At 35.4% G+C, this 72,089-nt stretch overlaps 1 pseudogene; it reads left to right on the top strand.

The window, feature by feature from the left end:
• Positions 1 to 37,194: 37,194 nt before the first annotated feature.
• Positions 37,195 to 67,975, top strand: LOC116882140 (annotated as a pseudogene).
• Positions 67,976 to 72,089: the final 4,114 nt, after the last annotated feature.

The raw sequence follows: 72,089 nt of genomic DNA, 5'->3' as shown, positions 1-72,089 counted from the left end.
ATAAAAATATATTATATGTTTATAAAAAATAAAATTTAAAAAAAATTAAATCCACATCCAACATAAATTCCTCTTTTTAAAATCCAGCTGTGTCACTAAATTGTACAACTGAAACTAATATTACAGTGTATGTTAACTAACTGGAATTTAAATAAAAACCTAAAAAATAAAATAATAAAATCCAGCCCTGTCTCCTCAGCAAATTCCCTTAGCTCCTAAAATCCCTCCATGTTTCCCAGAAAATCCCTTAAACATCTAGCTGCCTGTTTTAACCTCCCTTTCCCTACAAAATTTACTACAAGCACTCTGGCCTGGTCTCCAGGTCTAGGGTACATATGTTACTCATGTAAATGCTGAAAGTCAGGAAATGAATTTAGCAGAAACACAAAGATAGGTGGTACAATTCATTTTGCCCTGTCCCTTACAACTCCCCCTCCTCTCCAGAGCTCTGTAATTGGGCTCATTCATATTTCTCTTGGATGCAGGGAACAAATCATATTTCAATAGGAAAGAACAGATTGGATTTCTGGTGACAGAGTCAATGGTGAGAAAGATATTTCTCTTTTAGTTGAGAGGCAAAGTGGAAAGCTTGGGGGTAAGGAAGTAAAAAATGAAACAAGATGGGATCTGGAAGGAGACAAACCATTAGAGACTCTTAATCTCACAAAACAAACTGAGGGTTGTTGGGGGGAGGGGGGGAGGGAGAGGGTGGTTAGGTTATGGACATTGGGGAAGGTATGTGCTATGTTAAGTGCTGTGAAGTGTGTAAACCTGGCGATTCACAGACCTGTACCCCTGGGGCTAATAATACATTGTATGTTAATAAAAATTTAAAAATTAATAAAAAGAAAGAAAGATATTCCTCTTTTGCAATAGATTGAGCCAAGAAAGAAAGGAATGAAATAAGGTAAGAATCAACAGTGAGAAAAAGGTATACAGGTCTGGTCCAATCATCTTGGGAAAGTGGTCTCCTTCAGCTGTCATCAGCTTCAATTCCTAGAAATCTTTATATTCACATCAGCAGTTGGAGTGCAGATCTAGTCAGGTTTTGGTGCTTTCTGTAGATGTGACACACGGATCCAAGGGTCTATTCTTTGGAGTTTGGCAGCACAGGGGTTGGTTAACAGTACCTGATAGGGGTCTTTCCAACAGGGTTGAAGAGAGTCTTTCTGGACATGTTTTTTCTAATAGATGAAATTCCTGAGCTGCAAGGTATTATGTTTAAGGTCTTTGTCTCTGCGGAGTACACTGTGGAAAGATTGCTCTACTAAAGCATGTTTATTCCCAACAGAAGCATTTCAGCCTTTGCAATATTTAAGCTTATCTCCTTTTACCATTTCTGGATCAAAAGAAGCAGGGGCCAAGGACACTGGCCATCCTGTGAGAGTTAATGAATTCCAAAAGGGGTTGACCTGAAATTTAGAACCACTAATGCCAGTGCTGTTGGCTGGGATATTTGAAGATTCTCTACAAATTTTGCCCAATAATGCTATTAGTGCTTTCAGTTAACCCTGAGGATTGAAGGCAGTAAGCACAGTAGAAGTGTTGTAACACTGGTCAAACATCACAGACCTGTTAAATTGAGTTCCCTGGCCACTATGGAGTTCAAGAGGATTTCCCAGGTAGGGATGATCTTTTCTAGTAGAATTTTAGCCACAAAACTAGCAGTCCAGTAAGAAAACATACAAACCATTACCAAGACATGTTTATATCCATGAGATTGGGGAAGCTAAATAAAATCCATCTGCCAAAACTTGAATGGTCCATTGGGCAATTTGAAGGGTCCAGGAGCAGTTGCAGACTGCTTTTCCTGAATTATATTTAGGTCAAGCAGGATAAGCAAAGTAGGCAGTATGTGATCTTATTAATATTTAGTCACTAGTATTGGCTTTAAAGGTTTTTATCAGTAGACTAATAATTCATTGCATATGTAGTAATGGGAATTTTAGAGTCTCTGGCAGCACTGGATTATTATTTGACTAAAACCAGAATTCCTTTTTTATTGAACCAACATTTAGTAGATTTCCAATATTGTTTTACCCTTTTCTGCAGCCAACTGCTGGACATCTCTAGTCAATTTTTCTGGATTATTATTTGAGGGAACATCACTTTGGACCAAGGCAGAGGTTTAGTTGTTTATTCCTTTGAGAGCAAAATACTTTGCAGAAATAATCACCCTGGTGGTTTCCATTAGCCTCCAGAGAATCGAGTTTGGGATGTCCAAGGAACTTGATACTGGACAAAGTGTCTGCAAGAATATGACATCTAATAATATCTAAAGGCCATTGTTAATTTTATCCCTGCTGGAAGTAAGGAAGCCTTGCTGTTTCCATAACATTCCAAAGTCATGAGCTATTCCAACATACCTACTGTTAGTATAAATATTTGCAGTTTGGCCTTTGGCTAAAATGCAGGCCTAATCAAGAATGGGAGAAGATATTCTCAAATGACAATACAGACAATGGGCTGATATCCAAGATCTATAAAGATCTGCTCAAACTCAACACACACAAAACAGATAATCACGTCAAAAAATGGGCAGAAGACATGAACAGACACTTTTCCATAGAAGACATACAAATGGCTAACAGACACATGAAAAAATGTTCATCACTAGCCATCAGAGAGATTCAAATCAAAACCACATTGAGATACCACCTTATACCAGTTAGAACGGCCAAAATTAACAAGACAGTAAACAACAAGTGTTGGAGAGGATGTAGAGAAAGGGGAACCCTCTTACACTGTTGGTGGGAATGCAAGTTGGTGCAGCCACTTTGGAAAACAGTGTGGAGATTCCTTAAGAAACTAAAAATAGAGCTACCCTATGAACCTGCAATTGCACTATTGCATATTTACCCCAAAGATACAGATGTAGTGAAAAGAAGGGCCATCTGTACCCCAATTTTCATAGCAGCAAATGGCCACAGTCACCAAACTGTGGAAAGAACCAAGATGCCCTTCAAAGGACGAATGGTTAAAGAAGATACAGTCCATATATACAATGGAGTATTATGCCTCCATTAGAAAGGGTGAATACCCAACTTTTCTATCAACATGGACAGTACTGAAGGAGATTATGCTGAGAGAAATAAGTGAAGCAGAGAAAGTCAATTATCATATGGTTTCACTTACTTGTGGAGCATAAAGAATAACACGGAGGACATTGGGAGATGGAGAGAAGTGAGTAGGGGGAAATTGGAGAGGGAGACAAACCATGAAAGACTGTGGACTCTGAGAAACAAACTGAGGGTTTTGGAGGGGAGGGGAGTAGGAGGTTGGGTGAGCCTGGTGGTGGGTATTATGGAGGGCACATATTGCATGGAGCACTGGGTGTGGTGCATTAACAATGGATTCTGGAACACTGAAAAGAAATAATTTTTTTTTAAAGAGTATACAATTCAGTCTGTTGGACCAGTTTAGCCTAGGGCAAAAGTGTTGCTTCAGTGACTTCAAAAGGAGTTGCAATAGCATACCCAGCATAATATTTATCATTTTCACCTTTTAAATAAGAACCATCAGTAAACCACGGAGAGTTAATGTTATACAAACCAGTTTCCCATAAGTTATCATGGAGAGTCAGGAGGTGATCTGTCAGAGTCAAAAGCATGAGGGGTATTGCCATAGAGAAGGGAAGACAAATGGCAGGGTTAAGATTATTACAGTGAGAAAAAGAAAGTTTGAAATCCAATTTTGACAGTAGCCAGCTAGTCTGAGAAAACCTAATTAGCACTTAGTTTGGGGATGTTCAGGATGTCATGAAGCCTATTTGGATTTAAATACAACCGTTGTTCTGAATATCAGGTTCCGCAAATGTCCAAGCTGAGTCTGAGCAAATTGCAGTTTCTCTTTGGAGATTTTTGTCCCTTTAAGGTTAAAAGTTTTAACAGGTAGATGCTGCCTTCCTGCGAAGAGGCCTGAGAGGGGGAGGAGAGAAGCAAGTCGTCTACATATTATAATAAATTAAAGCTTCCAGGTAACTTTATATCATCTAAATCCACTTTTAAGATTTGGGAGTAGGGAGGATTTTTAGTAAAACCCTGGGCCATTACTGTCTAGGCACACTGCTTTCCTTCCCAAGTAAAGAATTATTAACTGCCCTTATCCACAGAGAACTCAAGCACGGAAAAAATCTGATGGAGCAAATAAAAGATATAGGAATGTCATCTGATTTACTTAGTTGACTATTTTGGTTCCTATCAAATTCTAGAATCATCTCACCCTTTCAGGAGAAAAATTCCAGCCTGATATTTCTCTAAAGAATCTCAACCTAATACATGAATAGGGGTGGAGGAACTAAGAAGAAGAGTATGAGTATCTCTTAGAGGGCCTAAATGAAAGGGAATAGGTTTATAGATAGAAACCTGTTTGAATTTATTAAAGATCCCCTCTCTCTGAATTGTTTCAGTACTTTGACATAAGGAGTTATTTAATAACAATAGGATCGAGCACCAAAAGTGTAGCTCCAGTGTTCATAAGAATTCTCTAAGCCCAGTAAGAAGAATGATTGGGAAAAGTCCTGTAGTTCCTCAGAACTATATAGCTGGGTGTTTGAAAGGTATTGGAAAGGGTGGTTAAAGGGCTAACCACATATAGGATGCTTACATTTGGAACAATCTTTCCTACAGCATCTTGTTTTTTTTTGCAAGAGTGGCAGAGTCCAGGAGGGGTTTGGTTTTGTTTAAGGGCTTCTTTTTGTTAGATCTGGAAATCAAAGATCTTACTGGTATTCCTTTTATTTGAATCCTCTAGGGTATAGGTGAGCTGATTTGCTAAAAAACTGAATCTAGGGTGGATACTTTCCCATTCCATCCTAGTTCTCTTAACTACAAGAGAAAGATCCCAGTTCAGCCCTTTAATGAACAGAGTTGAAGGTTACCTTAGTGGATTCAGCTTCCATAAGAAGGGCAGAATTTTCCTTAAAAACAATGTGGAAGTGATTGTAATAGTTGTTCAGAGGTTCACTGATTTTCTGAATTGCCCAGCCTGATCATATAAAAAGGCAATGGTGTTGGTCTCTCATTTAAAATTCTAGAGATTTGTTCAGGATCATCCCAATTAGCTGTTTTCATCCAGTGTTGGGCTTGGCCTTCACCAACATGCATGTGAAGTAGCTGGAACAAATCTAAGGAACGTGTTTGGTAAGTCTGAATGACTATATCAAATTCCTTGGCAAATCTATGGAGAACTTCAATAACTCCAGGAAAATCTTTGTCTATGGCTTATAGTTCAGCTTTATCTAGGGGACATGGGAAATTAGGGGCTTAGCATTAGGACCTTAGCAAAAGAGATGATTTTAGAGTCCTGAATACACCTGGAAGCCTCAAGATACAAATTGAAACAGGGGTTCCATTCAATTTGTTTTATTTTAGAACGATGGTTCTAAAAAAAAAAGTTTGGGGAGATCAAAAGCATCCCATGAGAGCCATTGGAATTCTAAATTATTTTTGGTTAAATTGGTCCAAGTAGTAAAAAATGCACATGAGCAGGGACCATAGGGTTTGTTTTTTTTTTAAGATTTATTTATTTTAGAGAGTGAGAGGAAGAGTGGAGCAGAGGGGTAGAAAGAGAGGGAGAGAAAACTTTAAGCAGTCTCTGCACTAAGCACAGAGCCTGATTCAGGGCTCAATCTCATGATCCTGAAGTTACAACCTGAGCCAAAACCAAGAGTCAGACACTTAACTGACTGTGCCACCCAGATGACCCAGGACCATAGTTTTTGAACATAAAACTGGCTGGGGTAATAGAAGGAGGTCCCTCCTAAGAGAATTTAGCAGATGGGGATCCCATTACTCAAAACCAGAGGATCAGAAGACAGAAGAGTACTCAGCAAGAACAACGGTGCCTTCATAAAAACAAGAACAGATCCTAAATAAAGTCAGAGAGCTCCACCAAAAGGAAGGAGTTCATATCCAAGAGGAGACTTACTTAACTGAAAGGAAGAAGATGACTCACAGAAGTAGAGAGCACAAGGGACTCAAGTGGGTACTTCACATGATTCCGGAAATCATTAGTTTCTGATGGGTTTGTCTCCTTTGGGTCCCTTCCTGGTCACCGTGGTCACCATGTAATGTTGACCTTAGAAAATGAAAGATCCAGTTATTTTACTACCAATTTAGTGTATTCAGGAATAGCAGAAAATTGCAATTCAGGACAAATAAACTATGGCAAACCACTGGCAAGTCTGGAGGATAGAGGAGATGAGCCTGCTTTTAGAGAAAAGAGAAAGCTGGAAGGGGCTGTTTTGCGGAGTTCTCATTGGCTCAGTTTTTGCTGGTCAAGGAGAAATTGTTCCTCCTGCTGGGGTATGAAAAGTTTCTTTCTCATGGGGGAATGTGAAGTATGATGTTCTAGAAATAATTCCAAGTCCACTTAATTTAACAACCTCAAACTTCCTCTCTTCATCTGAACATGTGTAGATATTATAAAAGATTGGGACTTTAGAAACAGAACTGTCCTGTACTTAAGAAAAAGATAGAAACTTAATTTTAAGAAATAATTACCCTACACTTCTGATAGTAGAGAAATATACCACAAAACTCCTAAGAGAAAACATACATTTTTGCTCCATCCCTTGAAGATGTAAATCTTAACATGTCTTTGAAATATAAACAACCCAGGAGATAAAACTCTGCCCACAATTACCTGAGACTGAAGAAAAAAGGGAAGAAAGAAGCTTTTTAATATACAAACTTCGTTAAAGGCTCCTTTGCCCAAACACTAGTTCACAGCCTTCTTAAGATTACTTATCAAAAACAAATACAATTCTTAAGAGTCTTCTCCACAACTATTAGTAAAAAGTTTTAGCTATCTGAGCAGGTACACATTTTACTCCAATTACAGAAACAGTTTGAATCCAACTGTTATTTATAAACTAGTGAGTTCCGTATTACCGTACCTAATTCATGACCAAAATTTAGAATGAAATTTATAAGATCTCTGTATGTTTATGTATGTCTATAAATGTGTGTCATGTATATGTGATATTTTCCTACACCAGGATGGTATTGCCAAAATTAATTTTTTAAAGGCTCCACTTAATGGCTTAAAAAAAATGCTGATCAAAATAAATACTTCTAAGCTTTCAGAAATATATTTGAAACTAACAGAAATGTTTTTGAAGTTCACATGATTTGGAATAATCTTCAGTAAATAAAAGCTAGCTTAATTATATTGGTTTAATTTAAAAAAAATAATGTCTTCAGAGTTATCAACATTAAATGTAGTGCAGACATACAACTTTTATTCCACCTGGGCTTATTTGTCAAATAAGTTCATATTATCTCTGTTACAAAATTTGTCAGCAAGAAAAGTAACTTAAGATGATGGCTAGCTGCTTTAATATCTCGTGAAATTTTCATGAGCAATATAGATATGATTGCTTTAAACAAATGATTTAAATAGATGTAAATGAGATAAAAGTTTATAAGTAAAGTTTTCAATAATAATTAAATTGTATAATATGTCTACTTAAATAGTTTCCAAAATCTTTTTTGGTAACTTTAAACCTTAAAGTTTTGATAAATTAAGTTAAATGATGGAAATTCACTGACTGGATCATTTCCAAACAAAATAAAATACTGAAAAATTAGTTACTAAACATAGGTCTAACCCCTTTTGGCTTCTTATTACAGAGAAACTAAAGATATTTGGCTTGGTCAGTAAACATGTCCTGTGCCACATTGAAAAACTGTACTATCTAAAAAAGTATATGCTTCTAAAAATCAAGAAATATATTCATAAATCTGCCAATCTAAAGAATGTTGGATTTAACAGTTCACAATTGCTCCCTTATCAGCTTTTACTAGAAATTAAAGTTTCTAAGGATTAAAAACTATAATTAATTTAATAATTAGTTAACTAATGAGTTAATTTAGTAAGTATACTTAAAACTCCCAGAAATAGTAAGGGAAACATCTCTATAAGAAAAAAGTAGGATGTGTTTTTGACTAAGAAAAGTATGAGGTATGGAAATGTATTTTGTTAAAGGAAAAATAGTAATTTTGTTTAACATAGAAAATCTGGTAATTTCTGAGTAACAAAGAAGAGAATAGAGAACAAACTAAATGGATATATAAAGTTGAAAAGGGAGAAGGAAAAAAAGCTTTCCTTGTGTAGTCAAGCGGGCTAAAATTGAATAAATGTAAGGGCTTTTAAAATAAGTTTTAATAAAAATTGTATACTTATGCTTGTGTAAAACTAAAACTTAATATTCTTTCTTCTGCTAAAAGGACAAAGTTTTCTTTGACTATTGATCTTCTTCTGATAAGAGATTATGAAAGACTTTTCTTTACCTTTTAAGTAATCTGATTAGAAAACAAAGATTCTGTGTTTTATCAAAATAATTTAGTGTGTTTCATGCTGTCTTCATCAGGTCTTTCATTGTTTAAAACTCAGTCTTCTCAATGTTAGAAGAGCTAAGACACTTAATGGACTGAACCACCCAGGTACTCCATAACCTTTTAATACTTTTGACAAATTTCCCCCAAATCAAATTTTAAATGAAGTTGATGTAGGAAAGACATTAGGGTTCAAAGCTGATGGCCAAGAAAGAATTCTTGAGATGTACTTGGTGCAAAAAGTTAATTTTATTAAAGCAAAAGGATCCATGGGCAGAAAGCTTCATTGGGGTCATGAACAGTGACCCATTATATACTTTCAAATTGGGAGAGGGTTAGGGAGAGTGTAAGTCTCTAAGGAATTTTGGAAACAAGTTTTCCAGGACCTTGTGGGAGCTAGCTATTATTGGAAAAAGGTCATTGATTACCATCTAACAAAACCTTAGTCATGAAACCCTTCAGATGTATATTGGTGGGCCATATTCTTGGGGAAGATTGATTTTCAATCTTGGGGGTTTAGAGATAAAAGAAATTTCTAAAGGAAAGTTTGCATCTTAAAGTAGGCTTGCAAGATCCTGGAGTGAGGTGGTGAGGGGTCAGAATATGATTGCCTTTTGCCCTTAGCAAAGTGTCAACACCAAGGCAGTTGAGTCTCTAGAGGAATGTCACTCAGCCTGTTTCAAGCACAGAGTCAATTACAGTCAATGGGCTGTAGGTAATAAGAAAATTTAATAATTTTTCTTCTGTCTTTGGTCCCCACATCAAAATCATTTTAATCTGGAACAAACTTTGAGATTTCCAGAGGGTCCATGGAACATCTCAAAGTTTTGTTCTCTCTCCTCCTAGTAAAACTGTCTAATGTTAAACATTAGTGTTGTTTATGTTAAATTACATGAGAAGCATTGTCAAATAAGAAGTGATAGTTAACCTCCTTAGGTTATGTTCATATGTGTATGGGTTATTAATGTAAGTGTTACAGAAATTATATAAGATTCCTAAAATTGATATGTAGTGTTATTAGTCATAATTCCAATTATTAATATTCCATATGAAAGTGTATGTCACAGAAATAACCAAATTTCCTTGTCAAATATATTATACTGAACTCTTATCAGATCTTTAATTATGGCCATTTTTAAGTCCTTTACCATTTATACACAGTTGCTGTTTAATTCTGATGCTTTTGTGAGAACGTTCCTGCAAAAGTATTTCATCTTCAAGGAGACCCATGGAAGGGATTCTAACAAGTACATATTTCAGATGACTTTCAGACCATACCACTAAGGATTTACAGAACTCTAATGAAGAACACGACAGCTTCATTAAACTGCTAATAAAAGATCAAGATAAAAAAATTAATTACATGGGACTGAATGAACTGATGAAGATGATTGTATAATTTAAATGAATTTTTGAAACATTTTTGCTTATTTAATTTTTTTTCTAGATTTAAGGAAGCTATTTTCTCTTTTCTCTTAAACTACCAGCAGTTTGGTAAAGTATACTTTTGTGAAGATAAAACAATTATTTTTTTCCTTACCTGATCTCACCAGAATTCATAAACTCCTGGTGAGTATTCTTATTTTTGTGGTAGTATAATTATTTGTAGAGTTCCATAAGAATCTGTTCTTGTAACATGACATAATTGGAAACATTAGTTATATGACCAAGGCTTTGACTGGAATGTCATATTTGAAAAAGATGTACATAGACCCAGATATGACCAGAAATCCGTAAGGACTTAAGGTTGACTTTCAGGAGCAAATAAAGCCCCTTGGAAAAACAGTCTAGTAACTTGTTTACAAGGTTCTGGACAACCTTACCAGATGAGTAAGGAAAATTCCTTCCTGCAGGCTCAGGAATCAGGATATTTTGGGAACCTCAATAAGAAAGGAATTAATCCAAATGTGTAAGTATTGCAGATCAAGACTGATGTTGTGTCCTTGGCTTGGTTTCCTAGGCTCAAGAGACTTTAAAGAGTTCAATCTGAATTTTTTTAATGAAAAGTATTCTAGTGAAACAGACTTAAAGGAGCTTATCTGGTCTATCACTATATTCTTGCTGTACTTATGAAAATAATCAAGTTTATTGTTTAAGGCCAAGTTTAATGAGATTAGACTTATCTTGCAAACAAATTAATCTTACTTTGTTTATCTCTGATAGAAATGAGGTGACTTTCTAGAAAAAAGTTGTTTTCAGTAAAATCTATAACACAGTCTTGTGGATATCAGATTCTAGTCTTATTTATTGTCTTTGAGGTTTTGTTATCTACCTGTAAATTGGACTAGACTACCCAGGATTCTAATATCTGACCACAACTCTCCAAAATAATATTTCTAGTTTTTCTCTCTCCCTTCTGACTTGAAACGATTAAGAACTAAAACTGCCCTTTTCCTGAAGCCATGCAAGATAAAACTGGACAACTAGATATAAACTTCAGAGAAATTACAGCAGTTCATGTATGGACAGTCTTCATGTCTGTTGCTGTGTGGGCCACTCAGAAAGATCACCAGGGACATTCAAAGTACAAATAGGAAAATCTGTAAGAATTTCCACTGCTTGCCTGCCTTCATTCCATCACAAGATGCTTTGAGCAAGATATCTAAAAATATTTTGACTGGCTGCCCTCAGGACTCAGACTGGGTTTTTAGTCCACTCCAAATATTAACCATTGTTTTCCTTTTGTTTCCATAGGAATATCTCTTATTAAATACCTGATGTACATACTTACACCATAAAGGCCTAACTTTGGGAGCATACCTACAGCACTGCCTCCTGAAATGAAACACGGTTGTTTAACTAAACTGACCAATTTTCAAGACTAAAAGACTAGATCAGTTAAATGGAGAGATCTATCAACTCAACTTCTGAATTGTGAAATTTCTTGCAAGTTTCAAAGGTAGGACTGAAGGAGAGCAGAATATGCTACCCCAAAATATGCCATTTTGGAATATTGATTATTTTGAATTAAAGTTACTTAAGAAAGAGCCGGAACAAAAACGACATTGTAATCCTCCTTTGTCTCCCTGAAAGGAGGAAATAAATCTCCCATGTGAAAGGTACCCTTCCTGAGGCAGAAAGGTAGAAGGCATCCTTATCACCAGAAATAGGGAATTTAGGGCTAAGAAGGCTGTATAAACAAACTTTGTTACTTATCACTAATTTACTACTCCCAAAATAAACCTTCTTGTATCCTCAATCCCTCACAGATTTGTTGTTTCTTTATTTAGAAGGTATGAAAGCTGGTTGGTATGGGCACTTCTTTAAGTCTCATATTTTTATGGGGCTCCAGGACATATGAAGTTAAATCTTTCTCCTATTCACTTATCTAATGTCAATTTAACTATCAGACCAGCCACAAACCTAGAAGTGAAGAAGGGAAAAGCTTCTACCCCTGCATAGGTTCAGTTGTGTACCTGACACATGAGTAAAGGGAGAACCTGATAGCTATAAGGGATTGTAAGTCTCAAACCATTGGGGAAGGTTGGTGATGGGCACTAGAAAGAGAACCACTGTGATACTTGAGTGGATAAGGAAGAAAGGGAAGCCAGACCAAGATGTTCTGGAAAAATAGGGAGCTATCAAGAGCAGGAGGTTATAGTGAGGATGAGTGACCTGGTTCTGTGAACAAGAGGGAAAGACATTTCTGATTTCAGCATTCCAAACTGGAGTACTCTGATGGATGATGAGACAATGTTTGTGAGTATGTATGGAAAGGTGAATTGTGGATGTTGAATCTTTCTGGGGATTTCCAGAGGACACCACAAGCCATGTAGAGTGGTTTACAATTATGGAGTAGAGCAAAGGGAGCTGCCCTTTGCTCAGCTCCTTCTCTTACTTCTTGGTTGCCAAACTATCCTCAAGCTTCCTGCTTAGTTCCTGCCTAACTTTTTCTCACAATAAATATTAAACTTTCCCTTATCAACAATCAAGCTAACTCCACATATGATTTAGATCCCAGCCTCTCCCATCTCTTCAGAAATTTCAGTCCAGTCATGGTCTCCCCACTCTCTTTTCTATGTTAGTCTCTTCCTCTCTACTTGCTCCTTCCCCATCACAGTATGAATAAGCTTTTAAGCTTTTTCTATGCTGTATAATGTTCTTGTCTACATTTCCTGTACATTAATCTCCACCCATAAAACTGCAGAAAGTGTTCTAAGGGCACCACTAGTAACCATCTCCCCTCTCTTAATCCAACTTTCTTCTAACTTGAAACGTCTGTGGTCTTTGCCTATGTTGACCACTTCCTTTTTGAAATTCATCCTCCTTTTTCTTTTGGAACACCAAACTCTCTCAAATTTTCTCCCATCTTTATGGCTGTTCCTTCTTAGTTTCCTTTTGCTGCCTGCTATGTTTCCATTCATTCCTAAATGCTGGCATCTCCCTGAATGTTGTCCTCAGACCCCCTTTATTTTTCCCCAGGCACTTTCCCTCATTTCAGATACTTTATCTGATCTTGTCTATTCTCTTGTTCTTAACTACCATCATTAATTGTGAAAGACTCACACAGCTTTCAAGTCCTCCTCTGTGTCCTACTAAGCTTCAGATTCATGAACAACTTTCTAGAAAGCTTTACCTGGATCTTCCATATTCACCTTATTCTCTACAAGTCCTAAAGTCATCAACACTACTTTGGATGAATGGATTGCCAACTTTCTCAACATTTCTAAGGATCTGCTTCCTCAAAGAGTTGTTGCAAAGGTAAAATAAGAGCATATATATTATATGTATATGTATTCATATATATATAGTCTTATATATATATGTATATGTATCCATATATATACTCTTACATATATATGTATATATATGTGTATATATATATGTATTCATATATATGTAATTCTCCCTTTCAATATATCATCCTCATTAGTATTAAAGAAGTCTTCATGCAGAAGGTGGGAGTTTATCTGGAAAGTGTGATTTGGACAGCAGGTAGAATTTAAGTGAGGATAGTCAGAGGGGAAACAAACCTGAAATTGACAAAAGATATTTCTCTGTTATTTACTAATGACCTGCTTGGCCAAGATTTGTTCCAGGTCACCCTGTTCTGCCATATCCAGTTGAATTATATTGCTCAATTCATATGACAACTGCCTCTTGTGCGTTCATTCCATTATGTTTTTAGAAGCTGTCATCTGGTCCCCCACCTACCTGCCTTCTACATTTCAGCTATTTCCATGGATGCTCTTTGCTAGAGCTACACATCTAATACCACCACGGAGGCACCATGTGTGTACTGGCATTTGTGATATTTGCAGGATCTATGTTGCCTTCTGGGTGCTGAAGGCATCATCTGCCTCTGATCAGAAACAAAATATATTCTGTATATGCAAGTAAAAACAGTAGGGTTGTTGAAGCATAGAATTAAGACTACACTTGAAATATGCAGAAAAATAAAAATTCATATTAAGGGGATAATTATGAGGGTAAACAATTTTGTATATAATAATCATCTTCTCTTAGGCCAGGAATAGAAAAAGAAAAAGAAAATGGACAATTCCAGCATGACCCTGAAATATGAAAAGCCACATTTGATGTGCTTATCTAGTGCTTTATATAGATAACAAGATAGATAACATCTTTCCCTAAAAATAACAACTTTTTAATGCTTGGACCAGTTCAACTTGCTTATCATTGAGTAAATATTATAAGTAGCAGCACTGTTTTTACTAGCTATATAAAAAATCATTCAGGTGTAAGAGGAAAAATTATCAATATTACCAGCTCTAATTTTCAAATTGGCACTAATCACTGTTGCATATTAAGTGAAGGTAGAAGTGATTCCATTTATACTAAAAGTAAAGTTGTTCACTGATGATTTTTCAATAGTCATTTGCATATTTATGTTATAAATAATAATAATGGTGCCAACAAAAAGTTTCTTTTCTGGCCTTTTTAAGCAGTAGTAAATAATAGACAACTTTTTAGTACTTACTCTGTGCTACATGCTTTGCACACTTGGTGTGCTTTATTTTATATAATCATCACCACAATCATGTAAGTTAAAAAACAGTATTACCTCCATTTTTTAAATAAGTAAAATGGGGATTGAGAAAGCTACATAATTTTTTCAAGAGCCCACAGCTAGTGTGTGGGGAAGCCAGAATTATTACCTTGATTGTTTCAGCACAAAACCCATGTTCCTAATATTATATATACTGCCTACAATGACATGTTTCCCCAGAACTCTGATACCCAAACTAATAAAATCAATGTGTGATAATGTGATAATATATGTGCCCATGTACAACCCAGCTGTCCCATCAGGACTACCCCAGCACAACATGCACCAGGACACCCCTGGCTCATGTGCACTCTAACTCCTGCTGTCCTGTAATTTAAAAAAGAATAACCAAACTGAAAAATACACTAGAAAGGATCAAAAGCTCATTAGATGATACAGAAGAATTGATCAGTGATCTGGAAGGTGGAGTAGTACAAATCATACAGAACAGCAAAAAGAAAAAAGAATTTTAAAAAAATGAGAATAAGGGACCTCTACGACAACATCAAGCACAGTAAAATTCATGTTACAGTTGTCCCAGAAAGAAGAGAGAAAGAGAAATGAGCAGAGAACATATTTGAATTAATAATGGCTAAAAATTTCCCTACTGTGGGAAAGGAAACAGATGTCCAGGTCCAGAAAGCACAGAGAATCCCAAACAAGATGAACCCAAATAAATCCACCCTAACACATACTATAACTAAAGTGGCAAAAGTTAATGATAAAGAGACGATCTAAAAGACAGCAAACAAATAGTCACATACAAGGGAAACACTTTAAGACTATCAGCTGTTTTTTCAGCAGAAACTTTGCAGGTCAGAAAGAAGTGGCAGGATATAGTCAAAGTGTTAAAAGGGGAAAATTTACAACAAAGAATACTCTACCTGACAAGATTATCATTCACAATTGGAAGAAAGATAGAGCATCCCAGACAAGCAAAAGCTAAAAGAGTTCATCACCACTAAGCTGGCATTACAAGAAATGCTAAAGGGTCTTCTTTAAAGGATAAAAAAGGATAAAAGTTGGTTCACAACTAGAAATGAAAGAATATATGAAAGAAAAGAAATCTCACTGGTAAAGGCAAAAATAGTAAAGGTCATAAATCAGCCACTTTAAAAGTTAGTATGAAGGCAAAAAGACAAAAACAGTGAAATCAACTCTAACTACAATAAGTAGTTAAGGGACATGCAAAATAAAAAAGATGTAAGATAAGGTGTCGGAAACATAAAGCATGGTGGGATAGTGAGTAAAATTGTAGTGTTTTTACAATGAATCTGAACTTAAGCAACTATCAGCTTAAAACAGGCTATTATTTATATAGATCAATATATATGAACCTTGCAGTAAATTTAAACCAAAATTCTTCAGTAGATACACAAAAATAAAGAGAAAGGAACCCAAACATAACATTAAACAAAACCATCAAGCCAAAGGGAAGGAACCAATAGAGGAAGAAAGGAATAAAGAACTACAAAAACAACCAGAAAAAAATCATCAAAATGGCAATAACTACATGCTATCAATACTCACTTTAAGTATAAATGGACTAAATACTCCAATCAAAAACCACGGGGTCAGAGAAGGCCTATATATATGCTGCCTATAAGAGACTCACTCAGATCTTAAGATACACACATATTGAAAGAAGTGTATGGGAAAAGATGTTCCTTGCAAATAGAAACAAAAAGGAAGCTGGTGTAGCAATAATCATATCAGACAAAATTGACTTCCAAAAAAATACTAGAAGACAAAGAAGGGCATTACACCATGATAAAGGGATCAATTCAAAAAGAAGATATAACATTCATAAATATTTATGCACACAACATAGGTGCACCTAAATATATAAAGCAAGTATTAGTAGACATAAAGGGATAAATTGACAATAATATAATAATAGCAGAAAATTTTAACATCTCACTAACATCAATGCCTAGATGATCCAGACAGAAAATCAATAAGGAAACATTGGCCTTGCATGGCACATTAGACCTGAATTATTTAATAGATACATATACAACATTTCAGTTTAAAACTACAGAATACACATTCTTTTCAAGTGCACATGGAACATTCTCAAGGATGGATCACATGTTAGGTCACAAAACAAGTCTCAATGAACTCAAGAACATTGAAATCATTTCCAAGCTTCACTCAAGCATCTTTTCTGACTACAATAGTATGAAACTAGAAATCAGTTATAAGAAGAAAACTGTAAAACACAAACACATAGAGACTAAACAATATGCTACTAAACAACCAATGAGCCAATGAACAAATCCAAGGAAATAAAAAATACCTTGAGACAAATGAAAATGGAAACACAACTTCTGAAAGTCTATGAGACACAGCAGTAGCAGTTTGAAGAGAGAAGTTTATAGTGATATAGGCCTATCTAAAAAAAAACCAGGAAGAATCCCCACAGAACAGTCTTACTGTATACCCAAAAGAACTATAAAAATAACAAAGACCAAAGTTAGTAGAAGGGAGAAAATAATAAAGATCAAGCAGAAACAAATGAAATCAAGACTTAAAAATATAGCAAAAGATCAATGAAAGTAAAAGTTTGTTCTTTGAAAAGACAAAATCAAAAAAACCTCTTCCCAGACTTATGAAGGAAAAAAGAGGACCCAATAAATAAAATCAGAAATGAAAGGGAAGTTACAACTACTACAAAGGATCTTAAGAGACTGCTACAATTATCTGCCAACATACAGGGCGATCTAGAAGAAATGGATAAATTCCTAGAAAGACACCACCTTCCAAGACTGAATCATGAACCAAAGGGAAATCTGAGTAGGCTGATCACAAGCAATGAAACTGAGTTAGTAATTTTAAAACCCCCATAAAACAAAAGTCCAGGAACAGATAGCTACATAGGTGAATTTATACCAAACATTTAAAGAAGAGTTAATACTTATACTTTTCAAACTATTGCAAAAATTTGAAGAGGAATGTGTGCTTTCAAACTCACTTTATGAAGCTAGCATTATGCTGATAATAGAACCAGATGAAAACACTACAAAAATCAAATTATAGATCAATATTCCTGATGAACACAGAATTAGTAAACCAAATTCAACAATACTTTGAAAGGACCATACAATGTATCAAGTAGAACTTACTCCATGAATTCAAGGATGGTTAAACATCCACAGATCAATCAACATGCTACACCACATTAACAAAATAAAGGATAAATCATATGACTATCTCAATAGATAAAAAAAAAGCATTAGAAAATTCAACAGAATTTCTCAACAAAGTGGATTTAGAGAGGACATAACTCAACAGAATAATAGCCATATATGACAAACTCAGAGCTAGCATCATACTCCATGGTGAAAAGTACAAAGCTTTTCTTCTGAGATCAGGAACAAGACAAAGATGTCCACTCTCACCATTTTTACTCAACATATTATTGGAAGTCTTAGCCATAGCAATTAGGCAAGAAAAGGAAATAAAAGGCATCCAAAATGGAAAGGAAGTAAAACTGTCACTATTTGCAGGTGACATGATACTATATATAGAAAACCCTAAAGACTCCATGAAAAACTATTAAATAATGAATTAAGTAAAGTTGCAGGATATAAAATTAGCATAAAGAAATTGGTTGTATTTTTACACACTAATGAGCTATCAAAAAGGGAAATTAAGAAAAAAATCTTATTTACAAACTACATTAAAAAATAAAATACGCAGGAATAAATTTAAGCAAGGAGGTGAAAGACCTGCATTCTGAAAATATAAGACACTGATGAAAGAAATTCAAGATGACACAAATAAATCGAAAGATACATCATGTTCATAGACTGGAAGAATTAATATTGTTAAAATGACCATACTACTCAAAGCAATCTACAAATCCAAAACAATCTCTACCAAAATACCAGTGATATTTTTCACAAAGCTAGAACAAATAATCCTAAAATTTGTATGGAACCACAAAAGATCCTGAATAGCCAAAGCAATTTTGAGAAAGAAGAACAAAGCAGAAGTTATCACACTCCCAGATTTCAAACTTTTCTATAAGCTATAGTAATAAAAACAGCATGATACAGGCACAAAAATAGACATATAAATCAATGAAACAGAATATAGATGTCAGTATTAAACCCACATTTATATGGTCAATTAATCTATGAGAAAGGAGGCAAGAATATAAGAATATAAAATGGAGAAGACAATCTTTTCAATAAATGGTGCTGGAAAAACTGGACAACTTGCAAAATAATGAAACTGGACCACTCTCTTACTTCATTCACAAAAATAACTTCACAACAGATTAATGACTTGAATGTCACACCTGAAACCATAAAGTTCCTAAAAGAAACTACAATGAGGAAGCTCTTTGTTATTTATCTTAGCAACATATTTTTGGACCAGTTTCTTCAGACAAGGGCAACAAAAGCTAAAATTTAAAAATGAGATTACATCAAATTAAAAAGATTTACACAGAAAAAAAGTCCAAGTGGAAAGGCAACCTACTGAATGGGAGAAGCTTTTGCAAATCATATATCCAATAAGGAGTTAATATCTAAAATATAGAGAGAACTTACACAACCTAATATCAAAAAACAACCTGGATAGGTATTTTTCCAAAGAAGACATACAGATAGTCATCAGATATATGAAAAGATGCTCAACGTCACTAATCATCAGGAGCATGCCAATCAAAACCACAAAGAGATATTACCCCACACCTGTCAGATTGTCTATTATGAAAAAGACACAAAATAACAAATGTTGGCAAGGGTGTGGAGAAATGGGAACCCTGGTTCAGTTGGTGGGAATTAAAATTAGTGCTCCCACTATGGAAAACACTATGGAAGTCCCTCAAAATATTAAAAATAGAACTACCACATGATTCAGCAATTCCACCTCTGGGTATTCATCTGAAGAAAATAAAAACACCTATCTAAAGAGATATATGCACCCCTATGTTTACTGAGGAATTATTTACAATAGCCAAGATATAGAAACAACCTAAGTATCCACTGCAGAAGAATGAATAAAGATGTATAAAGAAGATGTGTGTGTGTGTGTGTGTGTATGTGGGTGTGTTGTGACAATAGGAATGGATAATGTGCATGTGTGTGTGTGTGTGTGTATATATATATATATATATATATAGTAACAATACAGTTGGACCTAGACGGTATTATGCTAAGTGAAATAACTCAGAAAGAGAAAGGCAAATACTGTATGATTTCACTTATATGTGAAATCTAAAAAAAAAAAAAAAAACAAATGAACATACAATATAGAAAAAGGCTCATAGATACAGGAAACCAGCTGATGGTTACCAGATGGGTAGAGGTTGGGAGGCAGGTGAAATAGGCAAAGGGGATTAAGAAGTACAAAATTCTAGTTATAAAACAAGTAAGTCATGGGGCTATAATGTACAGCATAGGGAATATCGTCAGTAATATTGTAATAACTTTGTAGTGACAGATGGTAACTAGACTTCTCATGGGGATCATTTCATAATGTATAAAAAAATCAAATCAATATGATATATACCTGAAACTAATAGGATACTATATGTCAATTATACTTCAACTAAAAAATTAACTAAAAGGTAAAAGAAATTACAAATAGTGACATTTGTTTAAAAAATTTTTTAAGATTATTTATTTATTTATTTATTTGACACACAGAGAGAGAGAGATCACAAGTAGGCAGAGAGGCAGGCAGAGAGAGAGGGAGAAGCAGTCTCCCTGCTGAGCAGAGGGCCTGATGTGGGTCTCGATCCTAGAACCCTGGGATCATGACCTGAGCCGAAGGCAGAGCCTAAAATAAATTTTTAATTATATGTTATAGTAACTGCCAAAATTCCACTAAAGCAACACTCCTTCCTGATTTTCTGCTTCAAAAATGGGCTTTCTATAGCTAACGAGAATTAACAATTCATTTTAGATGTCTCTAATAGGATACTATTGCTTTTGATTCACCTATTTAGGTCAGCATTGTTCATTTTTATAGTGGCAAGCTTAGTGTATTATATTTTCTAGAAAAATTATTTATTACTCTATCCTTGTGGTCTTGCTTCTGTTATTTTCTTCTCAATATTCTTTGCCAGAGAGCTAAAAATATTGTATTACCTTTCTCATATTGCATTTTAATTTGACAGGAAAATTAGGATACAGTCCTATTTTCCAATCCCTGCTCCTATAGTTGTATGTCAATAGGGCAAATAAAGCCATGAGTAATAGTAATCTATTTGGTGTCAATCCAGACAACATTACAAATAGTTCAATGGGTAAGTGTTATAAAAACATAAGAAATGCCTTTATCCATTTCACAGGTTAATGATGCCCCCACAAATAACCTTTTTATTAATAAATGCCATGGATCTGCAAGTCACAAAATTATCTAAAAATTTTAATTTTTTTCAATCTGTATTATGTCTTAGAAATTAGAAATTCTAGTACTCTTCTACCTGCTCTATATAAAAGAAAGGAAGGAAACATCTTTCTATTAATCCTAAATATTGCCCTCTTAGCTTCTCACTAAATGCTTAATTTCCTGCATTCTGGGCCTTATAACCCACTACTTTACACTTTTCCACTGATGATAAAATTACAGCTCAAGTGTTCAAATATTGCCTATGTTCTCATAACTCCTACATCTATATCTCTAAAGTAAATCACTCATTCAGGCTTAAGACTTGTACTAAACTGCATGCTAAGTGTCTTACAGAAATCTTAATACCACAATTGAATTCATCTCTAAATTCCATATTATATATTCTCCTTCCTCTATAATTATTTGGCATCTGTCATCATCTACTCAATCACTACAACCAGAGTTTTAAAATCATCTGGACTCCCTTCTCTCCTTCCTTCCCCCATATCCAATTGGTGACTATATACTCCTTAATATTCTATGGGTCTGTCATCACTTTAACATCCACACTACCATTACTCAAATCAACCATCATCATTTGCCTAGACTAACACAATGTCTTCCTAACTGTTCTCCCAACCTCTTATATATTCCCCTTCAAATTTATCTGCCAAAAAAGTTCCAGGCCAAACTATTTAAAACTTTACATATAAGCATGCTTTAAAAGCCTTCAATGTCTATGTTACTTATATAGTAATGTCCAAACTCCTTAATATATTATTTAAGCTTTTCATGATTGTCCCTATTGGCCTTGCCAAACTCATTTTTCATCCATTCCTCTATTAAATGTTACATTCAACCAATGCTGAACTTCTTGTCATCATTCACACATCTTCTTGTTTCTCATGTATTTCCTTTGTCTTTTTTATTTAAATTCAAATAGCCCACATATAGAACACTATTAGTTTCAGAAACACAGTTCAGTAATTCATCACTTGCATATAACACCCAGTGCTCATCATCTTACGTGTCCTCCTTAATGCCTGTCACTCATTTGCCCCATCTCCCCACCCACCACCTCTCCAGCAACCCTCAGTTTCTTTCCCAAAGATAAGAGTCTCTCCTGATTTGTTTCCCTCTCTGATTTTGTCCCATTCCATTTTTCCCTCCCTTCCCATATGATTCCCTGCACTGTTTCTTATATTCCTCATATGAGTGAAACCATATGATAATCGCCTTTGTCTAATTGACTTATTTTGCTCAGCATAATACCTTTCAGTTCCATCCACGTGGACGTAATTGGTAAGATTTCATCCTTTCTGATGGCTGCACAATATTCCATTATATATATGTATATCACATCTTCTTCACCCACTCATCTGTCAATGGTTATCTTGGCTCTTTCCATAGTTTGGCTATTATGGACATTGTTGCTATGAACATTGGGGTGCAGGTACCCCTTTGGATCACTACATTTGTATTTCTGGGGTCAATAACTACTAGTGTAATTGCTGGTTTGGAGGGTAGCTCTATTTTTAACTTCTTGAGGAACTTCTATGCTGTTTTTCAGAGTGGATGTACCAGGATGCATTCCCACCAACAGTGTGAGAGTGTTCCCTTTTCTCTGCATCCTCACCAATATCTGTTGCTTACTGACTTGTTAATTTTAGCCATTCTGCCTGGAGTGAGGTGGTAGCTCATTGTGGTTTTGATTTGTATTTCTCTGATGTAAAATGATGTGAAGTCTTTTTTCATGTGTCTGTTGGTCATTTGTATGTCTTCTTTGAAGAATATCTGTTCATGTCTTCTGCCCATTTCTTGACTGGATTATTTGTTTTTGGGTGTTGAGTTTGCTAAGATCTTTATAGGTCTTGGATACAGCCCTCTATCTGTTATGTCATTTGCAAATATTTTCTCCCATTCTGAAGGTTGCCTTTTAATTTTCTTGATTGCTTCCCTCATTGAGCAGAATCTTTTTATCTTGATGAAGTCCCAATAGTTCATTTTTGCTTTTGTTTCCCTTGACTTCGAGACATGTCTTGGAAGAAGTTGATGTGCCCAAGGTCAAAGAGGTTACTACCTGTGTTCTCCTCTAGGATTTTGATGGATTCCTATCTCACATTTGGGTCTTTCATTCATTTTGAGTTTATCTTTGTGTATGGTGTGTGAAAATGGTCCTGTTTCACTCTTCTTCATGTGGCTGTCCAATTTTTCCAGCACTATTTATTGAAAAGATTCTTTTTTCCATTGGATATTCTTTCCTGCTTTGTCAAAGATTAGCTGGCCATAGAGTTGAGGTTCCATTTCTGCGTTTTCTACTCTATTCCATTGATCTATGTGTTTGTTTTTTGCCAGTACTATACTGTCTTAATGATCACAGTGTTGTAATAGAGCTTGAAGTCCAGAATTGTGATGCCCCCAGCTTTGGTTTTCTTTTTCAACATCCCTCTGGCTATTCGGGGTCTTTTCTGGTCCATACAAATTTTAGGCTTATTTGTTCCAACTCTGTGAAACATGTCCGTGGTATTTTGGTAGGGACTGCATTGAATGTATTGATTGCTCTGGGTAGCATAGCCATTTTTAACAACATTTATTCTTCCAATCCATGAGCATGGAATGCTTTTCCATTTTTTTGTGTCTTACTCAATTTCTTTCATAAGGGTCCTATAGTTTTTAGAGTACAGATCCTTTACCTTTTTGGTTAGGTTTATTCCCAGGTAACTTATGGTTTTTTGGTGCAATTGTAAATGGGATAAATTCTTTAATTTCTCTTTCTTTTGTCTCTTTATTAGTGTATAGAAATGAAACTGATTTCTGTGCATTGATTTTATATACTGCCACGTTGTTAAATTCCTTTGTTTCTGCTATCTAGAATTTTCTTCCTATTTCCAAACACTTTTCACCTGGTTGACTTCTAATCATATTTTAGTATTTAAAATATATATCACCTTATCCAGAAAGCATTCGCTGACATCCCCACCTCAAGTTTTTTCCCCACGACCCTATGAGTTACTTTACTTTATTCATCTTTTTATCTCCATCCTCTAACATGGTACCTGTTATCCAGTGAATGTGTAGTGAATAAAGGAATCCAAATGGTAATTCCTATTAAATATTGAGATTTGATGAACATCTCTAAACTTATCCTTTCCCTTACAATGTGTAACCTTCAGCTTTCACCTTCTTAGACTAAAGAAAACTACTCTTTATACTCTACTTTTAAAGATCTTGCTCATCAATCATCCTGATTACTTGTTACTTGAATTTAGAACTTTTCCAGTTCAAACATATCTTCTGGATATGGAGGTAAATCTTTAATTTTCACAGAAAGTAGAATATTGCATTTTTATGTTTAATATCTACCATGATTATGCCCATTATTTTCTTGACCTTTTGGCCACAGCAGCATACTAAATTGGTGCCTTTAGAACATTTATGCTTTCAACAAATATTTAATAAATGTCTGCTTTGTGCTAGGAGCTGATCATTCACCACAACAAACATAGCAAGAAAAACAAGGTCCCTATTCTCATGCAGTTTGCATCTTGTTTTGAGCATAGGGGAAGTCAACACAGACAACAAACAAATAAATAAAGAATAAACAATAAAATATGTGTGGCAAGTGCTATAAAGAAAAAAAAACAGGTGGATGTGATAAAGCATCCTTCGGTGCCCAGAGAGGCTACTTTAGGCACATTCAGCTCCTGTCTATAGATGTAAATGGTAAACTAGGATTCCATTAACCTATAAATATAATTTGTGTTATTTCCTTCAAATGCATGCTGTGTACCACAGTCTCATCAGTGTCCTGCTCATTCACCTTTACAAGTCATACTTACTTTCTGTAATCAGTATGACACATCTTCCAATTCATTTGTGCCAGAGAAATGTTAAAAGTTATTCCACAGAGTCCCTAGTTGAATTCGCCTGTTCACATTACAGGAAGTTAGAATGATTTTACAGAGAATGACTTTTTCTGTTTTACAAACTCCAACTTAGCATTTCACTACCTAAAAGACTATGATGTTAACTGAAAATTTGCCAAATGTATTGTAGATTTATTCTTCCACAATTTTATTTGACAAACATTTAGCAGACATTGTATTATAAATTTATGAAAAGCAAGATTAGTCTCAGCATCTATACTTATGAGACATCCCAGTTTCTACTTGTCTACCCAGAGAAGTATATGGCTAGCTTCAGTATGTCTACCCAGAGAAGTACATAGCTAACATAATAAAAAGTGCATGGCTAATATAAATATTGAGCTCATGTGCTCAGTAACCCCTTCAATGTGATAAAACTTTTGTTTCTTTTTGAAAAAAATACATTAAAAAATCCAATTGCTTTTGTTGGTATAGAAATAAAGAGAAAGAGAAAATGAGAAGATCTAAGAAAATGATGCTCCTAGTCAGCAAAATAGAACTTTTACATGGGAAATTTTAGTGATTATAGTGCTATTTGCAATATTGAGAAATTCTAAAAGTCTCTGGATATGTCTTTTGTGAACATTAAGAGTCTACAGTAGTATTTTCTAAAATTGCCTGATCATCAAAATCACGTGAGTCACATGCAAAAGACACAGATTATAGGCTCCCTTCTCTGGATACTATGATTCATGAAATAAACTGAGGGTGAGGAATCTGTATTTTTAACAATTGTACCAGGTGACCGGGATATACTGGTCTATATTACTTTCCTCATAGGATAAAGAACTTGTGAAAATGGATTGTAGAGGTTTTCACAAATAATAAGTACTTCATAAATGTTTTCATCCTCTCTATTTCTTCCTTGTTTTTATGGCCCTTCTATGAAGTTGTAATATTTAAGGAAGTCTATATATCTCACTTCTAGAGCTCTGCTTCCTATATGAAAGTTCTCGCATGTAATTATGGTCTTCTCCCGCATTATTGCCATATAATCCCAACACGTTTTTTCACCCAAATACCATATGACTAGCACGTCAAACCTTCTCGGTAACTGGATTTTATTCAAGCTTTTTTTTTTTTTTCAAATCAGAGATAGAGAGAGAGAGAGTGAGCATAAGCAGGAGAATGGCAGGCAGAGGGAGAATTAGGCAGCAGGCAGAAAAAGAAACAGTCTCCCCACTGAGCAAGGAACCCAAGGCGGGACTTGATCCCAGGACGTTAGGATCATGACCTCAGCTGAAGCCAGCTGCTTAACCGCCTGAGCCACCCAGGTATCCCTAAGCTTTGTGTTTAGGCCATTCATCAGTATTATTTTACATTTGTCATGTTTTCCATTCAAGTGACTTTCAATTCTCAATATTTTTCTTAGGTTTAAAATAAGGATGATTTCATCCAATTTGTCATGCTTTAGGAAGAACAGATTGTATTACTATGACAGTATTTTAATCAGGACCATCATAGAACTAATTAGGGGAAGAAGTAAAACTTGAAAAGTTTTCTTAATTCTTAGTCCAATACTCTTCCCATCACATTGCACTGCCTCTCAGCATGCATTAATGTAAACAATTATAAATGCTCATTTCAGAACAATAAACAAATTGTTGGCTATTACTTATCCTAGAACATCTTTGTTCTGCTGAATCTATAAACCATTTGTACTCAAACTCAATAATATATTTGGAGTAAATATTAATTTAATTCTTGAATTATGAAATAGAATTAGTGGTATCATTATACATTTCTAACCCTTTTACCCTTTTACATAGCAGAACTAGATATGTCAAGTTTCACTGTAAAGGTGAAAAACAGGGGCACCTGGGAGGCTCAGTGGGTTAAGCCTCTGCCTTCAGCTCAGGTCATGCTCTCAGAGTCCTGGAATCAAACCCCGCATAGGCTCTCTGCTCAGCAGGGAGCCTGCTTCTCTCTCTCTCTCTCTCTCTCTCTCTCTGCCTGCCTCTCTGCCTACTTGTGATCTCTCTCTGTCAAATAAATAAATAAAATCTTTTTTTTAAAAAGTGAAAAACATTCTAAGATGCATTCACTTCTGTTTACCTAAGTTTCTCAGAAATGACATTATTAGGAAAGCTTCCAGTAACACATAGATTTTTAAATATGCTGCATCACCTAATATGACGCAGCAGAAGTTTATGGACTAATTATAAGTTATCTTTGAATTTATATTCTTCTTTGTATTGTTAGTTTCTCATCCATATGTCCTGTTTTCCCAAACTAGATGATCAGCTCTCAGAGAGCAGAAACAATACGGTAATTTTTTTTTACCCAGAATGAAGTAAATTGTCATTAAGTACTTGCTACTTGGTTGGTCATTTTCTCAGAGTATCACAAGGCAAAACCGAATCTCCTGGAAGCATCTAACTGATTTGGACCCCTTATTAAAATGAGGTGAATGATTAAACCGTAGTTTTCACAAACTGACTTCCCTCAAGCGGAACCTCGTCTTCATAGAACAGTTGTCATAAGATTTTTAAAAGAAACAATCTCAATAGTTCTACATCCACACTTTTCTGACATTTGTTATCTGCCTGTCATAAAGTAGCCACCGATGCAATTCTCCTAATGAAAATCTCTAGAGGAAAAGACTTTAAATATATAAATCATCAATCGAATAATCAAGAGTTTGCTTAGTAACCAACTCAGACTTCACTTTCATTTTCTTGCCTCTTTTCCACTTTTCAGTGATTAGACCAAACAAAATCTTTCACATTACAAATCTTATATTGAAAGACTGTGACCAAACCACCCCTTAGCCATCCATTCTCAAGGGGAAATAAGCCTAATTCATTTCACTCATTTTCACAAATCTATTTTTTATACCTTTCATTCTATTTCACTGATTCCAAACTCACCATCTCCAATCCCCACCACCACCAATGATTAGAGCCAAATATAAACAGAACCATGTTCATTCCCTTACTTTAAACCCTTTCTGGCATCCTGTTGACTTTAAACCATTTCTGGTTTCCCATTGACCAAATCCCATTACCATGGCCTATAGGCCCTGAGGACCCAACTTTTAGAAAATTCTTCCACATAAATTCTTGCTATTCCTGTTTTTCATTCTATGCTTCAGCAACTTTATACTTGTGTTTCCCATTGTTTACTTATATGCTTCTGCTCCAAATGCCCTCCCAACTTGGAGTACCCTTACCAAGTTGTCTCCACCAATTTCTTACTCATCCTTTAAGATTCCAGCTTTCCATTGTTATTCCCATTCTCCACTGATTTCCACAGTGAGGTGCACACACCTGAGGGGGTACACAGATGATGTACTGGACTGTGGAAAATATTGGAACTTTCATGTGTATGTAACCTTATCTTTTTATTATTGACTTTCTTGTATCTTTAATAAAAAAATATTTATAAAATATACACATGTACATCTAAACTAACATACCCACACATGCTTAGAGGCTAAACATTTTTATAAATGAAACACATTGCCAATAAAATTTAGAGTCTACTGCTTTCCTCTTTTCACTTTTTGATTTCTCTAAATGACAGTGTCCACTCCTGTAACATCATTTAACATGTAAGTATTGATGACTACCACATCCATATTGTGAGCCCAAACATTGCTTCTAACCTTCACATTTAAATTTCCATGTAGGTGTTCTGGACTTATTTCAAAATCAATCTTTCTTAAGTTTGAACCAATGTTTTGTTCCTCCTTATTTCCCCAATCTGTTGTTCCTCGTGTTTTTTTTTTTACTTTCATTAACTACAAAATTTTCTGAGTGAGCAACCTAGAAGCCTTTCTTGACTGCTCCTTCATTTCCTCCAAATACATTTTCTATTGTATACCCCCATGATGATATGTTTATTTTAAGCCCTCAATTTTTTACTACAACTGAGCTGTTGGAAGCCTCTTAACTAGTTTCTCGACCTCCAGTTTTATTTCCCTTCAGTTCCTCCTTCAGCCTACTGCCAGAGAATCCTTATGGACTGCAGATTAGATTATGTCATTTTTCCTTCTTAAGACTTTGTCAGCCACCACTGATTTCTCAGTAAAATGCGTGATCTCTTAGCATGGCCTGGCAGGCATAGAAGGCCCTTAATGATGATAGGGATCTGGCTATCTCTCCAGAGTCATTTTTTCACCCTCTCACAAGATATAGACAAGGGCTTGCTATTTCCCATGCATCATGCTCTCTCGTTGTTCAGTGTGTTTACTTAGGTCATTTGCTTTCTCTAGAATGCCCCTCCCTTAGAGTCCCTTGCAAAACTCAACTCATATGGTCAATTCAGTTCAATTGAATTCAAATTCAAATTCCTCCTCTAGAAATTCTTTGCTGATAACAATTCCTTCCAACATTGGTTTTGTCCATCAACTGTTAACAAAGAAACAATTAATTGTTAACAAAAAACAATTAATTGCTAATTAACAATTGATCTTGTTAATCTTCTTAGGTGCTTCATCCACAGTTCTATTATGTGTACAGTGTGAATAAAGATTATTTTTGAAAGAATGAATGGTTTGAAGCTATTTCCTGAAAAATCTCCAAGTTACCCATATATCATTAAAAATTCAAAGGAAAAAGTTTATTTTTATTAGATCTGAACTAGTTCAGAAGATGGTGGAAAGATGACTTCGGTATAACAGATACTGAGAAATTTACAGCTATAAGGTAACTATAGCTGCTGATTATTCTCACTCCCATTTTGCTGGTGAGAAAACTAAGACTCAGAGTTTACATACTTGCCTCAGCTATGTAAGTAATAAGAGGCAGAGCTGGAAATGAAAATAATCTCTCCTGTCTCTCTTTTCAGTGTGCATTTTCCTGACTACACTAGAAGTTCCTAACCCTTTTTGTGTCAGAGATCCCTATGACAATCTGATGAAGCTTATGAATCTGTCCTCAAAACAATATTTTTAAATAAATAAAACACATAGGATTACAAAGAAACTAAATATGTTGAAATAAAGTTATCAAACTTGTTGAAAATTATGATACAGTAAAATATATGTTTATTAAAGCATTAAGTAATAAGATCTATTGGCAGGTTTAATAATTATTCTAATTTTGAAGTAGTGATGACCATAACTGATGTTTTGAGATAGCTACAAGAACTATAACTGTGTGGCTCAGTGGGTTGAGCCTCTGCTTTCAGCTCAGGTCATGATCTCAGGGTCCTGGGATGGAGCCCCCCATCAGGCTCTCTGCTTAGCGGGGAGCCTGCTTCTCTCACTCTCTCTCTGCCTACTGGTGATCTCTCTGTCAAATAAGTAAATAAACTCTTTTTTAAAAAGGAACTATAATGTGACTTCAATTAATAAAAAAGTCATAGGTACTGCTAATACAACTGTGTAGGTTTTTAGTTTGTTTGTTTGTTTGTTTTTTAACCTACCTTGATCATTGAAGAAAGTACAAATCTTCAATAACAGAGTAGTGGAAATAAAGAAGTAGTAACTTTCTGATGAAAATTCGTGGACCAGATACTTGAAACTACACATGTGATAAAAAGGTATAGATCTAAACATGCATACCTACACACACATGCACACACACATGCGTGTATGGGTATAAATCTAGAGAAATCTGAATAGGATCAGTATGTTGTATAACTGTTAATGTCCAAATGTACTATAGTTTTGCAAGATGATTTCCATTGGGAGAAATTAGGAAAAGGCTACATAGAACCTCCCTATGTTTTACAAATACATATGTATCTAAAATTACCTTAACAAAAATCTCAGTTAAAACATTCAAACTCCAAGTTAAGAACCCTCACACTATCAAAATCTTGTTGTATTTCCCAAAGTGTTCTGAAGATTTGTTCTAAGGCATATGAAAAGGACTGGGGAATCAAGAAACTTTTTTTTAAATGCTCTAACTCAAACTTGTCTAAGAATATTTGAAAAAAAAAACCATTATCTTTGTGGAATACTTAGTATCTCAAGTGGACTTGCATTCCACAAACTCCAATTTAAAAGTGCTGCCTTGTTCATCACAGGATCATGTCATCCCTTATCACAACAGCCCATGGAGAACATTCAAGATAGCATTTGAATTAGAATATTGCAGCAGACTGTTACCACTCTTCTTTCATCCTTGTTTTTGAGCAACATGGTTTACTTTGGGGTGGTGTCTGTTTGGAAGGATAAGGCAACCAGGTGGAAGGGCTATGTGGGTGTACTATAACACTTTCACACTCATTATTTTCCTTTGCAATTCAGTGAGCTGTACCGAATTGAAAATAAATCTGTCAACAACCAAATCAAAAGAAAAAATAAAAATGTTCAGGGCAAAAGAAGAATCAAATTTAAGGGAACATAGCAAAAAAATATTTTAAAATAAAAATACACTTACTATAAGATATGTACAGAATTCTCTTCACAAACTTATATACATAAACTCACATTTGAAGAAATTGAGGCATGATCTTTTGCATTTTCTTAGAGAAGGGACCCACCCCTAGGTTGAGTTTTGTTCAGCATATCAGTCTTTCTGAATTTCCCCCCTCCAAGATTTCTGAGGGACTACTACTTTGAAATGACTATAAGTTGTATTCAACTTAATGTAGTACATTATAGTAAGAAGAGCACTCAGCTTGGAAACATGCAATGAGGATTTTAATCACAACTATGCCACTCACTGTGTGACTTTAAGCTAGTCATTTTGCCTCCCTTGAACTTCTATATGTGCTTTGTTGCCTACCCTGACAAGTGAAAGAGAATAAAGTTTAGACTAGCTGATCTCAAAGGAATCTTTTAGCTATACAGAAAAATTCTTGTCTTTCAATTATCATATGATCTTTTGATATGAGGAATTTGAGAGGTTGGGCACAGGGGGAAGAGAGGGTAAAATGAAACAAGATGGGACCAGCAAGGGAGACAAACCATAAGAGACCCTTAATTTCAGAAACAAACTGAGGGTTGCTGGAGGGGAGGAGAGTGGGATAGGGTGGGTGGGTGATGGATATATGGAAAGGTATGTGCTATGGTGAGTGCTGCGAATTGTGTAAGATTGATGATTCACAGACCTGTACCCCTGAAACAAATGATACATTATATGTTAATTTAAAAAATAAAAATAAAAAACTTTTAAAAATTAAAAAAAGAATTCTTGTCTTTGATCTACTATACAAAACATATATTATGCTCAAAATGAAAGTATAACTGCCAGCATTTAATGAATACTACTATGCAATAACTATTTCATGTGCTTTACATACATTAGTTATTTTATTATTTATTTGTTTGTTTGTTTGATTATTATGTTACTTGGATTCTCACTAAACCCTGTGAGGTAAATATTACTATTACTCTTGTTTTATAGATGAGAGACATAGAGGGGCCAAGTAACTTGCCCAATGTCATGCAGATAATGAGTGGAAAAGCAGGAATTTGAACACAGGTAGTGTTGATGTGGTACACAGAGACAGAAGAAAAATTATTAAATTTCCTTACCCACTGACAAGTCCTTAAAACAGGCAGAGTGACATTCCTCTAGGGACTCAACTACCCCCACCTTAAGGCTTTGCTAAGGGCAAAGGACAATCTTAGCCTGACTGACCCCCTACCCCCAACCAGGATCCTGTAAGTCCACTTTAGCAATAACTTTGGAAACTCTATCTGTAAACCCTCCAAGATAGTGTTGACAATCATACCCATGTATATGGCCCACAGATATACATCTAAAGGGTTTCACAAAAACATTTTATTACTAGTAATGAATAACCTTTTTCTCAACAATAGCAAGCTCCTCAAGGTCCTGGAAACCTTGCTTCCAAAATTCCTTAGAGAACTTACACCATCTCTGACCCCCTCCCAACTTGCAAGCATATAATGGACCATTTCTCACAACCCCGGGACAACAGCTCTTTCTGGCCACGGGTCCTATCCCCATACTTTAATAAACCACAATTTTGTACAAAAGATGTCTCAAGAATTCTTTCTTGTACGTCGACTCAGAACTCTACATTATTAAACCTTATCTATATTCTAAGACTTCATCAGTCTGACCTCAGAAACTGAGTTTAACCAAGATATTCAAGGGGAGCAGAATTTGCCACCCCAAAATATGCCTCTTTGGCATAAGGATTATTTCAAGCTGGTTATTTTTTTAATTGAAGTATAGTCTATATACAATGTTATATTAGTTTCAGTTATACAACACAGTGATTTGACAATTCTGTACATTACTCAATGCTTACCATAATAAGTATATTCACCATCTGTCATCATACAACATTATTACAACATTATTGACTATATTCTCTATGCTATAGTTCCAAATTACACAAGCTGGTTATTTTTAAGAAACAGCAGACACAGGGGAAGTTTTGAAAACAGGGTAAAACTACCCTTTTGTAAGGGACATTTACATTTATAAGGAAAAAATCTCCATTTGTAAGGATGTCTTCCTTCTGTACCAGGTTCAGAGATGACTCTAAATTTCTAGAAATACTTATCAATGGAGAAGACAATGACCTAAATCCGCATAACACTCATACCTTTGTTTATTGTTCTTTTCCTGATACCCTCCTGTAACTGGTCCTCCCACTCTGGAACATTTTTTTGTTTGTAGATAGGGATGGTATTTAAAGTGATAGCTTGGGGACCCCTGGGTGGCTCCATTGATTAAGGATTAAACGTCTGCCCTCAGCTCTGGTCAGGATCCCAGGGTCCTGGTGATGAGGGAACAGAAGGCTGGCTGAGGACAAAGCAGAAGGTGACACCCTCCAACTATCCCCCACCCCCACTCCTGGGTGGGACATATGTGACATTCTTTAGGAATCTCCCACCCATCTTAATGTTAATACCTTTCTAGAGAGCAAAACAACCTGGAAATGGCAAGGCCTCTGGTATCCAGTATTTTGTAGGTCCTCTTAAGCATATGAAAGTTCTATTGAAACCTCCCTTTTCCTTACCTGCCCCCAACTCCATGGTACATAACCTGCCACCCCTCACAATTCCGGGCAGCAGCTCTTCCTGCCCACAGGTCCTGTCCCCATGCTTTAATAAACCACCATTTTGCACCAAAGATGTCTCAAGAATTCTTTCTTGGTCATCTGCCTTGGACCTCACCCCACCAAATCTCACCTATATTCTAGAACTTCATCACTGGGCCCAGTGTCCTGCATCAGGCTCCTTGCTCAGTAGGGAGCCTTCTTTTCCCTTTGCCTGCAGCACCCCCTGCTTGTTCTCTCTCTCTCTCTCTGAAAAATAAATAAAATCTTTAAAATAAATAAATAAATAAATAATAAGGTGATAGCTTGGGCCATTTGGGGGTGTTTCTCAGTTTTCTGGGTATATTCTGGGCAGACAAGAGATATACATAATATTAAACTTGTTTTTCTCTTATTAATCTGTCTTTTAGAGTAGGGAGTCTCAGCCAAGAACCTTAGAAAGGTAAAGGGAAAATTATTTTCCTACCCTAAAATATGAAAGAAAACTGAAGAAATAAATACACATGCAGAGAGAAGATGGACCAAAAAAAGAAGAAAAAATGCTCTAACCATCCAATTTCAGTAGTTACATATTCCATATGTATGTCAATACCTTAAGTGGTATTACACATATAGAACAATGTGAAGCACTCAGGAAGCTGTTTTGCTGTTCTGAAAGTTATCCAATAAAAGAAAGACACTATTAGAGAATAAAGGTTTAGTGGCCTCAAATCCTTATTCCCTGGACTTATTTCTGCACTCAAAAAAATAGATCAATGTGTTGTTGCAACAGCTTATGAATAAAATGTTTTTCTTCTGGTACATTCTGTTTGGCACATATAAAATAAAGTGTGTGTACTTTGCAGATAAAGAGCACTAGCCTATATGCACAGAAGAAATCTTAATATTTTCCAATTTACCAGTAAATGGTTATACAATATTTTGGTTGGTCATTGTCCTTAGTTCCTGGGAGATAACTTCTAAATTCTTGGGATTTCCCAAGTGATAAGAATGTTTTTGTTATTTATAGTAGGCTGTGATAGTTTATGCTATTAAGGTGACTCATAGTGGGCTCCTATATAGTTTAAACCAACTGAGATGACCTAGGTTAGGAGATGGCCAAGGCAAAAAAAAACAGCTATGTGATTAGATGTTGAAGGCTTTAAATCCTTTGACCTCTGGGAAGGGAAGGAGGTGGAAGTTGAGCACCATCCCATAGCCAGTGATACAATTAATCATGACTATATAATGAAACTGGAGTAAACAGTCTGTACACTCAAGCTTAGGTGAGCTTCCCTGGTTAACAATACTCTGTATATACTGTTACATATAAATATGCCAGGAAGATGAAGCATCTTGACTCCACTGGGAAAGGACACTGGAAGTTTCATATTTGGCACCCTCCTAGATATAGCCATCTACATCTCTGCTTTTGGCTGATCTTGAGTTTTACACTTTTTGCTATTATAAAACTATAATCATAAGAGGCACTTTCTTGAGTTTTGTGAGTCATTTTAGTGAATTTATTGAACTTGATGGGGGTAGTGGGAAATCCTGAATTTATGGCCAGTTGATCAGAATTGCTGATGCCTGTGGACCTCCAAACAGGTGACTGATGAAGACAGTCTGAGGAAGATTGTGCCATTAACCTATGAAGTTTGAAGTTTGGCCTAATTCCAAATAGTGAGCATCAGGACTCATTTTAATAGTATAATAAAAACTTAGAGTATAATATCAAAAATATTTAAGTAAAATTGACTATAATGAAAAATTCTGGTAATTTCTATAATGCATCAGGATTATACAAACAGCTCTTCATATAATATACTTCTAATTTTTAATAGTATAAATCATAATAATTTTAACTCTAAAATAATACTTTTATAGTCAGTCATTAAACCAAACTCATAATCTATGAAATCATGCATTTCAGTGCACTCAAAGCTGAATTTCTTGGTATAAACCAAGACATTCGCTATTTCTTTTTCTTTACTAAAATCAAAACCTTTCAACTTAGATATTATCATGACACTAGATAAACTGATTATATCCATCAGCCTTATGTCAGCATTGGGTAGACAATTTTCAAGCAAAATTTTATTTTTCTTTCACTGAGTCTAAATCCAAACTTTAATCTTTTATCTCTGTCTTTCAAACTCAACTTTCGGTGACATCAACAAGGTTAGGAAAAAGTCTTATTGTGTAATATGAAGATAATAGTGATGAATTTTCAGTAACATCACAGTTCTATGAATATGTCCAGTGACACAGAAACTTGTTATCAATACAAAAGAAAGCCATTTTGTTTGCTGACTATAATGGATTAATCTTATATCCAGATTAAAGAAAAAAAATATCTCATTAAGTGAAAGAAGGCTAGGGTGAAATAAGGAATGTAGTAAATAAGGAATTAATTGAACTCATCCCCAACACTTGGAGGGTGAGTCGATTTATTTAGTATTTCTGAAAGAAGCTGTGACTGTCCAAACTGATTTTCTAACTAAATGAAAGATTATTGACCATTGCTGCTTAGTTCAGTTTTCCAATCCTCATGACAAAGAGTAGTTTTAGATCCAGTGCTTCATTTATCTTTTCAATTTATTGAGTACTTCTTATGTATCCAGCACTATGTTAGGTACAAAGAAAATAGAAATTAAAAAAAAATTCACTTCCTGCCCTAATGAGCTCTTATCCAATGGGAAAAACAAGCAAGAGAGCAATATGGTAAATTCTGTAAAAGTTATACTCAGTCTATTGGAGCAGAGAAGAAGGAGAACTTACCTTTGGCTGGAAGTATCAGAAAAGGTTTCACAGAGGAGATGGATTGCTTGGGCCAAGACTTCAAGTTTCTAGTAGTTTGAAAATAAATCAAGGCAAGAAAGGAGAATTGTAGACATAGAATAGAGGCATGGAAGCAGGGTCACTACACATCCTGCTTTTGCCAGAACTGAGGGGACACCGGATTTACAGTGCTAAAACCAGGAAAGTCCCAGGCAAACCAAGATGAATTGGTCATATTTCAAGGAAATTATATTCTTTTAGTAGGTGAGGACCAGAATTTTTAAAAAGAAAGAATGTATTGCAAGGTTATTATTTAATGGCATTTTTGTTTCAGTAATGTGAGGGGTGTGTGTCTGTGTGCCTGTGTGTATGTCTGCATGTGTCTCTCTGTGTGTGTATGTGTGTGCATGCACATGTGCATAAAGAAAACCCAAATCTAGGAATTTTTTTCAGATTTTTTTCAAAGATTTTTAAACACTTTTGAGTGGTTACCTGTTCAGAGAATAAACAGGGACCTATTTTCCCAAGTAAGCACATCTTGCAAATAAGATAGGCTTTATGTGCATAAAATCCATGTAGTAAATAGACTCTGATCCCAGAGGAGGCCTCACACTTGATTTAATGTTCTGCTGTCACCATCATTAAATTCTGAATACTTTTGGGTGTGCATGTGTGTTTTATAAATGAAATCCAATGGCACAATGGAGTATGGGCATGCTGAAAGGAGATATGATTCATGGCAGCACCCACACCCACACTACCACCACATAAGCACTAAACTTGGGGCCTGAGACCCACTTGCTAACTTAGGGAGTCTAGGCTCTTCAGGGCCCTGAAGAAATGACTGGGCACAAAACTAAGGCCCAGATAGAGAGATATAATGGTGGCAGCAGCAGTAGAAGTAGCAGTGATGGTGATAGTGGCTGTGGTCTGCGGAAAAGAAGAGGTTCCTCAAGGGGGCAACACAGGACTTGCAGTGAGAGGTCAGCTTGCCCATCCATCCTGGTATACTGTCCCTATATTTAAAGAAGTGTTAATACCTATTCATCTCAAACTGTTTCAAACAATATAAATGGAAGGAAAATTTCCAAACTCATTCTACAAGGCCTGCATTACCTTGGTTCCAAAACCAGACAGATATACCACTGAAAAGGAGAAGTATAGTTCTATATCCCTGATGAATATGGATGCACAAATTCTCAGTAAAATACTGGTGAATCAAGTGGGATTTATTCCTACAAAGCTACAAGGGTAGTTCAATATTCACAAATCAATCAGTATCATACACTACATTAATAAAAGAAAAGATAAGAAGTACATGATCCTCTCAATGGATGCAGAAAAGGCATTTGACAAAGTACATCATCCATTCTTGATAAAAAACTATCAACAAAGTAGGGATAGAGAGAATACACCTCAACTTCATGTAAGAAAGACCCACAGCTAATACTATCTTCAATGCGGAAAAATTGAGAGTTTTTTCCTCTATAGTCAGGAACAATACAGGGATGTTTATTCTCATCATTGTTATTTACCATAGTATTGGAAGTCCTATCCTTAGCAATCAGACAACAAAAAGAAGTAAAATCATCAAGGAAAAAGTGAAACTTTCATTATTTTCAGGAGTCATGATACTCTATGTAGAAAACCCAAAAAACTCGACCAAACAATTGTTAGAACTGATACATTAATTCAACAAAGTTGCAGGATATCGATTAAGGTACAGAAATTTGTTGCATATCTATACATCAATATTGAAACTGCAAAAAGAGAAACCAAGGAATCAATCCCATTTACAATTGCACCAAAACCTATTAGATACCTAGGAATAAACCTAACCAAAGAGGTAAAGGATCTATACTCTGAAAACCATTGAATATTAGTGGAAGAAATTGAAGATGACACAAAGAAATGGAAAAAAATATCCCATGCTCATGTGTTGGCAGAACAAATATTGTTAAAATGTCTATACTACCCCAAATAAACTACATTTAATGCAGTTCCTACCAAAACACCATCAGAATTTTTCACAGAAATAGAACAAACAATCCTAATATTTGTATAGAACCACAAAATATCCCAAACAGCCAAAGCAATCTTGAAAAAGAAAAGCAAAGCTAGAGGCATCATGCGGCACCTGGGCAGTTCAATCAGTTAAATGGCTGCCTTTGGCTCAGGTCATGATCTCAGGATCCTGGGATCAAGTCCTGCATCAGGATTGCTGCTCAGTGGGGAGTCTGCTTCTCCCTCTCCCTCTGCCTGCTTCTCCCCCTACTTGTGCTCTCAATCTCTCTCTCTCTCTCTCGATCTGTGAAATAAATAAATAAAATCTTAAAAAAAAAGCTGGAGGCATCACAATTCCTGACTTCAAGCTATAAAGCTATAATCATCAAGACAGTATGATACTGGCATAAAAATAGACATATAGTTCAATGGAACAGAATAGCAAACCCAGAAATGAACCTACAAGTATATGGCCAACTAATCTTTGACAAACCAGAAAATAATATCCAATGGGAAAAAGACAGTCTCTTCAACAAATGGTGTTCAGAAACCTGGACAGCAAAATGCAGAAAAATTAAACTGGACCATTTTGTTATACCAAACACAAAAATAAATTCAAAATGGATGAAAGACCCAAATGTTAGACAGGAATCCATCATATCCAAAATCTATAAAGAAATTATCAAACTCAACACCCAAAAAACAAATAATACAGTTAAGAAATGGGCAAAAGACATGAATAGACATTTTTCCAAAGATTGCACCTAGATGGCCAACAGACACATAAAAGATGTTCAACCTCACTGATCATCATGTAAATACAAATAGAAACTACTATGAGATTCCACCTCACATGGTCAGAATGGCTAAATTAAAAACACAGAAACAACAGATGTTGGCAAGAATGAGGAGAAAGGGGAACCCTCTTACACTGTTGATGGAAATGCAGGTTTGTACAGCCACTCTGGAAAACAATACAGAGGTTCCACAAAAAGTTAAAAATAGAACCACCCTATGACCCACCAATTGCACTATTAGGTATTTACTCAAAGGATATGAAAATAGTGTTTTGAAGGGACACTTTCACCCTGATGTTTATGGCACCATTATCAACAATAGCCAAATTATGGAAAGAGCCAAATGTCCATGGACTGATGAACTGTGGTATATATATCACAGTATGTATATATGTGTGTGTGTGTGTGTATACATACCAGAATATTACTTGGCCATCTAAAAGAATAAAATTTTGCCATTTCCGATGATGTAGAGGAGCTAGAGTGTATTATGCTAAGCAAAACAAGTCAGTCAGAGAAAGACAAATACCATATGATTTCACTCACATGTGGAATTTAAGAAACAAAACAGATGAATATAGATGAAGGGGGAAGAAAGGAGAGGGAGGGAAACCATTAGATACTCTTAATCATAGAGAACATAGGGTTGATGTGGGGGAGGTAGGCAGGGGATGGGCTAAATGGGTGATGGGTAATGAGGAGGACACTTGTTGTGTTGAGTACTTGGTGTTATATGTAAGTGATGAATCACTAAATTCTATTCCTGAAACCAATATTACATTATATGTAATATTATGTAACTAACTTGTTATATGTTATATGTTAACTAACTTGAATAAATAATAATTTGAAAAAAATAGTTACAAATCATGTAAGCACTTTCATTTCTTCAACAACCTTAACAAGTTACAGAAAATGTCAGGAAATATTAAAATGCCACCATATAAATTTACATTTAAAATTAAATTCAAACTTACATGAAAGTGATTTGTATGAAGTTGTCTTTTTAGAAAAATTGTTCTGTAAAAAAATAATCAGTTTAAATGTGCTAAAATTTGTATTTAGAACTAATTTATAAGAAATTATCCCAATGGTGTCATTGCCTAGATAAAACTCATAATAGTTGCATCACGAGAAAGATCCTTCTCAAACTTAAAAATTAGCAAAACTCATTTGCAATTTTCCATTTGCCAAGAGCAAATGATGTCATTTTCAAATACAGCAATTGAAAATAAAGTTACTAAAGGTATATATTTTAATGATCTTAATGACCTAATAAGCGAATTTACAGAAAATGAGCCAGAAAAATATTTTGATGGGTCAAGATATCACGTTAATAAAATATTATCATTTAGCATATAATATAAAATATATAAAAAAATTCTTTGTGCAATTTGCAAGGTTATGTTATCAATCATATATTGTTATTTCCCTCATTATGGTTTCTTTAACATTTGTAATTTAAATTCAATTAATTAACATACAATGTATTATTGGTTTCAGAGGTATAGGCCTGTGATTCATCAGTCTTATATAATACCAAGTGCTCATTACAACATATGCCCTCCTTATGTCCATCACCCAGTTATGCCATCCTTCTACCACCCTCCCCTCCATCAACCCTCAGTTTGTTTCTTATGATTAAGAGTCTCTTATGATTTGCCTCCCTCTCTGGTTTCATCTTGTTTTATTTTTCGTCGCTTCCCCTATGATCCTCTGCTTTGTTTCTTAAATTCCACATCTCAGTGAGATCATATAATAATTGTCTTTCTCTCACTGACTTATTTTGCTTAGCATAATGCCCTCTAGTTCCATCCAGGTCAATGCAAATAGCAAGATTTCATATTTTTGATGGCTTCCTAATATTCCATTGCATAAATATACCACATCTTCTTTATCCATTCATCTGTGGATACACATCTGGGCTTTTTCCATAGTTTGACTACTGTGGACATTGCTGCTATAAACATTGGGGTGCAGGTGCCTCTTTGGATCACTACATTTGTATCTTTGGGGTAAATACCCAGTAGTGCAATTGCTGGGTAGTAGGGTAACTGTATTTTAAGGAAAAATGTTTTGTAGTTTAGTACCTTCACACTTTCTTCTTGCTTTTGAATAAGGGATCCCACATTTCCATTTGCACTAAGCCCTGCAAATTGTGTGACCTACACTTATTACAAGTATTATCACAAAGAGAAACAAAGAGAGTTTTAGCCATACTCCAAATAAATTTTTATTTTTAATAAATACCACAGTAAAAAAAATGAAGCTATGGTATTATAGAAGTTATTGTCCTTGTCTATTCAAGATATTTTCCCAGCCCCATTTCTTGTAAAAATGAGTGAATATGTGACCCAGACTGAAACCATTATAGTAACCCAATTGTATTACCCCAGTGACTGACACAGGATAAATATGCCATACTTTCATGCAAGCCAAGTCCTTCTTTGGGATTTTTCAGCTGTAGGTAGTGGTGAAATGTCTCTCTTATCTCTAGTCAAAGAACTGTGAGGATACAAAAAAATTATGAGGATATGTCACTAGAAGTGTCAGAGGCTATTTTTTCTGTCAGGTATAAAAGCCTAGGGAGAAGAAACTAATTCTTTTTTTTTTTAATTTCTTTTCAGCATAACAGTATTCGTTGTTTTTGCACCACACCCAGTGCTCCATGCAATACATGCCCTCCTTAATACCCACCACCAGACTCACCCAACCTCCCACCCCCCGTCCCTTCAAAACCCTCAGGTTGTTTTTCGGAGTCCATAGTCTCTCCTAGTTCACCTCCCCTTCCAATTTCCCTCAACTCCCTTCTCCTCCCCATCTCCTTATGTCCTCCATGTTATTTGTTATGCTCCACAAATAAGTGAAACCACATGATAATTGACTCTCTCTGCTTGACTTATTTCACTCAGCATAATCTCTTCCAGTCCCATCCATGTTGCTACAAAAGTTGGGTATTCATCCTTTCTGATGGAGGCATAATACTCCATAGTGTATATGGACCACATCTTCCTTATCCATTCGTCTGTTGAAGGGCATCTTGGTTCTTTCCACAGTTTGGTGACTGCAGCCGTTGCTGCTATAAACATTGGGGTACAGATGGCCCTTCTTTTCAGCACATCTGTATCTTTAGGGTAAATACCCAGCAGTTCAATTGTAGGGTCATAGAGAAGCTCTATTTTTAATTTCTTAAGGAAACTCCACACTGTTCTCCAAAGTGGCTGCACCAACTTGCATTCCCACCAACAGTGTAAGACGGTTCCCCTTTCTCCTCATCCTCTCCAACACACGTTGTTTCCTGTCTTGTTGATTTTGGCCATTCTAACTGGTGTAAGGTGGTTTTAATTTGAATCTCCCTGATGGCTAGTGATGATGAACATTTTTTCATGTGTCTGTTACCCATTTGTATGTCTTCATTGGAGAAGTGTCTGTTCATATCTTCTGCCCATTTTTGATATGATTATCTGTTTTGTGTGTGTTGAGTTTGAGAAGTTCTTTAGAGATCCTGGATATCAACCTTTTGTCTGTACTGTCATTTGCAAATATCTTCTCCCATTCCACGGGTTGCAGCAACCTAGATGAAATGGATGCATTCCTGGAAAACTATAAACTTCCAAAATTGAACCAGGAAGAAAATGACAACTTGAATGGACCAATATCTAGTAATGAGATTGAAGCAGTGATCAAAAATCTCCCAAAAAACAAGAGCCCAGGACCTGATGGATTCCCTGGGGAATTCTACCAAACTTTCAAAGAAGAAATAACACCTATTCTCCTGAAGCTGTTTCAAAAAACTGAAACAGAAGGAAAACTTCCAGATTCTTTCTATGAAGCCAGCATTACCATGATCCCCAAACCAGGCAAAGACCCCACTAAAAAGGAGAATTTCAGACCAATATCACTGATGAATACAGATGCTAAGATTCTCAACAAGATGCTAGCAAATAGGATCCAAGAGCACATTAAAAAGATTATCCACAATGACCAGGTGGGATTCATCCCTGGGTTACAAGGATAGTTCAACATTCACAAATCAATCAGTGTGATAGAACAAATCAATAAGAGAAGAGAGAAGAACCACATGGTCCTCTCAATTGATGCAGAAAAAGCATTTGACAAAATCCAGCATCCGTTCCTGATTAAAACGCTTCAAAGTATAGGGATAGAGGGAACATTCCTGAACTTCATAAAATCTATCTATGAAAGACCCACAGCAAATATCATCCTCAATGGGAAAAAGCTTGCAGCCTTCCCATTGAGATCAGGAACACAACAATGATGCCCACTCTCAACACTCTTGTTCAACATAGTATTAGAAGTCCTAGCAACAGCAATAAGACAACAAAGAGAAATAAAAGGTATCCAAATTGGCAGTGAAGAAGTCAAACTCTCTCTCTTCGCAGATGACATGATTCTTTATATGGAAAACCCAAAAGACTCCACCCCCAAACTACTAGAACTCATACAGCAATTCAGCAACGTGGCAGGATAGAAAGTCAATGTACAGAAATGAGTGGCTTTCTTATACACTAACAATGAAATACAGAAAGGGAAATTAGAGAATGGATTCCATTTACTATAGCACCAAGAACCATAAGATACCTGGGAATAAACCTAACCACAGAGGTAAAGGATCTGTACTCCAGGAACTACAGAGCACTCATGAAAGAAATTGAAGAAGACACAAAAAGATGGAAAACCATTCCATGCTCTTGGATTGGAAGAATAAACATTGTTAAAATATCTACACTGCCTAGAGCAATCTATACTTTTAATGCTAATCTGATCAAAATTCCACCAGTATTTTTCAAAGAGCTGGAGCAAATGATCCTAAAATTTGTATGGAATCAGAAGAGATCCTGAATTGCTAAGGAAATGTTGAAAAACAAAAATAAAACTTGGGGCATCACGTTACCAGATTTCAAGCTTTACTACAAAGCTTGATCACCAAGACAACATGGTACTGGCATAAAAACAGACACATAGACCAGTGGAACAGAGTAGAGAGCCCAGATAGGGACCCTCAACTCTATGGTCAAATAATCTTCGACAAAGCAGGAAAAAATATACAGTGGACAAAAGACAGTCTCTTCAATAAATGGTGCTGGGAAAATTGGACAGCTATATGTAGAAGAATGAAACTCGACCATTCTCTTACACCGTACACAAAGATAAACTCAAAATGGATAAAGACCTCAGTGTGAGACAGGAATCCATCAGAATCCTAGAGGAGAACATAGGCAGTAACCTCTTCGATATCAACCACAGCAACTTCTTTCAAGATATGTCTCCAAAGGCAAAGGAAACAAAAGCGAAAATGAACTTTTGGGACTTCATCAAGATCAAAAGCTTCTGCACAGCAAAGGAAGCAGTCAACAAAAACAAAGAAACTAATTCTTAAAGAAGCCAAAGGGAGAAAGGAAGAGGACAAAAAGAGACTCATAGCATTGAGACCCTATTTTATATATCTGAGGTTCTCAGAGCTGTCCTGTCCTTGCAGTTTGTTTTTCTTTTTTTCCTTTCTTTCTGGATTTAGAGAACTATCCTATATACTTTTAACACGTTAATTTTCTTCCTAAGCTAGTTGGAGTTAGATTTCTATCACTTGCAACCAAAATAAACCATACTGTTAGATGGATGACAACTTTAAATAATCAAAATTATAATGCTAATCATTGTAGAGTAATTGTATTGTGTAAAATACATACAATAGCTCATTTGACAGTATCAATTCTGTGAGCAAGGTAAGATAAGTATTATTATAGGTGTGTCTTCCATACATTAGATGGCAAGCTTCATAAAGGAAAAAATGCATCTTTTTTTTTCAAATTTTGTATTACCCAGCAGCCAACAATATTTTAGAAATAATAGAACTGAGATTTGGGGGAAACTATTGACCCAAGTTTATACAATGGTAAGTGGCTGCTGAACCACTGGTTCCCCTTGACAACCAGTATTTTCTATATTATGATTGGCTCTGTTTTTGGCATTGGCTACACAAAGGTGAGCAAGATCTAAGTCCCTAGTCCCAAAGAATTCAGAGTCTGGTGCAATGGTTCACAAAGACATACTCCTTATTTCTTATATGTCCTTTTCCATTTTGTTGAAATGATGAGTCTGGTGGTAGGTTTGTCCTAACTACATTTACCAAAAGGTCTCATAGTACCTGTGAGATAGAAAGATAGGTAGATATATATCATATTTTAATTTTTATCAAATGATAAGATAATTTCCTGGATAAAAATGACCTCCCTCCATGGGAAATCTGCCACATCCAGTACAGTACTAAAACCTGGCATGTGATGGACACTTAACGAGCTATATTGCTGCACTCCCCACCACCACCTCCAATTAGTCTTATTTAGAGGTGATGTATTCGGGTACTTAAAAGATTGGGACTTTGAGGGGTGCCTGGATGGCTCAGTCTCTTAAGCGTCTGCTTAGACATCTCAGATCATGATGCCAGAGCCCATGTGGAGCCCCAAATGGAGCCTTGTACCAAGCACCTCCTCAGGGAATCTGCTTCTCCTTCTCCTTCTTCCCCTCCCCCAGCTCAGGCTCTCATTCTCTCTCTCTCTCTCTCTCTTTCTCTCTCTCTCTCAAATAAATAAAATCTTTTTAAAAAAATTGGGATCTTGAGACAAAAAGGACTTGGTCAAATTTCTGTTCTGCTACTTACGAGCTCTATTACTACTAGAAAGTTTCATAATTTTTTGTGTGCTTTACTTTCCTTATCTGTAGCATGGGAATAATAACAGTACTTATCTCAGGATTTTAGTGTAAGGACTAAATGTAGTGTTGCAATGTAAAGCACTTAGCCTATATTTTGCTGCATAGTAAATTTTAAATTTGGGGATTTTTTCCTAACCCAAAGTTAAAATAAAGTATAAGAAATACCAGCAGGTGATTACATAATCAAAACAGTGTGATGTGTAATAAATAAAAGGCATGCACAATGCTATAATAGTGCACTGTCATAATTAAATAAATAAGAAAGGTTTACAGACAGCACTTGTTATGATTTTGCCACTAAATATCTTTATTTAATTCTGTTTTGACATTACTATTGATATCACAACCACATTATTTGCAAGCACCTAGTTTATGAAACTTGCATGGTTCATATATTATCAAAAGTAAAATAAATTACAAAGTAAACTGTTAATTCTATAGTTGAGGTCAATAAGGAATGCCCATTGAAATCTTTTTTCCCCTATTTACCTCCTTTTGAGAATAACACTACCCAAATTTCTTTTGGGGATTAATATTATTTAAGTCTGAACATGAATTTAGAAGTATTCAATGGATTAATCTACATATCTTGTTAATTTGTAGTAATTGCCTTAACTTTTTTCTATTCTAGTTTTTAAGAGATTTGAATAGCAAAGTAGCATACATTGATTAAATTTGTAAATTGACAAAGTCTATTAATTTGGGAAGCATACATTTTATGCAAAATATCTGTAACACATCCTACTTATTTCAATGTAGGATGAGCGAGTATGGTGATCAACATGCATGCAGATCAAATACCAGCTTCAGCCCTATAATATTTTTTTAAAAGAAAGAGTTGCTTTCAGATGCTGAATTTCAGTTATTCCTCATAAACATTTTGAATAGTTGCTCAGTTATAACGCATTTATTTAATGTCTACAAATACTGTATGTATTTTAGCTTGCCAGACTTCCTTTGTTTCATAACATTTCCGTAGTATAAATCAGGGGTCTGCAAATTGCAGCCCATGGGCCAAATCCAGCCTGAAATCTATTTGTGAATAAAGGTTTTTTGGAACACATCCACCCATTCTCAAATGTTTACGTATTGGTTGCTTCCTTGGCTTTATAATGACAACAGTGTTGTGACAGAGACAGGAAGACCCTGAAAATGTTTGCTGACCTCTCATCGAAATAACTCAAACCATTACATCATTTCTCTAATATCATGAATCTGTGCCTTTCCACTGGAAGTTGCACTAAACCAAATTTGATTTGGGAACTCCTTTCAACTTTGTTTCACTTTCTTTCCTCAGCCAAATTTGTTTAGATTTAGTATAGACCCATTGGTCACATCTAATAAACATATATTCATTCCATGCCTAACTGTTCTATTTGAAGTTTCCTAGAGTTAAACAATTTTAGGAGTCTCCTTTTAATCTTTACTATTCTAAACCTCTCATACATGACACATAAGATCACCCCACCAAGAAAGAACTCCTCTCTCATTGTTTGGCTCTGATATATGATAAAATATATCTCTCGTACCTATGGGTGCTCTTCTATAACTCTTCTTCCTCTCACCCTCTGTGAATGTTCTTCTTGGCCTTCTTTTAGTTTCACGCTATGTATATTCATTAAAATTTTCATTTATTCTCATTATTTTAATCACATCTATTACTGCTGACTCCAAAAAGACCACCAACAAATATCTGTTGGTCAAACAAATTTGAATATATTACTTGTTGTAATTAGGGAAAATACTACTTTGACAGTTTTAGTAGTATCTTAGAAGGGGAAAGTCAAAGGCAGATGTTTATAAAATTTGAAGGCTTGATTTAAGGTACCTTTTTCAAAGCAGGGATCTGATTAGAATTGGACAAAATTTGTGATATAGATTTTTAAATGTATGAATTGGTGAATACAGCAAAGCAAGAGTTTAAAGTAAGTCTTGCTGATACATTTTTGATTAACGGAGGACTTTTCCCACTGAGTAATCTGAGAATGGGGATATTTACCCTGATGAGTAACCTCTCCATTTGAGAAGAGCAACTATTTGAGCCAGCTTACTGTTTAGCTAGGTAACTTCTCAGAAAGTTCCTGAAACAAAGTTATTTGCAACTTTATCTTCATAGGCCAGAATTTCCCAGACAGTAATGTTAAGACTAATATCCTTACATCTCATCCGGTTGAACAGTATGTCTGCAGGAAATTTGTTTTCACTTCCATTCCAATAACTATCAAACATCATCTACAAAATAGTCCATTTACTCTGGTTCCCTACTCTACCAGCTCTCATTCCTAGTTTCCTTTCTTTTTCATCTATTTCAGGCATCCTTCCCACACCCACTCCTCTGGCAACCATCAGTTTATTCTCTCATAGTTGTCTTATTCTTTTGTATTTGAGTCTGTTTTGAGGAGGTGGAGTTGTTCATTTTGTTTTTTAGACTTCACATATAAGTGAAATCATATGGTATTTGTCTTTTTCCATCTGACTTATTTTACTTGGCATAATACCCTCTAAGTCCAACTATGTTGTCACAAATGGCAAGATCTCATTCTTTTCTTATAACTTAGCAATATTCTCTTGTATATGTGTGTGTGTGTATGCATATATATACCAAATATATACCAAAACTTTTTTATCCATTCATCTATGAACACTGCATTGTTTGCATATTTTGGCTATTACAAATAATACTGCAATAAACAAAGGGGTAATATATCTTTTTCAAATTAGTGTTTTCCTCTTCTTTGAGTAAATACTGCATAGTAGAATTACTAAATATGACATTTCTATTTTTCATTTTTTTAAAGGTTTATTTATTTATTTATTTATTTGACAGAGAGAGATCACAAGTAGGCAGAGAAGCAGGCAGAGAGAGAGAGAGGAGGAAGCAGGCTCCCTGCCGAGCAGAGAGCCGGATGTGGGGCTTGATCCCAGAACCCTGGATCATGACCTGAGCCGAAGGCAGAGGCTTTAACCCACTGAGCCACCTAGGTGCCCCCATTTTTCATTTTTTAAAGAAAAATATACTCCATACTGTTTTCCACAGTGGTTGTTCCAATTAACATTCTCACTAACAGTGCATAAGGGTTCCTTTTTCCTCCATATCCTTGCCAACACTTGTTATTTCATGTCTTTTTGATTCTAGCCATTCTGACTGGTGCAAGGTGATATCTCATTGTGGTTTTGATTTGCATTTCCCTGATAATGAGTGATCTTTTGATATGTCTGTTGGCCATCTGTATGTCTTCTTTGAAGAAATGTCTGTTCATGTCCTCTGCCTATTCTTAATTGGATTATTTGAAAGTTTGGTAATATCTTTATATGTTTAGGAAACTAATCCTTTATTGGATATGTCATTTGCAAATATCTTTTCCCATTCCATAGGTTACCTCTTAATTTTGTTGAATGTTTCCTTTACTGAGCAGAAGATTTTTATATTTTGATGAAATCCCAAGAGTTTGTTTTTACTCTTGTTTCCATTGCCTCAGGAGACCTATCTAGAAAAAAAGTTGCTCAGCCAATGTCAGAGAAGTTACTGTCTGTGTTTTCTTCTGGGATTTTTATGTTTTCAGGTCTCACAATCAGGTCCTCAAAACATTTTGAATTTATTTTTGTGTGTGGTATAAGAAAGTGGTCCAGTTTCATTCTTTTGAATGTTGTTGTCCAGTTTTCCCAACACCGTTTGTTGAGGAGATTGTCTTTTTACCATTGCATATTCTTGCCTTCTTTGTTGAAGATGAATTGACCATATAGTTGTGGGTTTATTTCTGGACTCTTTATTCTGTTCTATAGATCTATGTATGTTTTTGTGCCAATTATATATTGTTTTGGTTACCATAGCTTGTACTTTATCTTGAAATCTGGGATTGTCATATCTCCAGTTTTCTTTTTTCTCAAGATTGCTTTGTCAATTCAGGGTCTTTTACGGTTCCATACAAATTTTAGGACTATTTGTTCTAGTTCTGTGAAAAATACTGTTGGTATTTTAATAGGGATTACACTGAATCTGTAGATTCCTTTGGGCAATATGGACATGTTAATTATATTAATTCTTCCAATCCATGAACATGTCATATCTTTCCATTTGTTTGTGTTGCCTTCCATTTCTTTAATCAGTGTCATAGTTTTCAGAGTACAGAGCTTTCTTTTTTAAAAATGTGTTCTATTTATATCAGAGAAAGAGAGCATGAGAGAGAGAGAGAGAGAGATCACATGCAGGGGGAAGGGGTAGAGGGAAAAGCAGACTCCCCATTAAGCAGGGAGCCTGACACAGGACTCGATCCCAGGACCCTGGGGTGATAACATGAGCCAAAGGAAGATGCTTAACCAACAGAGCCACCCAGGTGCCTGAATACAAGTCTTTCACCTCTTTAGTTAAATTTACTCCTAGATATTTTGTGATTTTTGGTGCAATTGTAAATGGGATTCTTTTCTTAATTTCTCCTTCTATTACTTCATTATTAGCATATATAAATGCAAACAATTTCTGTATAATTTTGTATCCTACAACTTTACTGAATCCATTTGTTAGTTCTACCAGTATTTTGTGGGGTCTTTTAGGATTTCTAAAAATAATATCATGTCATCTATGTCATCTGTAAATAGTGATGGTTTTACTTCTTCCTTAGCAATTTCAATGCTTTTTATTTATTTTTAATTGGTTTATTTATTTATTTATTTATTGCCTTATGGCTGCAGCTAAGACTTTGAGTATTATGTTGAATAAAAGTAGTGAGAGTGGATATCCTTGTTGTTCTTGATCTTAAAGGAAAAGCTTTCAGTTTTTCACTATTGAATATAGTGTTAGCTGTGTTTTTTTAAAAGACTTTATTTATTTGAGAGAGAGACAGCAAGAAAGAGCATGAGAGGTGAGAAGGTCAGAGGGAAAAGCAGACTTCCTGTGGAGCTCGGAGCCCCATGCGGGACTCAATTTCAGGACTCCGGGATCATGACCTGAGTCAAAGGCAGTTGCTTAACCAACTGAGCCACCCAGGTGCCCTAGCTGTGGTTTTTTAATATAGGGCCTTTATTGTGTTGAACTATGTTCCTTCTAAATACACTTTGTAGAGAGTTTTTTACCATAAATGAATGTTGAATTTTGTTAAATTTTTTTTCTGCATCTAATTAAATGATCATATGATTTTTAACCTTCATATGGGTAATATGATGTATCACATTGATTGATTTGAGGATATTGAACCTTCTTGTATCTCTGGAATAAATACCACTTGACTTATTTTTTTGAGAATTTTTGCATCTATGTTCATTAGGCATACTGGACTACAATTTTCTTTTTTTGTAGTCTCTGTCTGAGTTTAGTATCAGGATAATGTTAGCTTCATAGAACACATTTGGGAGTTTACTTTCTTTTTCTATTTTTTGGAATATTTTGGGAAGAATAGGTGTTAGTTCTTTAAATGTTATTAAGAAAGTCATTAGGAAGGCAAAATACATTTGTAGTACTGTAGTTTAAACAATCCACATATAAATGGACCCACACAGTTCATTCCTGCTTCTCAAGGGTCAACTGCATAAGGAAAATCTTCATTTGCAAGGTTGTCACCTTCTCTATAACAGGAAGAGAATAATGATTTAATCTCTAGAAATTTTCATCAATGGAGAAAACAATGACCTCAGTCTGTATAATAATTATACCCTTGTTTATTGTACTTTTCCTGGTAACCCTCTATAACTGGATTCCCCACCTCCCAACATTTTCTTTTGTCTTTAGCTGGAGATGGTATTTAAGGTGGCAGCTTGGGCTGTTTCAGGGACTTACTTAGTTTTCCTGTGTATCTTCTGGTTACATGTGAGGTATACATGCTATTTAACTTTTATTTCTTTTTATCCTTAATCTTTTATTAAATGGATGGCTCAACCAAGAGCTAAGGAGGGTAGAAAGAAAATTATTTTTCCTTCCTCACAACTTTCAGCATTCAACTAATCATTATGTGCTACCTGTATACTCTGAACCTCTTTGATGAAACTCTACAAAAAGGTGATGAGATTGGTCTAAAGAAGAAGTAGTTGCACAGAGTTACATAGCATAAGACCAGAAGATGGCCAAGGAGAACATTCACAGAGAGTGAGAAGAGAAATATAACTGAGGGAATGTTATGAAGATGTAGGAGAAATGGGATATTACTGTGTGTCAGAACCAGGGAATAAGAGAGGACTTCTTTTGTTGTGGGGCAATCCTAATTGTCATGAATAAAATGTTTACAATAATAATTAAAAAGAGAATAAGTACTTATATTAAACAATGCAAGAGTTAATTATTAGCTTGAGGTTTAGGATTATACAACTTCCAGAAATGCAATATAGAAAGAAAAGTTTAACTTACAAGGCAAATGATGGGAGAGAGAGATCTGGAAACCACTGGTAAAACTGAAAGCAAAATTTCCAATGCTATGAAAAATCTTAATTCAAACCTACAACCAATTAGAAGTTAGAGGTCCAAATCATTCAATTTCAGTATTCAGTGTTGAATAATATTAAGGTTAATAACCAAATATCCTAAGTAGGAAGTAGAATGAGTATTAGTTGAATTGAAATAATGAACCTTCACTATATTTGTAAATCTTCCAGGAGTAAAGGCAATATATTGTTTCTCTGTCTTAATGTACCCCAGAGGATAGAAGCTATATAAACTAACAAGTCTCAACAAGTTGTTGAGCTTCCCTCAACCACTTCTTCAATTCCTTTCCTCCTGCTGATATTCTGATCATGGATAGTTTGATATTTGGGGAAATTGTTCCAGTTACCCGTTGTCAATGAAGTCCCCATTGTAACAAATAGACCTAAGCTGTTTTGGCAATTCTGTGACTGTCAAGTTCTTCTGGTACCTATCAGCAGCCTCTAATGATTAGAATAAATGGAGGAGGATCAAACTCAACATCCCAAAACCAAAAAATCCAGTCAAGAAATGGGCAGAAGACATAAACAGACATTTCTCCAAAGAAGACATACAAATGGCCAAGAGACATGAAAAAATGTTCAACATCACTCAACATCAGGGAAATCCAAATCAAAACCACAATGAGATACTACCTGACATGGTCAGAATGGCTAAAATTAGCAACTTGGGAAACAACAAATGTTGGTGAGAATGTGGAGAAAGGCGAACCCTCTTACACTCTTGGTGGGAATGCAAGCTAGTGCAGCCACTCTGGAAAACAATATGGAGGTTCTTCAAAAGGTTAAAAATAGAGCTAACCTAAAACCCAACAATTGCACTATTAGGTATTTATCTAAAGGATACAAACATAGTGATTTGAAGGGTCACATGCATCCCAATGTTTATAAGCAGCAATACCTACAATAGCCAAACTATGGAAAGTGCTCAGGAGTCCATCAACAGATGAATGGATAAAAAAGATGTGGCATATACATACAATGGGATATTACTCAGCCATCAAAAAGATTGAAACCTTGCCATTTGCAATGATATGGATGGAAATAGAGGGTATTAAGCTAAGTGAAGTAAGTCAGTCAGAGAAAGACAAATACCATATGATTTCACTCATATGTGGAATTTAAGAAACAAAACAGATGAACATAGAGGAAGGAAAATAAAATAAAATAAGATGATAATAGAGTGGGAGGCAAACCAGTAAGAAACTCTGAACTCTAGGAAACAAACTGAGGGTTACGGGAGAGGGGGTAGGTGGGGGGAAAAGATAATTGGGTGATGGGCATTAAGAAGGGCAGTTGATGTAATGAGTACTGGGTATTATATGCAACTGATGAATCACTAAATTCTACCCTGGTAACTAATAATACAGTATATGTTAACTAAATTGAATTTAAATAAAGAATTTAAAAAAAAAAGAAATGGAGGCTGCCTATCTTCTACTCTGAATCCTGCTACCAGGAGAAAATAATTCTCAGACCAAATTCCACCTAAGGTACTAATATTTTTTGACAACTCATTTATCAATTTTTTAAAAAGTTCTTTTCTCTGTATCAGATCCACCTTGCATGAAAGGCTCACTCTGAAACAAATGCAGTTACATTCTTCCACCCTAAATGGCAGGATGTGGAAGCCTTGTAGTCATAGCAAGTGCTGAAGTTTTCAAGGAAGAGGAGATGCATGGTCAATAAGCTACAGATGTGAAGCACTGTGCCCAGAACATAACTTTGGGCTTGCCAGTTTTCATCATCTCATTCATATAAAGGAGATTAGTCTTCTTGCACTATTCTTAACTACTTAAATACCTTAGTATTGATATGTTTTCTAATCAAAATTACTTTTAACATTTCTTGTACAAATCAGATAATCCTAAGGTGATAGTTTCATTTAAGATACTTCACCTGTTAATAAGCTAGCCTCCAAATGTTGCTATAGATAAAGATGCTTCATATGGTAATTAGTCACCCCTAGGAATTTAATTAGAATTATGTTTTTTTTCTCTTACTCATCGCACTGCTTATACAGTCCTAAAGTATTTTAAAGTGAACATTCAGACAATATTACTCAGCAACTCCTGTAGTCTCATATATGTATAAGCACCAACAAAGCCTTTCTCACCCTCTGTAACCTTGCTGCCAAAATGTGGGAGAACTACCTTTATAGAGAAGTGGGATAAACAGCTTGACTCTTGGCTCTGCTCTTAATGTATAATTTAGTATTTATGTCCATTGCCCCTACTACTATTCTAAATACTCTAAATACTCTAAATATTATCTATTTCTATGAATTACCACAGCACTTTTGGATCTCTTATAAGATACTTAAGCTAAGGTCCAGTCTGTCTTGATTACTGCTCTATTCATGGCCCATAGAAAAGTTTCTGATGAATGAATGTATCAATGAATGAACACATTAATGAATAAGCTGAGTGATCCCAGACTATTACTGAATCACTCTGAGCCTCTGAAGTTTCCTTATATAAAGAATAGAAATAGTAATAGTACTCACTTTATATTACTAATTTGATATCCTTAATTCAAGTGCACTTTACATAATGTTACCACATTAATTTTCTTGAAACACTATTTTATACAACCCTACGACTGACTGCACTTTTCACAATACTGTGCATAATTATCTCTTTTCTTGTCTGATCTCCCCCTTAGATTGTGAACTTGTTGAAGGCTGAGACTTGACATTTTAAATTGTATCCCTAGATTTAACACGGTGAAAAGCACATAAGAAGTCTCAGTGAAAGATTGTTGAATGAATAAATCTGCCTGAGCCATTGAAATTGTTAAAACAAACCTAACCACAATTGCCCTCAAATATCTGAGTACCAATTTAATGTTTTTCTTACTTCCAAAGTTTGCCCACTCTGAAGATTTCCATTCTATTATTAAATTACATCATGTTAGAAGTTAGCTTTTCATAGAAAATGAATTCCTCAGAGTAAGTTAACTGAATCAGTTGATTTGTGGCTATGTGTACAAAGGCAAATGAAATAGAAAGTTGAGTAATTGTTATATCAATTTAGTCAATATTGACAGCCATTCTAAAGTACTCACACAGTTTACTTTTTACTTAAACAGTACAGATAATTATCACAAATTTTAAAAGAATGACCCTGAATTTGTTCCCCACATGTCATAAAACGGGTTGCTGTGAAATGGAAAATTAGCACTCATACAAAGATACTAGTACAGGAGTACTGTTCTATAAGTCTCAGAGGAAATAGTTTTAAAGTGATTTTCCCTATCAGACAGCTGCATGGCATAAGCCTTGAAGAGAATACCAGTGGGGAATATACAGCTTTCAAGGGAGGTACCAAAGAGTTGGAATTTCTATTTCAACCAAAACTCATTATTTACAATCCCACACCAGCAAACATGCTTAACCCTTTTTCAGAAACCTTTGTCCTACAAGTAAAAAGATAAAATTACTAGAGCCATAATATTTCCAATTGTTCTGGCATTATTCTAAAATAAACAGAGACCTTTAAATTATGAATTTAAAATTTTTAAATACAAAAAAATTGAAAAATTATATTTCCAATTCTAGTTCTTACATATTAAAATCATTTTCTTTCCATTCTTATCTTAATATTATTTTTGCTCAAAATCTGAAAATTATTCCAAGGGTTATAATTTATTTTACCTTCTTTTTATTTGATTTGTATTGTTAATCAGTTCCACCATTCATTAAAATTATTGAGTTGATTTAAATATTAAAGCATATGTGATAATCATATGCCAATTGTTAGTAAAAATAGAATTTTGCTGGGAGATTAGGTTGATCTAGTTATAATTGAGCCTTGAATTTAGTGCTAATCTTCCTGGATTCAAATAAAGTGAGCATTATGGGGTTATATAGTTCTTACTTTTTGTAAAAGGCACTAAAATATTTTTTTGCAGAGACAAATGTTATTGGCATTAAATTATTACATAAATTTGTACATGAATGAAGAACATGACATAGACATAGAGGCTATGACTGGCATTGAATTCCACTTTGATTTGATAGAAGATACAGAAATATTTTCCATGTGGCCATTTCTTATACAGACTCAAAAGTAAAATATAAAGTCATGACAGAAAGTTGTGATCCAATAAAATTGTTGTTGTTAGAAAAAAACAAAAATTTAAGTTCTGTTGAGATAATCTCAAATTCCTTCTCCAACAATACTGCCCAGTCCCAGCAGTCTCACGAATATACCCTTCCTCCCTCTTCACTGAGTTTCCTGTCAACTCTTCAAATGCAACAGCCTTAGCTGACCCTGGACCAAATCCACCCAACTAACCAGCTCCTAGATCTCTGACTAACAGAAATCACAAGATAATAAAAGATAATAAATGTTTAAAAGCTGTAAGTTTTATGGTAATCTGTTACACAATTGTAGACAACCAGCATGCAGATAAAGGAAATATTATCGGATGCAAATGAGCAAATTTCTATAATGTATATCTTTAAGGAAAAGCACAACATTTTATTCTCTGGACTGCAGGTTGGCTCAGTTAGCAGAGCATACCACTTTTGATTTTGGGATTACGAGTTTGGGCCCCATGTTGGGTGTGGAGAGTAGTTAAAAATAAAATTTTCAAAAAAGGAAACAAATTAATTAAAAATAAAATAAAATAAAAATTTTATTCTCATTACTAAATCATTGTTATGACCAAATGGGCCTAACATCTGGACTCCCATAATGTAATTCTGTGGAGTCATTAAATGAATCAATAAAACTAGCTTTGAAATGATCATTTTGTGCCTGATGCATGTGCCTGTGTGGTATATCTATATATGTTTGTATACACTATAGTAATTATAATATTGAAACAGTCTCACTATATTTTCTCTGCAGAATATTGTTGGTGCCAAGCACAATGCCTGGCACAAATTATGAGCACATTTTATAATGTTACATTGAATTTAATGGAAGTTGAAAATAATGCTGACACTTATCAAGAATTTAAAAATTTGTATTTTATGCTTGCTGGAGGGAAACATGGCATAGTTCAGTGATTCTTAAATTTCTATACACAGCAGAATCTATTAAAGAGCTTGTTTAGAACTCATATTTAAAAAAAAAAAAGAATTCATAGTCTCAAACCCAAGGCCCATGGATTTGGTTTGATATGTTGAGGGAGCCACATGACTTGTATTTTTAACAATTACCTTTAGGTGATTCTGATATAGATGGTCAGCATTTAATATTGTATTTTGGACATGTTCTTAAGTATAGCTCAGATGTTAGCAAGTCCCCTTTAATATCCAAACAAAATGCCTCAAGCTCTCATCCTCTCTACTGTGGAAATTTGTCACCATACTACAGCCTCCAATATTTCCAATGGTTTCTTAAATATGATACCAAAAGTACAGACAACCAACAAAAAAAATAGACGAATTTAAAATTCACCAAATTTAAAAATGTTTGAGAAAATGAAAAGACAACCCACAGAATAGGAGAAAGATTTACAAATCATATACTCAATAGGGGTCTAGAATCCAGAATTCTTACAACTCAACAACAGAAAGACAAATACCCCAATTTAAAATGGGCGAAAGATCTGAATAGACATTTCTCCAGCAGCCAAGAAGCATATGAAATAATATTCAAAATCATTAGTCATAGGGAAAATGCAAACCAAAACCACACTATCACTTCACACCCACTAGGTTGGCTATAACCAAAAGGACAGACAAAAAGAAGTGTTGGTGAGGAAGAAGTTACAATCCTCATATAGCGCTGGTAGTAATGGAAAATGGTGCATATACTTTGAAAAACAGTTTCAGAGTTTCCCAAAAAATTAAACAAAAAGTACTATATGACCCAAAAATTGCACTCCTGGAACATACCTGAAATAATTGAATTATTTCAATTCAGATGTTCAAACAAAAACTTGTTGAATTATTTCAACAATTAATAAAAACTAATTGAATTATTCAATTCAGATGTTCAAACAAAAACTTGTTGAATTATTTCAACAATTAATAAAAACTAATTGAATTATTTCAATTCAGATGTTCAAACAAAAACTTGTAAACAAATGTTCGTAGCAACATTCACAATAGCCAAAAGGTGGAAACAACCCAAATATCCATCAACAGATAAGTGGATAAACACAAGGTGGTATATCCATACAATGGAACATTATTTAGTCATGAAAATAAATGAAGTAATGATTAATTCATAATACATCATAAATGGAAACATTATACTAAATGAAAGAATCCAGACACAGACACCCCTACATTGTTTGATTCCATTTATATGAAATGTCCAGAATAAGATAATTTATACAGCAGAAAGTAGATTTGTAGTAGGGTCTGGGGGATACGGGGATAAGAAGTGACTACTAATGGATATAGAGTTCCTCCTTGGAGTGATGAAAATGTTCTGGAATTACATAATGATGATCAATGCACAACTTTGTGAGCATAGCAAAAAATCACTGAATTGTACACTTTAAAATAATTTTCACAGTATGTGAATTATATCTCAGTAAAACTTTTCTTTAAAACTTTTCATTTAGGTGCCTCTGGGTTGCTCAATTGGTTAAGTGTCTGCCTTCAGCTCTGGTCATGATCCCAGGATCTTGGGATCAAGCCCATCTTGAGCTCTGTGCTCAGTGAGTAGCCTGCTTCTCTCTTTTCCTCTCCCTCTGCCTGCCATTCTGCCTACTTGAGCTCTCTCTCTCTCTTTCTCTCTGTCAAATAAATAAAATCTTTTTTTAAAAAACTTTTCATTTAATAAAGTTCCATTTTAATTGGGCATTCCACACAAAAATTAATAAAAACATTTCAAGTATTGAAATGAGTATTTCAGACTATAAGGCACATCACTACAGTTGTGTTTTTTTTTTTTTAATTTTTTTTGTTTATTTATTTGACAGACAGATCACAAGTAGGCAGAGAGGCAGGCAGAGAGAGAGAGGAGGAGGAGGCAGGCTCCCTGCTGAGCAGAAAGCCCGATGCGGGACTCGATCCCAGGACCCCGAGACCACGACCTGAGCCGAAGGCAGAGGCTTTAACCACTGAGCCACCCAGGCGCCCCACTACAGTTGTGTTTTGAGAGAAAGCATTTGTTAATATGAGAGCTAGTATCAAAGCTTTCTCCTTTCTTTATTCCAAATTTTATCAGGTATCATTTAGTTGGGTACAAAAAAATCTGACCAGCAGTGATATAAATAGCAATATTTAATTATTTTTCATAACTAGAATTCTGGAATCAAGCTGTTTCAGAGCTGATTTTGGACTTTGGTGATTTCACAGTACTACTGCTAGGTTGATATCACTTTAATTCACTTGGCCGTTCTGTTGTAATCAAAAGATTATTGCCACAGCTCCAAATACCACATTCATACACCAATATCTGAAACATGGCAAAAGGAAAAAAGGAATTTTTTCTTAGTTCTCACCCTTTTTTGAGGGGGAGATAATAACCTTTCCCAGGAAACCCCCATCAGACTTCTTTCACTCACAAGAATTAGGTAACAAGCCTACACTTCCACCAATCACCAACAAAGCAAAGGGTAACTTAAAACAACCATGATCCATTCCCTGGGACTGGGAATGAATTTAGGGTTCTGTGTTGGCAAATAAGTGGAAAATGCCTGCCACAGGGCAGTCGAAATACTTTGCCACAATATCATTGGTCTCAGAAGGGCACAATAATTCTTAATAACTCTGATTACTGACTTCCTGCCACTTTACAAGAAATTCTATGTTGAGGCGCCTGGGTAGCTCAGTGGGTTAAGCCGCTGCCTTCGGCTCAGGTCATGATCCCCGGGTCCTGGGATCCAGTCCCGCATTGGTCTCTCTGCCTAGCAGGGAGCCTGCTTCTCCCCGTCTCTCTTTCTCTGCCTGCCTCTCTGCTTACTTGTGATCTCTGTCTGTCAAATAAATAAATAATTTTTTTAAAAAAGAAAGAAATTCTATGTTGTTGGAGAAAAAAAGCAAAACAACAACAACAAAAAATTGCTCTACATAGATGACCCAATTGTTTGAGGAATAAAACTGATTTATTTCCATAAAAATTACTACTGATTTTCCCTGATTATTCTAATTTTTATTGATCTCTCCTTCCTGATTTCCTTCAGCATGAATAACCTCTACTGAGGGGTGAATCCAAACATTGTGGGGAACTTAGTTTATATACAATTTGGGGAACTATATTTAAGAAAGTTAATATACAGTTAAGTTTAAAAGTGAACATTTGTTTAGAGTTAGGAAATAAATCACAATAAATTACACCTTTCAAGTTACTGACAAATACCACAAGCATTGAAAAAATCAAGAAAAATAACAAATTTTATTACTTATCTGCCGGACATATTTATTTTTTGGATGCATAATATTGATCATATCTTCATAAGAGTAATATTTTATAAATCTTATTGTCTAGAGAGGGAATAGAAATTTAGTCTTTCTTTTACACAGTGGATCCTACTTGGTGGCTTTTCTAATATTACTAATAAATATGCATAAACATGTGACATCATACAGATGCATTCACTATTTATAATAGTGTTATAGATTAAGTGCCCTGCAAACAGAAATTGTGATAAATTATATTTCATATAATTTCCATCAAAAATGAAAAGGAACATATGATCCTTTTATAATAAAATTATCAAGAACATTCCTGATAGGAAAGAACACTTGACTAGACTCTGGTGACAACTAAATCTTCTTCTACTAATAATTTTATATATTTAATGTTTGGAAGACTTTTGCATAAACAGGCTTCTGGTTTCATACATTTCAAATCTTGCTTATCCTTTATTTCCTTCATATTTCGTATTTCCAGTGCTAGGAGCTATAGGTCCTGTTCATATCACAACACACCTCCAACTTTGCATCTTTATGTTGTAGGCATAGGAGGCGATAAGAGTATTCCTGTAAACTACTCTTATCCTGGGGCAGCTAGTAATGACTATAAATAAAAGTAACTGTGAACCACATAGATAAATCCTCCTAAAGCCAAACTAAAAAATTTCCAACTCAACTTCCTCTTAGCCAGCTCCCTAATGTGCTTGCAGCTACTTCAGTCCCAATCTATATGAGCCAAATGAAGGTGGGAAAAAAAGGTGAAATGTGGAAATGGCTTTGGAACTGAGTAATAGGTAGAGTCTCGAAGAGTTTTGAGGTGCATGCTAGAAAAAGCCTAGATTGCACTGAAGAGACCATTGGTAGAAATATGGGCATTAAGGGCAATTCTAGTTAAGACTCAGAAGGAAAAGAGGAGAGCTATACAACACTCTTATAATCTTAGAGATAAACATATAGCATCATGAACAAAAAGGTTGGTAGAAATGTGAATAGTGAATGCTAAAGATACTTCTATTGAATCTCAGGTAGAAATGAGGAACATGCTATTGGAAACTCAAGGAAAAGTGATCTTTGTTATAGAGTGGTAAAGAACTTGGACAAATTGTGTTCTAGTGTTTTTTAGAAAGTATAATTTGTAAGTGATGAACTTGGATTCAAATCTGAGAAGATTTTTATGCAATTTGTTGAAGGCTTGGCTTGGTTTCTTCTTGATACTTACAGTAAGTTGTAAGAAGAGAGAAAATTTGAAGAAAAGATTATTATGGAAAAAGGAACCCAACCGGAAGATCTAGAAAATTCTCAGTCTATTCATATTGCAAAAATGAGAAAGCATGTTATGAAGAAAACATCAAGGGTATGGCAGAACAACTATTTGCTAAACAGATTATACTGTATTACTTACGGATTCAACCAACCAACCATTTCAGAAGAAACTGGAAATAGAGAAAGAGTTATCCAGTAGAAATTCTGCCAACATGGCCTGAAGGGGACTGGAAGAAGGCTATCAGACTTCTGGGATTCTCCAGGATGGTCCAATAGAGCTATCTGCCTGCGATGGGCTTTATCTTTCAAGTAAAAGAAGAGTTGCCCTGAAAGCAGTTCAGAGGTCAGCGGGGCTGCTACTGCTACTGTGGGCACAGGGGACACAAGTCTGGGACAGAGCCTTCTCCTCCATTCCAGAGGCATCAGGCAAACACCCAGAGCTGAGGGGGCAGGGCCACCTTCCAGAGCCAAGGAAGGGAGACTGTCACATTGCTGGACCAGGAGGTAGAGCATCAAAGTCAAAGAAGATCATTCTTGAGCCTTAAAACCCAATGGCATTTACCTGCTAGGTTTTGGTCTTGAAGGTAACCTATAATCAGTTTCTTGTTTTCAATTTCTTCCTTTTTGGAATGGGAATGCCTGTGCCACTGATGTATTCTGGAAGCAGATAATTTTCTAGTTTCATAGGTTCACAGCTGGAGAGGACTTAGCTTCAGAATGCATGAAACCTGGAGTCTCACCAATATCTGATTTAGATGAGATTTAGATAAGACTTTGGAATTCTAGTGGATGTTGAAATAGATTAAGGCTTTTGTGGATGTTGGGATGGGGTGAATGTAATTTGTATGTGGTAAGGACATGAATTTGTGGGGGGACTAGAGGGCAGAGTATTATAGACTGAATTGTGTCTCCCCTAAATTCCTATGTTGAAGTCTTAACCCCCCAGTGACTGAGAATGTGACTGTATTTGGAGATAAGGTCTTTAAAAAGTGATTAAATAAAAATGAGGTTATATGGTTGGCATATATGATTGGTATCTTTATAAAAAGAAGAGATTAAGACAAAGACACATATTATATGAAAACACAGGGAGAAGATGGCTATCTCCAAGCAAAGGAGAGAGGCCTCAGAAGAAACCAGTCTTGCTGACACCTTGATCTCAGACTTCTGTACTCCAGAATTGTGAGAAAATAAATTTCTGTTTAAGTTACCAGTCTGTGGTACTTATTTATGGCAACCCCAGCAAATTATCCCCCTAGGACCTTGCAAAGGACCCCTTCCAATAAGGGTCTCTGAAGCTGAAGTTTTATTAGTTTTGTGATATACAATCTCTATATCTCACAATTTATCTCTTAATTTCACTCTATCTTATATCATTCATTAACTATTCTATCCAATTCTCCTGTAAATGCTTCAAAGACATGGACAGTTTTCTGAGTTTTCAATATCCACCCCATGCTTATCTTACCCCTCTTATGTCCCAAGAGAAGACTGAACACAGGCGACACTTAACAGTTTAATTTAACTGATTTACTCACCACACCTACATGTCATGTTACCTGGAATTCTTAAAGGATTATTGAAGAGAAAGCATTTGCCAACTCCTTAAGATTAACTTCTTCTCTGAAGTTATGGTTATTGTTGTACAGATTTTTCACATAATACTTTTGTTAAAAGCCAGTGTAATTTTAGTATACTGGTGAATACAATCATAGGCTGAAATTATGATATATAAATGTTAAATACCATGTATCAAATAAATATCTATTAACAACTAAAAATAAGAAAACTAATTTATATCCAGGACACATATAAATGTCATGAAAAGAGAACTATGGTAAGTGACCAACTGAGTGTTCATAACAATTAACTTCATGTTTGTTGAAGCCAGGGCCTACTCCAATTAATAAATTGTTAATACAGTTTCCCAAGAGTATTATACCCTTCTACCCCTATCTTGGAATCATAACCTGAAAAGTGTTTTTATATATGCATAATCCTAGTTTCACTTTTTCACACTTACAATTCTGGTGAATATGTGTAAATAAAAATTGAATTTAGAACGTAAACTCATGCCTGTTTAAATCTAAAAAGAACTACAAACATTCTAAATTCTAAACATCTGTAATGTATTCCTCCAAATTCTGTTCTTTTTATGATAGACTCTTAAAATTGGTTTGATTTCTATTTGCTATTCTTTTTTTTAAGGACTTTATTTATTTATTTGACAGACAGAGACAACAAGTAGGCAGAGGCAGGCAGAGAAAGAGAGTGGGTAAGCAGGCTTCCTGCCGAGCAGAGAGCCCAATGCGGGGCTTGATCCCAGAACCCTGGGATCATGACATGAGCCGAAGACAGAGGCTTTTACCCACTGAGCCACCCAGCTACCCCTCTATTTCCTATTCTTAAAATTAATTTAATTATTTTCCTGACTAATAATGTAATAGGCTTTACTCTCCTAATTCATTAAAAGAAAATACCCAGGGCTGGGAAACACAATTACTATTATTTTCATATTGATTTACATGGTTCTCCTGATTGTTTCCTAGGTGTTGTCTTGAAAATGAGGTTTAGGATATCTAAATCCATATTCAAATTTCTGACTTTTCAAGGCAATCCGCAGACAGACATTCTTATCAATCAATAAAATCCCACAATCGAGCAAGCCAGTCCTTTTCTTTTTTTTAAATTTTTTATTTGTTTTCAGCGTAACAGTATTCATTGTTTTTGCACCACACCCAGTGCTCCATGCAATCCGTGCCCTCTCTAATACCCACCACCTGGTTCCTCCAACCTCCCACCTCCCACCTTCAAAACCCTCAGATTGTTTTTCAGAGTCCATAGTCTCTCATGGGTCACCTCCCCTTCCAATTTCCCTCAACTCCCTTTCCCTCTCCATCTCCCCTTGTCCTCCATGCTATTTGCCAGTCCTTTTCTTAAATGGAACCTTTGTTTTACCTGTCAGGTATATGGAAAAATGCTAGATATGGCCCTGGAAAAAGAGTAATAAAATCCCAGCAGGTCACATCCAGGAGGAGGAACAAAAAATTAAATAAGTCTTATATTATCTAAGGTTTTACAATGTAAGGAAAATTAAAACTAAGTATTATAAAGTAAGAAAAAAGCTATTGAATTGGATTTTCAAAAATCATGAACAAGAATGAAATGTACAATGAAGATATTTTAGTCAATGGGAAGCAGAATGTTTAAAGCATATCTATGTAAAATGCCTATTTTCAGTTATGGGTCAATGTTTTATATGTAACAAAATATTAGGGTTATTGGGCATCTTGACAAAATGGTTATAGTACTACATGTTGCTTGTTTATTTAACCAAAAACATATAACTGTTAATGGTTTCAGCTAATAACCTTACAAAGCAAAAAGCCTTGCTTCTCTTTAACCTGCCATACTGAAGACTAAAAATGTGTTTTAGAAAGGGCTTCTGCCTCGATTATCATCATCATTATATAAAAGGGTAGGTAATGAATGTATTTTCTAAGTTGGGTTCCACGATATGAAATGCTGAAATAATAAATTATACTTTCATAAAATCATAAGACAAATAAAATTGAATTGTCCAACCAAAGTTTGGTTATTGACTAGAGTTCCATTAATTAAATATGCATTCTGACTTTAAAAATAATATGTGCTCATTATAGAAAATTGAGAAAACAGAAACATTTAAAACTAATACTCCATATACAGCTGTATCTCATTTTTTCTCATACATTGCATGTCTTACACATCTCTCCATGTACTTCATAATTTTTTGCAAACATCGTTTTCAGAGTTTTATTTTAATGGTAACTTACAATAATGAGCTAAGTAAAAGGTTACACTTCAAAATATATTAGACAGTTAGGGACGCCTGGGTGGCTCAGTTGGTTGGACGACTGACTGCCTTCGGCTCAGGTCATGATCCTGGAGTCCCGGGATCAAGTCCCGCATCAGGCTCCCAGCTCCACGGAGAGTCTGCTTCTCTCTCTGACCTTCTCCTCACTCATGCTCTCTCTCACTGTCTCTCTCTCAAATAAATAAATAAAATCTTTTAAAAAATATATTAGACATATTTAAAATTAAATATGCTATGTCAAGAAAGAATATATGTAAGCAGAGTCTGTTATATGTTGTTTATTGGACAACACTACATTTTTTTAAAAATTATGTTTTAGTGGTTCATTTACTTGCTTTCTCATTTATGAAAATAAATAACCATGTCTGAATAAATATGTCTAAAACACATAAAGAAAGTATGTCATTAATACTTTCTTAGAAGAACTTTTAATTTGGACTTCCCCTAATTGATAATTGTAGTTTCTGGTTAAATTGATGTAAACATACAATAATTCAAATACTCAGCCACAAGACTTTTTAACACCCTAAATTATGTCTTCCCTAATTAAGGAACTCATTAAGCTAAAGTTTAAGGTAGCATATACTTTCAGTACTTCCCTGAACTTAGGTCAGTCACTTGGTTTCATTTTTAGGCAGTGTCTATTCTGAGATTTTCCAGACCATTTTTTAAATGTTATTAAAAGATTATGACAAATTAGTGAACTGCTCATGAACCTGTCCAAAGTCTTTACCAATAATTAAGAAAAATATCCTACTTTGTTCTTGATGTGGTTTCCTTAGAATAGGGAATAGTGAGAATCTTGAGATTATTTTTAACACATCCATTTCTAAAGAGAGAGAAAGAACAGGTGGCTTAAAGAAAGAATTTTAACTTATGAAAGTGACTAAATCTTTCTAAATCCATAAATAGTATCCAGTCCTCCAGTTGTTCAATTCTTAAAATTTGAGTGCTTTTGGCTATAAAAATATTGCATCTAATAATTTTGAAGTATGCTTTCAGTAATGCATTTTTTATTTAAAAATGTCTTAACATTGAGAATGTCATCGTGAATTATGGAACTTTTCTATATTTAATTTTATTTGGTGCCATGGGCTATGAGGAAAAGATTTTAGTGAACTAAGGGCTAATAATAACTTCACTTTAACCTTAATTATTTTTCTTTATTTCTTTGTTCTTTTTTTATTAGCTAATCATAATTGAGTGCTCTTTAAATCAGGACACCAATGACACTTTGTTTCCAATTAACAGTAAAAACCTTCTTTGATCCTTTGACTTTTTTATGGGATGAATTTATATTTTCCAGACTAACATGCATGACAACATAATTCTCTATACTCATTAATATTCAACTTTGCTGCTTTAATGAGAGAAAATAGGAGAAATGTAATGTCATCTGCTTATCTAAAGCATTAGTAACTTTTGTTAATATAAAGAAACCAAAAATGCTTTTGAATAATAAAGCCAACATCAATCGAGCACTTGCTATATGTCAGACATCGTTCTAAGTGTCCATTATGTAGGAACTCATTTAATACTCAAAAAAGCCTTATGAAATAAGAACTACAGACTAGTGAACACAAATAAATACATTTAACCTACTTTTAGATTTAGTCTTTTATTTATTCCTTGGTTCTATGTTACCACTAAAATGAAACTCTGAAAGAGAACAAACTGGTTCTCTTGTGACCTGGCTGAGCAGGAGGCACCATCATTGGAGTCAACATTTGCCACAAGGACGGAAAGTTTTGGCTCAAAGATCCCAAGATCTAGAACATCTACCTGAGACTGCTAGACAAACTGTACATGTTTCTGGCCAGACAAACCAAATCCACCTCTTACCAAATTGTGTTAAAGAGGTTGATCATGAGTCTCACTAACTGGCCTCCTTTGCCCTTTTCCCGGATGATCTAGAAGATGAAGCTGTCTGGTCCAGAAGACAAAACACCTGTGGTTGTAAGGACTACAATCCATGATGTGTGTGTCTGGGAGAAGCCCAATCTTGAAGGTGTATGCACTGCTGGTGGGAAGCCATGCCCAGAGGAGCATCCTCAAAGCTAGGGGCAAGATCATCACCTTTGATCAGTTGACCCTGGACTCTCCCCAGGGCTATGGCACCGTCTTGCTCTCTGGTCCACACAAAGACCAAGAGTATACAAGCATTTTGGCAAGGCCCCAGGAACAACTGCCCAGCCACACCAAACTCCACCTGCCACAGAGAGGCGGGAAATTAGTCTGTGCCAAAGGACACAGGGCCAGCCTAGACTACAGAAACTAACCCCAGATCCTGGCTTGTTATTGAAAAGTTTTTAGATGCTGAAAAAAAGGGAAAAGAACAAACTGATGGCTGCCAGAGGGGAGTGCAGGTGGGGGTTCAGTGAAATAGATGAAGGGTATTAAGAGGTATAATCTTCCAGTTATAAAATAAATAAGACATGGGGATATAATGTACAGCATAGGGGATATAGTCAACATAGGGAATATTGTAACAACTTTGTATGGTGACAGATGGTAACTAAACTTACTGTGGTAACCATTCTATAATGTACATAAATATCAAGTCACTAGGTTGTACACCTGAAATTAATACAACATTGTTTTGCAATTATTTTTCAATGAAAAAAGAAACTCTGAAAATGATGTTTAAAACTAATATTTAATGACATGGAAAAGTGCATATGCTCTAATGCTTAAACTCCATATACAGTGTTATATTGGTTCTATTTTACACAGATATATATTCCTGTATATATAAAGAGAAGCTCACCAAATATGCATAGTGTTCCATCCAGATAATGGAATTTCAGGTGGGTTTTCATTTTCTTCTTTATACATTCTGTATGGTTTGAACCCAGGCAGCACCCACAAATTTAGTGTGACAATAGAATATTAATAAAAATCACATGAAGAGGCACCTGAGTGGCTGTCAGTTCGGCATCTGGATGGCTGTCATTTAAGCATCTGCCTTTGGCTCAGGTCATGATCCCAGAGTCCTGGGATGGAGTCCCTTGTGGAGGGCAGCGGGGGCAGGGAGGGGAGGAGTGTGTGGGTTCTTGCTCAGCCAGGAGTCTGCTTCTGTTTCTCCCTCTCTCCCTCACCCCACTTGCACATGTGCTTGCTCTCTCTCTCTCTCTCTCTCTCTCACAAATAAATAAATAAATAAATCACATGAAGGTTGTGGACTTGACTGATAGAAAAATGTATTGTACATTAGTGATTAATACTCCAAGACAGAGGACTAGGTTATAAGAATTGTCGATCTAGTTTCAGCTGATACTCTGGTGATTTGGAAGCTATATTTGGTCCATAGTAAAATGTGCAGGAGACAACCTAAACATTTTCCTTTGTTCTAATGAACCAAATGATCATATACATAACCCTTACTGGTCCATTTCCTAGTCTTCTAAAATTAGATTGAAGTATCCAATGCTAAGGATACAAAAAATAAAATCAAAGCATACTTTTCAACTTTGTCCTATATAAATCCAAAGAGGTCCGTTTAATTCTGATCCACATTTTAAAGGATTTAAATGTAGTGTAATGAATTTGAAAGGGGTTAATTATATCTTTGCGAGAATGTATATATTCACTAAAAATATTAATTTGAAAATATGATCATAGGGACGCCTGAGTGGCTCAGTCAGTTAAGTAGCTGCCTTCGGCTCAGGTCATGATCCTGGGGTCCTGGGATCAAGCCCTCATCCATCAGGTTCCCTGCTCAACAGGGAACCTGCTAGCCTCCTTCTCCTTCTCCCTCTGCCCTTCCCCTTAGCCTGTGCTCTCTCTTTCCCTCTTTTTCTCTCAAAATAAATAAATAAAATCATTAAAAATTTTGACCATGTATAGCAATGGCAACATATTTAAGTTGATATAGAGAGCTGCCAAGATTTCTGAAAGTATGACACCCTAGGTCGTGTGTATCAGATTCATCTATGGTACTTGTTTAAAATGCAGAATCCTAGGGGCGCCTGGGTGGCTCAGTGGGTTAAAGCCTCTGCCTTTGGCTCAGGTCGTGACCCTGAGGTCCTGGGATCGAGCCCCACATTGGGCTCTCTGCTCAGCAGGGAGCCTGCTTCCTCCTCTCTCTCTGCCTGCCTCTCTGCCTACTTGTGATCTTTCTGTCAAATGAATAAATAAAATATTAAAAAATAATAATAAAATAAAATGCAGAATCCTAATAAAATAAAAATAAAATGCAGAATTCTGGATCCCTGTCCCAAACTAATTGAATCAAAATCTCTGGGAATGGGAGCCATATTATATGAATTTTCAATAAGCTCCCTAAATGATGTTAAAGTACACTAAAGTTTGATAATCTCTATCCTAGAAGTAATATTTCATCTCTGACAATGAGATATTGTTTATTTTCACAATAAACATAAGAACCATAATAGAGTATGCAGTTGTATTGCAAAGCTCAAAATTAAGGACTCAATTGTCCCTAACGAACACAGTGCTGAGGGTGAACACCTCCCATTATGCCTCTTGTGGTAACTTTAACTAATGCTTCTTGAAACTGGTTGATTCTCAGAATTTCCTGGCAAGATTTTAAAAGCACAGATTCTAAGGCTCCACATTTCACCTACTGAATCAGAATCTCTGAGGACAGGATTTGGGAATCTAATTTTTTAAACTCCAGGAGATTTTGATGATCAACTATGTTTAGAAACCACTAGTCTAGATTACATGGTAGGCCAAGGGTTTCATTCTGAACTAGTTTTCCTCTTTACCTAGAAGCTCATCTTTCTAGGCCCCAGAGTCTGCCATAGATGAAACTGATATTTGTCATTTTATTTTGTTTTGGGGGGAATTTGATGAAAATACTGTTCACTTTGATATCTTGTAGAATCTAGTTCATGGGTGTAGCAATGTATCATTAGATCTACTGACACTGATTTCTGCTAACTGCATTGTACAAATAAACTGTGGCCCATTGGTTGACTAAACATTAACAACTAATATGAGTGATCTGCTGTGAGTAGCTTATCTGTGCGTAAAACCAAAGGACTGAAAATTTAAAACTAATTTGATTAAGTTTATTTCCCACCCAATTGAGAGTTAGGATTGAATCTCATGAACCTTAATTATAATAAAATGTTCTATGATTCTTTTTCTTGATAAGTGAAATTATATGAAAACTGACAATTCCTTCAAATTAGGGAAATGCAAAAATGGTTACACAAGAAGCCTTTAGTAAATATGCCTAACGACTGCCTGGTTCTTTACAGTTTTGTTTTATTGTTGTTGTTGTTGTTTTGTTTATTTGTTTGTTTGTTTTAAGTAGGCTCCAGGCCCAGTGTGGAACCCAACATGGGGCTTGAATTCATGACCCTGAGCTGAGGGGTGCCTGGGTATCCTCATTTGGTTAGGCATCTGCCTTCAGCTCAAGTCAATATCCCAGTGTCCTGCGATTGAGCCTCAAGTCAGCCTCCCTGCTCAGCAGGGAGTCTACTTTTCCCTCTGCCCTTCACCCTGTTCATGTGCTTGCTCTCTCAAATAAATAAATTTTTAAATTTATTTTAAAAAATGAAGACCTGAGCTAAGACCAAGAGTCAGACCCTGAACCAACTGGACCACCCAGGCACCCATTTACTGTTTTCAAAAATCTTTCACATGCATTGTTTTATTTGACCCTCAGAGAAACTGGGTCAAATAAGGATGTCTACTATTAGCTTTCCCATTTTATAGAAGTGTAAGTTAAGGTCTAGAGATCAATTACTTTGTGTGTAAAGTCAATTAGAGGTAGTACAATCATAGAACCTGGTCCAGAAACCAAATCTTCTATCTCTTAGTGTTTTCCCCCACTATACGATGCTACCTCGTTTATTAAACTGTGCTCAGTGGCACAAAAACAGACACATAGATCAATGGAACAGAATAGAGAGCCCAGAAATAGACCCTCAACTCTATGGTGAACTAATCTTCAACAAAGCAGGAAAGAATGTCCAATGGTAAAAAGACAGCCTCTTCAACAAATGGTGCTTGGAAAATTGGACAGCCACATGCAGAAAAATGAAATTGGACCACTTCCTTACACCACACACGAAAATAGACTCAAAATGGATGAAGGACCTCAATGTGAGAAAAGAATCCATCAAAATCCTTGAGGAGAACACAGGCAGCAACCTCTTTGACCTCTATATAAATGGCAATGGAAGCAAGGGCAATGGAAGCAAGGGCAAAAATGAACTATTGGGATTTCATCAAGATCAAAAGCTTTTGCACAGCAAAGGAAACAGTCAACAAAACCAAAAGACAACTGACAGAATGGGAGAAGATATTTGCAAAGACATATCAGATAAAGGGCTAGTATCCAAAATCTATAAAGAGCTTAGCAAACTCAACACCCTAAGAACAAATAATCCAATCAAGAAATGGGCAGAGGACATGAA

Source organism: Lontra canadensis, unplaced genomic scaffold, assembly GCF_010015895.1.
Source record: "Lontra canadensis isolate GAN:19392208 unplaced genomic scaffold, GSC_riverotter_1.0 scaffold81, whole genome shotgun sequence".
Lineage (NCBI taxonomy): Eukaryota > Metazoa > Chordata > Mammalia > Carnivora > Mustelidae > Lontra > Lontra canadensis.
This window is presented reverse-complemented; position numbering and strand designations above follow the sequence as displayed.